The following is a 68,561-nucleotide window of genomic DNA, read 5'->3' on the forward strand; positions in this document are numbered from 1 at the left end:
GGGCCCCACCCCCTGTCCCCCATCTCCCCACCCCAGCTCCCTCCCATCCCTGCCCCCCGAGCCCGCCCTCTGCACGGGCCCTGGGGCTCTGAGACTGGCCACTGGCCGCGAAGGGGTTAACCAGGGGCTTTGTCAATGTCCCGGGAATGGGGCGCGGGCCCTTTAAATCCCAGCCCCTCTCCTTTCCCCGCTTCCTTCCCGGCCTTGAAAACTGCGCATGCGTGTCTGGGCCTGGAGGGGTGCGGGCCGGAGAGTCCCACGTGTGTACGCGCCCAGCCCTGGCCACGCGCGCGCTAGCGGGTGAGCGGAGCGCGCTGCAGGGGCCGAGTGCGGGGTGGCTGGGTGGCAGGGGACAGCAATTAAGCGAGGCGTTAACTGCAGGGCTAATGGGGCTGCGCGTGTTCCCCAGCGCCTGGGCTTGGATGTGCGTCCGGTTTGGGAGCTGAGCTCCGCCAGCCGCGGGGAGATGGGGCTGTGCCTTTCCCCTCCCATCTCCCGCGCACGCACACACTGCGATGCAGAATCCAGGGCAGGAAAATACCTTGTTCTCCTCCGGCTGTGAAGACGGGGACGGGTGTTACCTTGGCCATCACCCCAGGGATCTCCACAGGTAAAAGGAGCTCGCTCCAGTTTGAGCCGAAGAGTCAGGCTCGCTCGCTGGGGCGGGGGCTGACTCTCGCCCCCTGTGCATTGGTGTAATGCACACTTCCCCAGTGGCCCCCACAAGCCTTCTGTGGCCACGGAGAGCCATTGATCTCTGGCCTCTTTATATGGCCAGTCATACCTTTGCAGTCTGCTCCCAAGTCCCCCATCAATCTTCCCTCCTCAAGAGGAAACCTGCTCAGTTTCTGTAACCTTTCCTTGCAGGTCAGGTTTTCTAAACCTTCCTCTCCTCTGGGCTCTCTCCTCTCCCGTCTTTCTGTCTGTCCCAATCTCCTTCCCCGCCCCCATCTCTGCCTTTCTCTCTCCAGAGCTCTCCACCACAGGACTGGCAAATGGATTCTGAAAAGGGCCGGGGGTATCGCACCGTCTCAGTTGGAAGGGCTGTCTCTGGGGTGAGACCAAATAGCCATTTTCCTTGTTCATCCCATACTACCTCACCTTGGCCTTCTCACCTCTGCTGCTCAACGCCCCTCCCTGAAGACTCAAACCACCCCATGGGGACTAGGTCCCCAGGCAGAGGTTCCTGAAGCTGTCTAGGGGATTTGGATGCCATTGGGTTATTTGCTCTTTACACAGTGACAACATGGAGAAGGCACATGGAGCCAGCTGGGTCCCAAACAACCGTCTTAACTAACTGCACACCAACATGCCAGGTTGGGGCACACACACACGTGCACACGCACAGACACACACATGCACACGGCTGCTCTGGCTGGGTTCTGACAGCTTCTCCAACACAGAACGCGGTGAGCGCCACTAAAGGGCTCACCGGCCATTTAAAGGGTCACCACCCGATTCCTGTACACTCCACACACCCTTTCCCAAGGGGAATTGGGCACCCAAATCGCTTTGGAAATCTCAGTCCGAGGCTCCAGCTGACCTGAGTCCTCGCACGTCCGCTGCTAGCGTCAGGGATGGATCCGGCTCTCTGCCCCGGGGACGGAGCATTTATAAGCGCTCAGCTAGGCAGCTCCGCGTGGGGCAGAAAGTGAAAGGGAAACTCCGGCCAGCTCTAGCTCCAACTGGTCCCTTCTGGCCTTGCACTCTGGCTCTGAGAGCTCTGCCCCGGTGAGGGCCCATTAGGAACCTGGGCTGGGATCCCCAAAAGGGTGTACTAGGGCACTCTGGATCCACCTCCCAGAGACCTGGGCACCTAATGCCCATAAGAACCTTTGGAAACAATCTACTACAGAGATTGTGTCCCTAGTCTATGCTTGCCAGAAGCTGGGAGTGGGCGATGAGATGAATCACTTGATTACCTGTTCTGTTCATTCCCTCTGGGGCACCTAGCATTGGACACTGTCGGAAGACAGGACAGGGGAGATGGACCTTTTGTCTGACCCAGTATGGCTGTGTGTTGAGTGAAGAAATACTTCCTTTTGTTTATTTTTAAACCTGTTGCCTATTAGTTTCATTTGGTGACCCCTAGTTCTTGTGTCATGAGAAGGAGTAAATAACACTTCCCTATTCACTTTTCCCTCACCATTCGTGACTGTAGAGACCTCTATCATATCGCCCCATAGTCTCCTCTTTTCTAAGCTGAACAGTCCCAGATTTTTAAATCATTGTTCTCCTGGAGTTAGCCAGGCCCCCTTGTCAGGGGTTCCTAAAATGATGGCAGGCTAGAGTCTCATTAGAAAACTCTCAGCCTAGCCTAGCTGGCACGTAGCCTCCCAGACCACACTCTTTTCATACATGTAAATACACTGTCCAGTTACTTCCAAAGTGCAGGATAAAATAGGATCTTTGGTCCTTCTACTTCCAAGTTCAGTGTCCGTACTCCGAGTCAGAATAACCCCCATGGCTTGTCTTCCTGGAGCTGCAGTGGCATCACCCCAACATGAGAACTCCCGTCACCATGGAGAAGTATATGGCCATCACCGTCTGGAAGCTCGCCAGCCCTGCTTGCTAGCGAGTCAGTAGTGAACTAGCTTGGTGTTGGTAGATCAGTGATCAGGGATGTTGTCTTGGAGGTTTGCATAGATTCGAAGGCCTGAAGGGACAATTGTGATTATCCAGTCTGACCTTCTGTATAACACAGGACAGAGAACTTCCCCAAAATAAATCATAGAGAAGATCTGTTAGAAAAACATCCAATCTTGATTTAATATTTGTCAGGGATGGAGAATCCACCACGACCTAGGTAAGTTGTTCCAATGATTAATTACTCTCACTGTTTAAAATGTATGCCTGATTTCCAGTCTGAGTTTGTCTCAGTTCAACTTCCAGCCATTGGATCGGGTTAGACGTTCCTCTGCTAGATTGAAGAGCCCATTATTAAATATTTGCTCCCCATGTAAGATACTTACAGACTGTGATCAAGACACCCCCCTTAAAAGATTGAGCTCCTTGAATCTCTCACTATCAGGCAATTTTCTAATTCTCTAATCATTCTTATGGCTCTTCTCTGACCCCTCTCCAATTTATCAGCAACCCTCTTGAATGGTGAGCACCAGAACTGGACACAGGATTCCAGCAGCCGTCGCACCAGTGCCAAATACGGAGGCCAAATAACCTCTCTACTCCTACTTGAGATTCCCCTGTTTATGTATCCCAAGGTTACATTAGCTCTTTGTGCAACGCTGTGGCCAAGGGATCTCATGTTCAGCTGATTCTCCACCACAACCCCCAAATGTTTTTCAGAGTCGCTGCTTCCCAGGAGAGAGTTCCCCATCCTGTAAGTACAGCCAACGATCTTTGGTCCCAGATGTATACATTTACATTTAGCCATATTAAAGCACATATTGTTCACCTGCTCCCAGTTTACCCGATGATTGAGGTCACTCTGTATCAGTGACCGTCCTCGTCTTATTTACCCGTCCTCCTATTTTTGGGTCATCTGCCAACTTCACCAGGTCAAGAAGGTGCTGTTCCCCCATGTCCTAAAGCTTGCCAACATTCAGGAAGTTATTGATGTATTTGCCCATTTGGGGTTTGCAATTTATTTTGGGGCTACTGATGGGACACACATGCCCCCCACAGGCCTCAGACTTTATCAACAGGAAGGGGAATTTCCCCCTGGGGCTGGCAGACCTGGATGGTCTCCATGGAAGGTTCACCAGTATTAACGTGGGGTTGTCAGGAAAGAAACTTGGCCTGGTTTCTGAACCAGAAAGCACCCCTGTATTCACACCCAACATGCTAGTGCAGGAGGGCTTTGGATCCGGTCCACGGCATTGCCAGCTCTGTGGGGCTAAGGCAGGCTCCCTGCCTGCCCCGGCCCTGTGCTGTGACCCGCATCATGTCCCTGCGGCCCCTGGGGTTCCCCCTTCCCGGCCAATGGGAGCTGCGGGAGAGGTACCTGCAGGCGAGGGCAGCACATGGAGTCCTCTGCCCCCCTCCCCCAGGGGCCACAGGGACGTGGTGCCAGCCACTTCCCCGAGCGGCGCAGGGCCAGGGTAGGCAGGAAACCTGCCTTAGCCCCGCTGCACACTGCTGCCACCCCAGAGCCACTCGAGGTAAATGACACCGGGCCAGAGCCCGCACTCAACACCTCTCCTGCACCCCAACCCCCTGCCCTGATCCCCCCCACACTCCTCACCCCAACCCCCTACCTTAGCCCTACATTCATGCTCTGCATGCAATTTCCCCATCCAGATGTGGCCCTCGGGCCAAAAAGTTTGCCCACCCTTGCGCTAGAGTAACAATCTGTGTATAGAACGTGCCCTGGGAGGTATCATAGGAAAGCTAAGAACTCACTGGTCAATAATATCATGATGGACTGGATGTAGCAACATTACATGTAAAGTTATGAATTCTTCCTGTACAATGTTTAAAGAATCCTTATTGAGGTTACAGGGACAAACCATCCCAATGTGTAGAAAGAATAGTAAATATGGCAGGCGACCAGCTTGGCTTAACAGTGAAATCCTTGCTGCTCTTAAATACAAAAAAGAAGCTTACAAGAAGTGGAAGACTGGACAAATGACCAGGGATGAGTATAAAAATATTGCTCGGGCTTGCAGGAGTGAAATCGGGGAGGCCAAGTCACACCTGGAGTTGCAGCTAGCAAGAGATGTTAAGAGTAACAAGAAGAGTTTCTTCAGGTATGTTAATAACAAGAAGAAAGTCAAGGAAAGTGTGGGCCCCTTACTGAATGAGGGAGGCAACCTAGTGACAGAGGATGTGGAAAAAGCTAATGTACTCAATGGTTTTTTTTGCCTCTGTCTTCACGAACAAGGTCAGGTCCCAGACTACTGCACTGGGCAGCACAGCATGGGGAGTAGGTGACCAGCCCTCTGTGGAGAAAGAAGTGGTTCCGGACTATTTAGAAAAGCTGGACGTGCACAAGTCCATGAGACCGGATGTGTTGCATCCGAGAGTGCTAAAGGAGTTGGTGGATGTGACTGCAGAGCCATTGGCTATTATCTTTGAAAACTTATGGCGATTGGGGGAGGTCCCACATGACTGGAAAAGGCTAATGTAGTGCCCATCTTGAAAAAAGGGACAAAGGAGTATCCTGGGAACTACCGGCCAGTCAGCCTCACCTCAGTCCCTGGAAAAATCATGGAGCAGGTCCTCAAGGAATCAATTCTGAAGCACTTAGAGGAGAGGAAAGTGATCAGGAACAGTCAGCATGCATTCACCAAGGGCAAGTCATGCCTGACTAATCTAATTGCCTTCTATGACGAGATAACTGGCTCTGTGGATAAAGGGAAAGCAGTGGACGTGTTGTTCCTTGACTTTAGCAAAGCTTTTGACACTGTCTCCCACAGTATTCTTGCCAGCAAGTTAACAAAGTATGGGCTGGATGAATGGACTATAAGGTGGATAGAAAGCTGGCTAGATTGTCAGGCTCAACGGGTAGTGATCAATGGCTCCATGTCTAGTTGGCAGCCGGTATCAAGTGGAGTGCCCCAAGGGTCGGTCCTGCTGCCGGTTTTGTTCAATATCTTCCTTAATGATCTGGAGGATGGTGTGGATTGCACCCTCAGCAAGTTTGCAGATGACACTAAACTGGGAGGAGTGGTAGATACGCTGGAGGGTAGGGATAGGATACAGAGGGACCTAGACAAATTGGAGGATTGGGCCAAAAGAAATCTGATGAGGTTCAACAAGGACAAGTGCAGAGTCCTGCACTTAGGACGGAAGAATACCGTGCACCGCTACAGACTAAGGACCGAATGGCTAGGCAGCAGTTCTGCAGAAAAGGACCTAGGGGTTACAGTGGACAAGAATTTGGATATGAGTCAACAGTGTGCCCTTGTTGCCAAGAAGGCCAGTGGCATTTTGGGATGTATAAGTAGGGGCATTGCCAGCAGATCGAGGGACGTGATCGTTCCCCTCTATTCAACATTGGTGAGGTCTCATCTGGAGTACTGTGTCCAGTTTTGGGCCCCACACTACAAGAAGGATGTGGAAAAATTGGAAAGAGTCCAGTGGAGGGCAACAAAAATGATTAGGGGACTGGAACACATGACTTATGAGGAGAGGCTGAGGGAACTGGGGATGTTTAGTCTATGGAAGAGAAGAATGAGGGGGGATTTGATAGCTGCTTTCAACTACCTGAAAGGGGGTTCCAAAGAGGATGTCTCTAGACTGTTCTCAGTGGTAGCAGATGACAGAACAAGGAGTAATGGTCTCAAGTTGCAGTGGGGGAGATTTAGGTTGCATATTAGGAAAAACTTTTTTACTATGAGGGTGGTGAAACACTGCAATTTGTTACCTAGGGAGGTGGTGGAATCTCCTTCCCTAGAAGTTTTCAAGGTCAGGCTTGACAAAGCCCTGGCTGGGATGATTTAATTGGGGATCGGTCCTGCTTTGAGCAGGGGGTTGGACTAGATGACCTCCTGAGGTCCCTTCCAAGCCTGATGTTCTATGATTCTATGAATGTTATTAGCCCATGGTCAAAACCAGACAGCCCCACCTAGGCAAGGTCTGTCCTAAACACAGGAATGTGGGTTTACCTTGATTTGCACATAAGTAGTTCATAAGGTCCTCAAAACAGCAGGGGAGGAGGTGGCAGGAAACAGAACAATTTGCATTTTAGCAAACACAAATGGAGGAAGAAAGAGCCCGGAGCCACCTTCACCAGCAGACTCCACATTGTCTTCCTCACTGTTTGGATGAACTTTGCTTGAAGGGGTAACCTTCCAAAGAATCCACTTCAAGGGTTGACTGGACTATAAAAGGAAAGGGCAGGGAACCCCACCTCTCTCTCTCTCTCTCTTTCCCCTCAGAAGACCAACGCCGGCACCTCTGGTAGATCCTGGGGGAGATCCTGACCGAGAAACGCATCAGTCACCATCTTGCTGGAAAACTTCCTTCCTTAGAAGTTTTTTCCTTCCTTAGAAGTTTTTAAGGTCAGGCTTGACAAAGCCCTGGCTGGGATGATTTAATTGGGGATGGGTCCTGCTTTTGAGCAGGGGGTTGGACTAGATGACCTCCTGAGGTCCCTTCCAACCCTGATATTCTATGATTCTATGGTGGGTGAGAGAGGCCATTTTGAACAATGCCTACAACCAAAACTTGCTAGATCACATTTTAGACGTTTAGCCTCATGTTTTCTCTTTGATTTGCTCCCAACCATTTCTAACTTTATCTCTTGTACCTGAATTCACTTAACATCCCATCTTCTTTTGTTAATAACTTGCTTTATTTTTAATCTAAAACAACTGCGCTGTGTGTAAACAGCTATTTGGTAACTCGAGTTAAAGTAAACTGTTGAATGTCAACTTCTTACAGGGGCATCGAACCTCAGCATCTGAACTGTCCAGGAGAGGGCTGGGCTGTGCACAACATGTGTTTTGGGGAACATTTGGGACTGGGAGTCTTTGGGGCCACCCTACAAGTAGTAACCAAGCCTGGGGGAAGCCAGAGTGGGGCTGCAGATAGGCTCCTGGGGTCAGCGTGGCTGAGCCAGGGCTGTCTAATGCATAGATGCTTAGGGTGTGATCTGCATGTTGGTGGCTGGTTGTGCGTGGCCCAGGTTGAGAGCTGCAACAGTAAAACTTTGTGAGACACCCAAGGTTACAGGCCAGGCGGTGACACAACCCCTCACTGGTGTGGATTGCACCCCAGAGTGTGACGGGGAAATCAGCAGCAGAGCTGTAAACCTCACTCACTAAATATTTGGAGTAGGAGAAGGGGAAGGAGGAGGGAGATGACCTAGGGTTGGGAAACCCGACAGACCTTACTTCCCCACTGGAGATGGCTGCGCAGGTAAAGCTGCCTAGATTGCGGCTCCGCAGAAACAAGGAGGCACCCGAGCACCGCCATGCAGATGGCAGAGCTCAGACTGCAAGAGAAGAAAACCTCTGGCCTGCGTGATCCCCAAAACGTCACAATCTGGTACCCAGTTAACCACATTTCTTTTCTTTGTTATCTCAGCCCCAACCTTAAAAATTAGTGATCTCTGGTATTTCAAGAAGCACTACACGTTTAACACAGAACACCTCTTCTTTCTCATGAAGGCCAAGACTATAACCGGATTCAAAAAAGAGCTAGATACATTCATGGAAGATAGGTTCACCAATGGCTGTTAGCCAGGATGGGCAGGTATGGAGTCCCTAGCCTCTGTTTGCCAGAAGCTGGGAATGGTCAACAAGGAATGGATCACTTGATGATTACTTGTTCTGTTCATTCATTCTAGGGCACCTGGCATTGGCCACTGTCAGAAGACAGGATACTGGGTTAGATGGACCCCTGCTCTGACCCAGTCGGGCAGTTCTTATGTTCTTATGATCTTTTTCAGTCACATGCTTTGGGCCTATCCTGCACGATAAGCTCCAAACTCAATTTCAAACCCAAAGCTCACCCAGGTCTACTGTGGCCCTCCTCCATACCCCCTGGGCCAATGCTGGTCGGGAAGTGGGGAGCAGTTAGTAAGTCCATGGGAATCTCTGCAGGCTGTCCCTATGTTGGAGGATGTCACCCTGAGGAGAGCCCTTCCCCCAAAAGCACAGGAGCATCTTGTTCGAAAAGACAACGGGCAAACAGGAAAGCTAGGCTGCTCTGCTATTTACCAGGAGGGTGGAGGAGTGGTCAGCAATCACAGTCTGTGTGGGCAGCGCCAGGAAGCGGCACTGCCTTGCACCGTGTGTGCCTAAAGAAGAGTCCTTTCCGTGCCTTACAGTTTCTTGTACAAGCCCTGCAGAGTGGCACAAAGTGTGCTGCCAAATAAACAGGCTTTTGCAGTAAATGGGCTGTACCAAGGGCTAATCACCTGGGCCGCTGTGGATCAAATATAGTTTGAAGAATTCATGTAAAAATGCAAAGGCAGCTGAAAGCTCAAGGGCATGGATCAAACAAGGAGCCAAAGAACTTGTTCTATTGCTTTGCCCCTCTCTGGAGCTGCCCTTACAATAAACACACCTGCCAGGGTGAGGCATTTGATTTTTTTCAACCCCTGGGGTGCTGCCATCTTGAAGGACGGAGTGGGGGGGTCCCCTCAATTGACCAGGAGTCAGACGGAACAATGAACAGGGCGGGGGCTGGGACAGGGGAGACGCATGTTTAGTTGATGGATGGGGGAGTTTATATTTCAGAGAAATAAATACTTTAGAGCTCAAATTCTCCAGCCCAGGTGCTGTTATGAGCACAATGGAAAGTGGTGATTATAGCCGAGCAGCTGGAGAGAAAGGGCCGTGATCCACTGCACAGGGCAGCACCCTGCTGGTCCCTGGAATAAAGTTGTTTCAATCCCCCTGTAAAGTTATATGGCAATTTACTGACAAAAAACTTCATCAACACTGAGTTAAGGTTGCCCGGGGGTATCTCCTGCCCTTCCATAATGGTGAGTTCAGCAAATCTGAAACCTCTGAAAAGCAGGAAATACTGAGTTAAGGCGAACTTCCACACAACCTTAACTCTGCCCTCCCTGGAGTTGACAATAGCCACTGGGAATTAGGTGCATGCACTCTCAGTGCATTCCCTGGGTTTGGCATAGTGGTATTGAAAGGTGGAGAGATTACCTAGAGCTGCTTGGCAGAGCTGTGACTGTGCCATGATTTGGAGGGGTGTGATCAAAGGAGCGAGGTGCATGTGTCCCTTTAGAAATCCACTTTTGTCCAATGCATCATTGCCTTCTGTGGAAGTGTCCGTGTTCACTTAGATTTGCCTTTACTGTCCTAGTACCTCAGGACTTCCCCCTCCTCCCACCGTGCTGGGAAATCTACCTGACACTGCCCATCCCTGACTGCCAGGAAATCTTGGGCTCTGCCCCGACCCTGACAACTTCTGCCCCACTGCCAGGAAATCTCCTTAGATTCTGCCCCACCCTGTGCCTCCCATTGTGCCTGGTACTGCACAGACCCTGACTGAGATTGGGGATGTCAAATGTGATGGTGGGGATCAGGGCCCAGGTGTCTCAAGTTTAGCACCCCAAATTCTGGGATGCCCATTGCCCTTGGTGACTGACCTTTCTGGGGCGGCACCAGCTTCTTCCCGGTGAGGGGGCTTAACTGGGCTAGTCAGAAAAATGGAGAGGCATTTCCACCCTTACTTCTCTGCTGCTCTTGTTGGAGGTGCCTTCAGAGCTGAGTGGATGGACAGCAGCGGCTGCTGGCTGGGCACCCAGCTCTAAAGGCAATGACAGCACCAGCAGCAGCTCAGAAGTGAGGGTGACAATGCCATACCATGCTACCCTTGCGTCTGCATAACATTTGACATTTGTGCCAGGAGGGGAGGATACAGGGAGGGGCTGATGCAAATTTTAGATGCCTATAGCCCTCGCAAACTCCCCACAGTGCTGCCCCTGAACCTTCGCCAGGTAGATCATCCAGGGTGTAGCAGACATGCCCAGTGGGGGCTGCCTGGGCACCTAGCTGACTGATGCAGTGACTGAGCCCAGCCCTTGTAAAGTGCTCCTTGTAAATCAGCTGCTAGCTCAATCCGGGCACCTGGTTCCTTTTGCTTCCAGAGGCCCAGATGCTTACAGCTGACTCCTGCAAACAACAGTGGGCTCTGCGCCCATCACACAGCCAGGGCTAAGCTATATACAACCGATTACTGTCTGTCTCTATCCATCCAGTGTCATCCCACCCTCCATGCATCCATCCGTCCCTGCACGCACACACCTACCGATCTCTGCAGCAGATTGTTTCCAAAGGTTCCCAAGTGAGTTAGGTGCCCAGGTCTCTGGGAGTTGGGCCCATAACCCCCTAGTACGCCCCTTTGGGGATCCCAGCCCAGGTTCCTGCTGGTCCCTCACTGGGGAAGAGGTCACAGAGCCAGAGTGCAAGGCCAGAAGGGACCACTGTGATTGGCTAGTCTGACGTCCTGCTTAGCACGGGCCGGAGAACGCCCCCAAAATAATCCCAGTTGGACCTAGAGCTGGCTGGTTAGGGTCAGGGCCGGCCCCCAACATCCCACCTGGCCTCTGACTGTGAGTGCCTCTGTTTCCACATTGCCCAAGTCAAGACGCCTGGGCCTGATTTACAGTGGCATTGAGCATCACCTCACATGTAACCCCCGTCCCCCACCACCACCACACACACCAGTTTCCCAGAACATGCTCAACCCCTGTGACCCACAGTTATTAATGACACTTAGAATGTCTCCCTGGGATGAAGTTGCCCTGCCCAACCCATGTCCAGGCTCTCAGTTCCCTTTCGCTTTCCACCCCACCCAGAGCTGCGCAGCTAAGTGCTGAGAAATGCTCCCTCCCCGGGGCAGAAAGCCGGATCCATCTCTGATGGCAGCAGCAGACGCGCAAGGACTCAGGTGAGCTGGAGCCTTGGGCTGAGATTTCCAAAGGAATTGGGGTTCCCAGTTCCCCTGGGGAAAGGGGCGTGTGCAGTGTCCAGGAATCGGGTGGTAGCCCTTTAAATGGCCAGCAAGCCCTCTAGGGGCGCTCACCGCATCCTGTATTGGAGAAGCTGCAGAACCCAGCCAGAGCAGCCGTTTGTGTATGTGTGTGTGTGCACATGCGTGTGTGTGCCCCAACCGGGCGTATTTGTGTGCAGTTAGTTAAGACGGCTGTTTGGGACCCAGCTGGCCCCGTGTGTGTTCTCCATGTTGTTGCTGTGTAAAAAGCAAATGACCCAATGGTGTCCAAATCCCCTAGGCAACTTCAGGAACCTCGCCCGGGGGGCTAGTCTTTGTGGGGTGGTTTGAATCTTCAGGGAGTGGGTTTGAGCAGCTGGGAAAGCGGAGAAGATGAGTCCAGGGTGAGGTTAATAAGGGGAACAGCTAGGGTTAGAGGGAGCTATTATCTGTCCCTCGCTGGCTATTTGGTCCTATCCCTGAGCCTTGCATTGGGGCAGTTAGGTACCCCTGCCCTTAGAGTCCATTTGCCAGCAATGTGCTGGAGAGGTCCTGAGAGAGGGAGGGAGATGGGAAGAGACTAGGAGAGGCAGATGGATAGAAGGGGAGGGTGGAGAGAAGGGAGAAGGGGAAAAACAGGAGATGAAAGATAATTAAGAGTGGAGAGTGGAAGGGAGCTCAGGGAAGGGAAGGAAAGGAGGGGGAAGTGGAGGGGAGACAGAGAACTAAAGAGAGAGGAGGGGGACCCAGAGGCTATAACCCATGGGCCAGGTTCTTGAAGGGCTGGGGTGCAAGTGTCTGGGGTCCCTCCTGGAGAATCACCAAACTGGTCCAAGCCCCCTCCAGAATTCTGGGGAGGTGGGCAGGGAAAGACACAACCCTGTTTTTCTCTTCCCTCTTACAGGTTGGTTTCCCAACTTGTCCGTTGGGCCCCAGGGACCAGCTGAGCTGCTGGGAACATGAACACACATTGCATCCACCCCCAGACTGTGCCGAAAGGAACGTCAGGGCCTGATTTCATCTCCTCCTTAGCACCTTTGAAAGGCCCAGTCTGTAGTTGATCTGCATGGTGGTGTAGGATCATAAAGAAAGCTAGCTTCTGGAGCTGGCTAGGAAACATTTTGTTGTTGTTGTTTTTTCCTCCTATGGAAAATGTTGACCTTTCACCATAAAACATGAAACAGATCAAAATTTTGGCCAAAATAATCCCAAAAAAAACCAGAAATAATTTTCAGCTGAAACCAGAAAAAAACCTTTGGTTGAAAACAACAAAACCCAAAACAAAACAGTTGGCCCAAAAATGATAGCTATTGTCCATAAACAGTGAGAAACCAAAACGTATTCCGGTAGGGGCTACAATTTTTCAGTTTTGGGGACTGTCAGTGTCTCAACAAGAAGCTGGAAATGTTCTTGGGAAGCAGAAACTTGTGTGCTAATCATTTCAACAGCAGTGTAACCTGTCTGATGGTCCCGATGCAGGTGCTTCTTCTGGCCCTCGGGGGGGGGACCTAGCCACTGGGGCTGTGAAGGCAGCGCTTGGACTGTACCCAGAGCCACTGCCCGGAGTCGGAGATGTTGCAGAAGAATGCCAGGAGAGGCTGGCCAGAATCAAACCAGATGGTGAGAGGTCCCCCGCAGCAGGCCCGGATCATCGAGTGCAGCCAGTCTGTGCATCTAAACAGCCAGGCCAGCCTATGAGATATTCAGAGGTTATTAAATAAGACAAACCTCAACGTTAAAAATAGTGATTTCCTGAATCAGGTGTTTGTGGGGGGAGGGGTGGACAGTGATGCTCAACATCATCCTGGTTATAACAGACAAGCAAGGGCCAAATCACCAGCTGGTGTCAAGAGCCGTCCACACCAACTCAGGGCTGGATCCACTGACATTCATGGAACCACTGTACATCTCCACCGACTGGGGACCTGACCCCTATCGTCTGTAGCGGCCATTCACCTGCTAGCTTTCTATGCAGGGCCGGATTTACATATCACTGGGCCCTAGGTGGCACTGCTCAGCTTTGGTCCGGCCGCCCCTCCATCATAACAGGGGCAACTGGGCCAAAGTTTAGTGAATGGCATCGCCCAGGGTTACCAGGTCTACCCAAGCGTTCCTGTGCGTTGATCTGTCCCCGTCCCCATGTGTGGATAATCTGCCTCGGTTCTTCAGTATCTCCTATTCCCCTGCACACCCTGAAGGCTGCTCAGTGAAAGTCATTAGATTTAATCCAAGAGTGTAGGGGCCACAGCCACCATATTTAGAGGAAATACAGCCCACTGTGTTTGCTTCGCCATTTAAATACTTGTTGCTCTCTAGACATGGGATGAATTATGTGGTGAGAGAAGAAATATGGAGAGGTATGAACAGTGACTAGGACACAGGATTGGAACTCAGGACCCCAAATTCTATTCCTGGCTTTTCCACTGTCCTGCTGGGTGACTTGAATCAGTCACATTCCCGCTCTGTGCCTCAGTTTCCTGACCTGTAACTTGTTACTGACTTCCTTTGGAAAGCGCTTTGTGCTCTATTGATGTGAAGCGCTAGAGAAGAGCTGGGGATTGTTATTCTATTAACATGATTAGTTTTGAAATGTTAAAAGAAATTGCTTGAAAGGGGGAAACCTATCAACAGTCCCAGCTAATCCAGAAGCAACTACAACTGAAATGAATAACGCATTACTAATCCCACTAGGCAAACGATCAAATGCAACATGGCTTTCACCGTCGCCATCTCTCGGCTATCGGTGGAAGTAGCTGGTAAGCAGAGGAAGCAGGTATCTCAGAGTCCATCGGCAAGTGTCCAGTAGGGTGTAGATCCCCGTTTGCTGTCCAAGAAGCTGCAGAACTGGCAAAGTGCTGCTGGGCCCTCAGACAAGCCTCTTCCTCCCCAGGCCTTCGAAGAAGTGGGGAGGCTTCATAGCGGAGTGTGCATGTCTCTTTTGTTTGATTTGATCTGAGTGGTCCCTTGCTGAGTCTGCAGGCTTCCTAGGGAGACCTGGAGGGACCGGACCGAGTGATGCTGGGTGCGAGTTTCTCCTCCGTCAGCCCAAGCACACTGGTCTGAGAGAACCTCAGCAAATGACTTGTAAGCAATTTCTTCTGATGCTTTAAACCAGTGGCTTTCAAAGCAAACACTAGCAATAACAGGGGCTGCCTTGTGAGAGGCCCTCAGACACAGCACAGGATCACTACTTAGGGAGCGGCCTGGCCCGTGAGAATGGGGTTAGGGATACAGGACTGGTGACCAATGATTATAATAAATGGAATGAGAAATCATGGGGATCTGTTGCTCTGGGGTATAGCCACTTGATGTTAATTGCTGGCCATTGCTGTGCCTGGTTCATGCCTACAAACTTTGGTGCCCACAAACTAGATCTGCAAATCTCTTGATTCTCAAACTTTGTGACTCTTGATGAATGAATAAACCTTATGGATCAGATCAAAATCACTCTGTGTCTGGGCTCAAGCTGTGGTGAAAGGGCCCAGTCCAACTGACCCCCAACACCGTGCAGGCCTGGGCTCTCTCCTGCACCTCCAAACCCATCTCCTGAGCTCTCTACTGAACCAGGAGCACTCTCCAAATTCCCCCCTCCCACGACGCCTCCTTCTTCTCTCATGCAACCTCACCATCTCCCATCACCCTTTCTTGCATCCCCCCTTTCTCTGGCACCATCCAACTGGCCTCCTGCACCCCCAGGTGTGTTCCCAACTCCCCTGGGAGACAGGAGAGGTGACTAAGTGTGGGGGGAGCCTGTGGGGGGGGTTTACGTTGCTGAAGTTGATTTAGGACAAACTGATGAGAGATTTACCTGCAAATTCCCACAGTCTGATTTTTTTTTGTCCACCCAACCTGCCTTCTACAAAGTACATTTTACCCACTCCCACTATGATGGCAACAGGTCCTGTGGGACGCACGGGATCCCAGTCCCACTGCAGGGCTCTCCACTGGGCTCCCACCTCCAGCTTTCAAGGCCCCAGCTCCCCTGAGTTAGGCTATTATAGGGGGCTTAGGAGCCTGCAGGGATTGAAAGGGGCTGGCTGGTGCTTGCAGGGGGGCTGGGCTAGGGGGAAATGCAGGAGAGGGGAGCCAGCAGGCATTGAGATGGTGGGGGGATTGTGGGCACAGCAGAGGATAGAGACAAAGAACAGGGGAGACTGACAGTCCCCCAGACTGTGTGGGGAGGGGGTTGAGGGAGTCTGGATCTCAGCTGTAGGCTCCCCAGTCTGAAAAACAAGGGATTGCCCCAGTCACCCCTAGAGAAATGAAGCCAGCAGCGAGGCAGGCAGGGAAGTAGCCCCTGCTTCATCGGATTGGCAGTGAACTGGTCCCTGGCGGAGCACTCAGAGGTGGTGATTGGCTAGCTCAGCAGCTGACCCACTGGCCTGACACGCCATTGAGAGCTGGAAGCTCACTAAAATCTTGTGATTTTTAACAGTGGGGAGAAAGCCAGCTAATTCTTCTGCACACCACCTCCCCAAACACAGGGGCCAGGCTGCATGGGCAGGAAGTGATTTATTGCGAGAAACAGCAAGAGAATGTGAGCCCAGTAACAGCACCCAGGGCTAAGCCTGAGACACACTTCTCCCAACATCAACCCCACCACCGCATGGGTAAGGGATGGGGAGGGGCGGCTATACTGTATACTGGGCACTAGGGGGCAGCAGAGGGTGGGGGTGGGGAAGGGACGGCTATACTGTACACTGGGCACTAGGGGGCAGCAGAGTGTGGGGGTGGGGAAGGGGCGGCTATACTGTATAATGGGCACTAGGGGGCAGCAGAGGGTGGGGGCGGGGAAGGGGCGGCTATACTGTATAATGCGCACCGGGTGGCAGCAGAGGGTGGGGGTGGGGAAGGGGCGGCTATACTGTATCATGGGCACTAGGGGGCAGCAGAGGGTGGGGGCGGGGAAGGGGCGGCTATAGTGTATAATGGGCATGAGGGGCAGCAGAGGGCGGAGGTGGGGAAGGGGCGGCTATACTGTATCATGGGCACTAGGGGGCAGCAGAGGGTGGGGGTGGGGAAGGGGCGGCTATACTGTATCATGGGCACTAGGGGGCAGCAGAGGGTGGGGGTGGGGAAGGGGCAGCTATACTGTATAATGGGTACTGGGGGGCAGCAGAGGGCGGGGGTGGGGAAGGGGCGGTTGTTCTATAATGGGCACAAGGGGCGGCAGAGGGTGGGGTGATTACCCTGAGTAGCTGCAGAAGGATCAATGGGGATTACAGTTGATCCTGGGGCACTAGACATCCAGGAGGTTTTTTTTTGCACTGGGGACTCAGTGGAAGTCGTGCTAGCCGAGCGCTCGCCATGGTAGGTCACTCTGCTGTCAGGGTCCTCACCGTGGACTCGGACGCCTGGCTTGAGCCCCCCCCGGTTCCTGGATCTCATGCTGGGTGCCTTGTGCGGAGGGTGGATCCAGGAGGGGGCAGGGACAGAGCCGGGGAGCCCCAGCCATGGAAGTGTTCGTGGAGAGTGAAAGCAGCAGGACGCCCTGGCTCCCGCCCCAGGCCTGGCCACCCCGCTCTAGAGGGTCCTGTCGTAGTGCACGGGCAGCCTCCTGACACAAGCCACACGGATCCGACGGGTGCTGCTGCCCCCTCGGTAGTTGCAGGGCGGGCGGGTTGACCCCCTAGCCAGTCGGCAGGTGGTGATGCGATAGCGGTTGTTGCTGTTGTGCAGGTTGCGGCCGGCGTGCCGACCCGCCCGGCCACAGATGCCTTGGAGCTGTCTGGCGGGGGCATGGACGAAGGTGTTGGTGCGTTTGCAGGGGCTGGCCATGCCCCGGCGCCGCATCATCATGTTGCAGTAGGTCCGGTCATCCCGAGCCCTGGTCTTGGGGTTGTCAACGTGCTGCCTCAGGAACTGCGGGTAGCTGGCTCCTTGGCCGAGCCGGGCCAGCCAGCCAGCCAGCAGCACCAGGGCCAGCAGCAGCACTGGGTGGGGTCCCTTCACAGCCATCGCTGCACCTGGCCCGGCGTCTACCTGCAGAGGAGAGGGAGGGGGACATAGGCAGGTGGGACTCGAAAGGACAGCCGGGGTCTCTGTCGCAGGCTACCCACTGTACCATCCTCGTCGTAATGGATCAAGTGCCCTCTCCAAACCAGTTAGGTCATTCGCCCCCGGGCTGTCCCTTAACCCCCTCCCCTGCTGCTTAGAACCCGTCTCACTTCCAGCCAATGGTGCTTCATGGCCAGTTTCTACCCATTTGCTCTCGTGCCAGCATTGTCCTTTAGCTGCAATAGCTCCTCTCCCTGCCTGGTATTCTCTGCCCCCTGCCCCCAATGTATTCTAGTTTCCTCTCAGAAGATTGGCCCTCTGCTCTGCTGAGCATCCTAGCAGCCCCTGCTCTTGCTACAGTCTGAAGTCTTCTCTCTTGAACAAGGGTGACCAGAATTGTCAGTGGGATTCCAGACGAGGTCTCACTGGTGCCATGTACAATGGCATTAATACTTCCCTACCTTTCCTGGAAATGCCTCACCGGATACGTCCTGGGATCGCGTTTGCCTTGCTCGCAGCTGCATCACACTGGTGGCTCATAGTCCTGTTGTGATCAACCTGTGCACCCGGGACTTTCTCCTCCCCTCTCATTTCCAAGTGATGAGCCCCCCGCTTACGGCAGAAATTCTTGTTAGTCCCTACATGCATGACCGTGCACTTTGTACCATTGAACTTCATCCCCTTTCCGTCACTCCATTCCTCCAGGTCATCCAGGTCTTCCATTAGGATATTCCAGTCTTCTCTTCGCTGACTTTGTGTCATCAGCCAATTTCAGTAGCACACCCCGGCTTTTTGTGCCAATGAAAATATTAACTAAGATTGGTCCCAAGGCCAATCCTTGAGGCGCTCCTCCAACCTAATCTTTCCCCTTTCAGCACAGCCCTTGTCATCTCCCCTTCAGCCTGTTCCTTACCCACCCTACAGTTTTGAACTGAGCCCCAACTTTGCTAGTTTAGTTAATAATTTCCCAGGTGACACCATGTCAAATGCTTTACTGATGTCCAGACAGATTGGATCTGCCGCATTTCCCTGGTCTAGTGAATCAGTTTTCTTCTCAAAGAAAGACATCAAGCTAGTCTGGACCGAGCTACATTTGATAAACCCATGTTGTGTTACGTCCCCTTTTCCTTTCACCTCCGTGTCTTTAATGATTGTTTCCTTCAAAATTTGTTCTAAAGCCTTCCATGCTCCTGAGGTCAGACTAATGGGCTGGGAGCTGCCTGGATCACTTTTCTCCCTTTCTTAAATACGGGTGGCACATTTACTGATCTCCAGTCATACAGCATCACCCCAGATTTGGTAGATTTATTAAAATCTTTGCTACTGGACTTGTAATCTCACGTACCAGTGTTCTGGGATGGAAATTACCCAGTCCCCCCAACCTGAGTGTCTTAAACTCTATGAGTTTTGCTTCCACAGGAGATACACTCATACACTCATTCCCATTAGCCATCCTGGCTGCGTCCGCATCATCATCCTTACTGAAAACTGAGGCAAAGTATTCCTTTGGTTTGGGGCCATCCCTGGACTGTTCCTAACCTTGACATCCTCATCTTCGTCCACCCTCCCTGCAGAGCAGTCCCACATCTTCTCTTCTCGTTCTCTTTTTATGGATGTGGCTGAAGAACCGGCTACTAGCTGTTTTCATTGCGAGTGTAACTCATCCAGCCTTTTGGCAATTCTCTCTATCCCTGCATCCCCTTAAATACCAGTGTTCCAGCTATTCCGCCGTGGTTCTGTTACTCCTCGAGTGTCCGGTCTCATCTCCTGCACCATTTGGTCCAGTGCTTCCCCCCAGGCCCCTCCCATTCACATTGCGGCTGTTTCTCTCTGCCCTTGCCCGGGGTTCTAGCCAGATTGGGCACTGTCCCTCGGTTGCCTGTGTTCCTGCCCTCTGGGGTTCTTTACTAGAGCCTCATCTGCCTGATTTTCCTCTCCCTGTGTAATAAAACCGGGAGACGTGTCTCTATGTCCTAGTTTAACACTCGCTATCGATCAAGACGAGAGGACATGGAGACAACGTGAGCTGGGAACCTGCTTCCACCATTCATGGTACCAAAGCTGCTCCAATTCCCATCACCCCCTCATGCACCCCTGTGCCCCTCTTTGGCCCCATCCCCCGTCCACTCCACATGGCTCCAACCCCATCCCCCTGTCACTCTGACCTTCTCATCAACTCTGCTCTCCCGGTGTCTTCACCCCCAGCTGGGGAGATGAACCCAGCCGCTGATGGAGCAGAGAGTCCCCTGAATCTCCTGCTGCTCCTGGCTCCATTATATTGGCCCCAGCAGGGCAGGGCAGAGTGGGGTGGAGTAGGGGCAGCTGACTGGGCAGCACATGCGTCTACATGGCAGCAAGGAGCTATCAGGAGGGGTGTTAAACAATCCCCTGCCTTCACTGACTGGTCTTATTGTCCTGGCCCAGGAGCCAGAACAGGCTGCAAGTACTCCAAGGTCTTGTAACCTGCCCCGAACACCTGGGTTCTCTCCACGCAGCTTGGCAGCTCCAGGTGGGACTGGAGCCAGCTTGATCTGTGTTGTCTGGCCAGGGACCAGCGGCTCAGGGTTTATGGGCAGCAGGACTGGGTGAATTGCACTGAGCAGGGAAGGCCTGGCTGGGTCAGAAGGGCCTTTGATGGGGGAACATGAAAGCGACGGGGCTGGGGCATTTATGGGGGCAGAGAGGAATAGGCTGTTGGCTGAGCACCTGATAGGTGTGGGGGCATCTTGGACACTTGAAATCCAGCTCCTGAGGATGAGCCATCCAGCCTCCCACCGACAGGGAACGTTCACAGTGTGGCTAATGTTAGCCCAGCTACAGTCAGTCTTGAAAGAGAGACCATTGCCTAACAGTGAGGGGAGTTCAATGCTGGTACAGCGTCCCCGGGGACACACCAGCTGGGGGAGTCTTTATGACACAAGATGATATCTTTCGAACAGATCCAGCTGCTGGAAGAAATTTGCCAGGGGTCAGGCTGGGTGATTGTGGGGTCCCGTCTGGCTCTGAAATCTGAGAACCTCAGTCTCTCTGTTCAGCCCCTTCTGTTATGGGCCATGGGGAGAACAGCACCTCTGCATTGCCCACAACATCCTCACTCACAGCACAGCATCCTCACTCACAGCACATAACATTCACAGCACTGCTGTAGGATCACGACTATCATCCAATCTCAGACTTCAGGGCTTCAGCTTGCAGGGGTCAGGAAGGCTTGGTGTATTCTGGGGATTTGAGTGCGTGTGTTGGGGGGGATGGGGAGGGCGGCCCATCTTCTTCTGAAGCATCAGGGATTGGCCATAGCTGGAGAAAGGACCTCGGACGGTGTGGTCCAGAGACTTCTGACTGGCTGGTGGGTTTTGCTCCCATGCACAGGGTCCGACTGATGGCCAGCTTTGGGTTAGGGAAGGAATCTCCCCCCTGTGGGGGATGACATCTGGGCATGTCTCAGTTAATCAATTCCCTGCCACGCGGGGTCCCCTTGGTCTCCTCCTGGTTCACAACACTTCAGTCTCCCAAGGACGAGAATGTTTTCCTCTCATTAAAGTCTTTAGCTTCAATGCAAGGGCACCTGGCTGGCGTTTAACAGCCTGTGCTGTACAGGAGGTCAGACGAGGTGATCTAATGGCCTCCCCTGGATTTAAACCCTGCAGAACTGTGAATCTCTGCCAGTCTAACTCTCCATGTGGGCAATCTTATTCCCAAATGAGTCTGCCTTTTTCTGGCTTCTCAGGCCCCATCTGGGCTTGGACGAGCACAGAGGTGGAAGCGTACAGGGGCTTAAAGCAAAACAGCATGATACCGGGCGCAAGCTACCAACATGTGCTTTAGTTAGGCTTGAGAAAACACTATATTTATTTGTCTGTAATGTTGACAGATAATCTCAATGTTTATTTGTTAGCAAATTTTCTATATTTATTTAAATTTTCACAGTTGCTTAAAATTATGGATTTTATTTTTATCCATTTCCATTTCTCCAGTTGTGGGAAATTAGATGGGGTCAGACATTCAGTTTGGGGGTGGGGGTGGGGGTCAGACAATAATTGTTTAATGCCAGAAGTCACTGCGATTCAAAAAGCTCAAATTTATCACCATTAAAACACAAATTGGCAGAATCACATGTGAAAATGTACAGAGTAAATCTCCTTAAATCAAACACCCAATAAGGTCTCAAGCTGCATTTTTCTTACTTTTACCTGTTTGTACATTTTGATTGTTGTTGATGGCTGGAAGTTGGAGCTAGACAAATTCAGCCTGGAAATAAGGGGTACATTTTTAGCGGGGTGGGGGGGGAATTAATCAATGGAACGATTTACCCAGGGTCCTGGTGGATTCTCCATTGCTGACGATTTTTCAATCAAGATGGGATGTTTTTCTCAAAGCTCTGCTGTAGGGATTATTGTGAGGCAGTTCTCTGGGTCACAGTGGTCCCTTCCGGCCTTGGGATCAACACCTGCCCCCAGTCTTCTGGTGTGTCTCTCTTCCATGGGGAAACAGCCACTTTGCTCCTTGAGACATTCTGTCTCCAGTCTGTAGGGGTGGGATTAGACACCCCCCCAACCCTAGAGAGACGGGTATGTTAAGCTCCTGCCTTAGCCCACTCCGCCAGCTGCAGCAGGTTCTCAGGGCTACCTCCTGGTGGTCTCTCCTTCCCCAGCCCCTCTCCCTGGCACATCCAGCTGCAGCACCGACCCCAGAGGAGTTTGCTACTGGGGGAGCCCAGTTCCTGCTCTCCATTTCAATGGGCATGCCCCCCCCCCACAGCAGGGGATCCCTGAGACACCACGGGGTGGGAGTGCAAAGAGGGCTCAGCCGAAACACAGGCGGCTGTGGTTGTAAGGGGGACAGCAGGAGATAAGGGCGGTGCTTGCGACTCCTCCCAGTTTCCAGTACCGGGTTTACAATGCCAAGGGGGCCGTGGCACCAGGCCCACACTCAAAAGGGGCCCCGCCACCCAGACTGGGGCCCACCCTCCTGCTCCACCCCAAAGCCCTGTTTCTGCTCGGCTTCTTCCCCCAAGACCACACCCACTGCTTGGTCCTCTCTGCCCCTTCCCCCCCCTCACCCCCTGCACACTCCTCTCCATCCCCTCCCTTCATGCAGGGCCTCAGGGGAAGAAGCCGAGTGGGGGCAGGGCCTTGGGGCAGATGACGGGCAGGGCCTCGGGGGGAAGAGGCCAAGTGGGGGAAGGGCCTCGGGGCAGATGACGGGCAGGGCCTCAGGGGGAAGAGGCCAAGGAAGGGTGGAGTCGTGGGGCGTAGTGTGGGGCAGGGCCATGCCAGCTTGGCATCATCCATAAATGTTATCAGCACACTCTCCGCTCCATTACCCCAGTCATTAATGAAAATATTGCCTAGCACCGGACCCAGGACTGAGCCCTGCTGGATATGCCCTCCCAATTGGACAGTGACCCATTGATAACTGCCCTTTCAGCCAGGTCTTCCCACCAGATGTGCACTCACTTTATAGGAATTAAATCTAGACCCAATTTCCCTTGTTTGCTTGGGAAAACGTCATGTGCGACTGTGTCCCAAGCCTGACTTAAATACTTATTAAAAGCAGGTGTGGGGGGTCCCTTCTAGCCCTATGGAGACTTGAAGTGGAAGCAGAGGTGCCATAAATCTCAGACAATCTCATTCCCAGAGCGCCTTCCCTGACACATACCCCTGGAACCAGCTTAGCTGGGACCAGATGACACTTGGCGTTCCAGAGCCAGAAGGAACTGAACCCTTTCCCCCAACCCCACTGGTGCCCTCTAAGGGGAAAAGGCCCCCTAACTCATTCTTTGGCCCCCTGAACCACACGTCCAACAGAGAAGGGGTTGGACCGGAACCAGAGCCCAATAGAGAGCCAAACACCTGTATCTGATGCCCCAACACCTCCTAGCCCTGCTGTCTGCAGAACTTGGAGGAGACTAGACAGGTGAGGATGGAGGAAGAGACACAGAGAGCGAGACAGAGGGCAGACTAATTACGCTGCATCACCTTCCAAGTCAGGCTGCGTTTGCTGTGCTTTATTGCAGGAAATAGCAAGAAAATCCAGGTTGTAACAGCACCCAGGGGACATCTGGAAGCAATCATCTCCCCACAGCATGTTCACAGGACAAAGACTGAAAAAGCACTGTAATGCACTATGCCTGAGAGTGGGGGCAGGTTATGGGCAGCTATACTGTATAATGGGCAGTAGGGGGCAGCAGAGGGTGGGGGTGGGGAAGGGGCAGCTATACTGTATAATGGGCACTAGGGGGCAGCAGAGGGTGGGGGTAGGGAAGGGGCGGCTATACTGTATAATGGGCACTAGGGGGCAGCAGAGGGTGGGGATGGGGAAGGGGCAGCTATACTGTATCATGGGCACTAGGGGGCAGCAGAGGGTGGGGATGGGGAAGGGGCGGCTATACTGTATCATGGGCACTAGGGGGCAGCAGAGGGTGGAGGTGGGGAAGGGGGGCTATACTGTATAATGGACACTAGGGGGCAGCAGAGGGCGGGGGCGGGAAGGGGCGGCTATACAGTATCATGGGCACTAGGGGGCAGCAGAGGGCGGGGGCGGGAAGGGGCGGCTATACTGTATAATGGGCACTAGGGGCAGCAGAGGGCGGGGGCAGGAAGGGGCGGCTATACTGTATCATGGGCACTAGGGGCAGCAGAGGGCGGGGGCGGGAAGGGGCGGCTATGCTGTATCATGGGCACTAGGGGGCAGCAGAGGGTGGGGGCGGGAAGGGGCGGCTATGCTGTATCATGGGCACTAGGGGACAGCAGAGGGCGGGGGCGGGAAGGGGCGGCTATACTGTATAATGGACACTAGGGGGCAGCAGAGGGTGGGGGCGGGAAGGGGCGGCTATACTGTATAATGGGCACCAGGGCAGCAGCGGAACAGGGTCTGGGGGGACTGACAGTGCTGTGCAATGGGCCCGAGCTATATTGCTCTGTCGTAGTGCACAGGGAGCCCCCCATCACAGGCGATGCGGATGCGTTGGGTGCTGGTGCCCCCGTTGTAGTTGCAGGGCGGTCTCTGTGATCCCCCCTGCAGCCGGCAGGTGGTGAGGGCAAAGGAGGCTTTGCTGTCTCGCAGGTTCCCACCTGCCGGGGTCCCCCCAGAGCCGCAGATGGTGGTGATGCTGGCAGCGCTGTCATGGATGAAGGTGTTGGTGAACTTGCAGACTGGCGAGGTCATGCCCCTGCGCTGCATCATCTGGTTGCAGTAGGTCCTGGTGTCCGGGGCGGCAGTCTTTGGGTAATCGATGTGCTGCCTCAAGAACTTGTCATAGCGCGTCTCCCCCCTGGCCAGAGCCAGGCACGCGGCCAGCAAGACCAGCAGCAGTGTTGGGTGGGGTCCCCTCTGGGCCATGATACCTCTGCTGCTGGCTCGCCCTGCAGTAGGGAGGAAATGGAGGAATGGACAAGGGGGAGGGGACCTGTTTGCACCATGGGACCTGCACCCACTCATCCCCTCCAGGCCCCCCGCACCGCCGGGGAGCTCCTTGCAGATTGCAGGCTAAGGCTGCCAGGCAGGCAGTCGCTTCGTGCCAAACTCCAGAACTTTATTTGCAGAGCATTAAAGTTACCCAGAATTGCCTCAGCCTCTGCCAGAACGTCAAATGCTCCTGAAACCACTAATTAAAGAATTAAGTGGAGCACACCAGCTCCGCCCCACAACCATCACTCAAAGAGGGCAGAGTTAAGGGTACAGGGCTGGGCTGCATTTACTAGGTTCCAGAAATTTGAGGGCTTTCTTTCTTTCTTTCTTTCTTTCTTTCTTTCTTTCTTTCTTTCTTTCTTTCTTTCTTTCTTTCTTTCTTTCTTTTCCCATATCTATCTATCTATATATCTATCTAGCTGAAGACACCCTTCCCAGCAGCCTGGTTCTGTGATACTGCCCTTCTCCATGGATTAAGGCAGCTCTCTCTTTTTGCCACGTGGATTCTGATTGGCTAGTGGCCAGTGGAGAATAAGAGAAGAGGGATTCCCACATTAGACCAGCTTGAGGGTCCAGCTAGCTCAGTATCTCCTCTCAACCTGTGGCCAATACCACCTGCTTCAGAGGAAGACCTCTGCCCTCTCCTCTCTCTTCTCCCCCACCTCTCATAGACTTTACAGCCAGAAGGGACCATCATGATCTCTGCACATTGCAGTCTGACCTGCAGGCCACAGAACCTCACCCACCCACCCCTGTGATAGACCCCAAATTTCCAACTGAGTTACTGACGTCCTCAAATCATGGTTTAAAAACTTCAGATTCTAGAGAATCCTCCATTTACACTAGTTTAACCCCTCAAGTGACCCATGCCCCATCCCCCTGCGGTTCTGACCTTGTCACAGACTCTCTGACCTTCTCAGCTCCCAGTGCCTTCGCCCGAGCCTGAGAGATGGACCCAGTCGCTCACAGAGCTGAGAGTTCCCTGAGCCTGCAGCTATCCAGGTTCTGTTATACAGCTGCGGCCAGGTGGGGTTGGAGGAGCAGCACCTCTGGCTACGTGGCGGCACGGACCCAAGGCATCCGGGAGCAACAGGAAGAACCAGCTGGGTTGCAAACAATCTCATTCTTCTTGGCTTGGTCTCCGTGCCCTGACCCATGAGCTGGAACAAGTTGGAACTTCTCCAAGGTCCATGTGTGGATAAGGTCGTGGTCACACTGGACTCCCAGCTCCTCTGATCAACCCATGACACCTGGGTTCGTTCCATACAGCCTGGCAGCACCAGGTGTGCTTGGAGCTAGCTCAAGCCTTGCTATTCAGGGAGGAATGATTTGAGTATAAAAATATTTATCTTAAACAGGGAAATAATTAAGTTATCTGGCAGCTCTCAAGCCACTTCCTTAACAAATTCAGAAAGCCAGGAGTGACCTCTCCAAAGATTGTTGAGAAAACTCCATATGTTTACAGCCTGTCCAAGTATCATTTAAGTTTTAAAAGTCTTTAAAAAAAAAAAGCTGAAATACTTTTAAATGGAAAAGAGGAAACTGAGTTTCAACTCCTGGTAAAAATGGCAGGGTAGCTCAGGTGATGAAATGAATACAAGACAGAGTTACAACTTTCACTTGAAAGAAGTTCTGAACATTTCCTGCTCCAGAGACAAAAGCCACATAGCCGTCAAGTTGGAGAAGATGGACTGTTGCTAACATATTAGCAGGTTTAATAGATTCATAGATTCCCATGCCAGAAGGGACCATTGTGATCATCTAGTCTGTGACAGGGTGTGCATACCCCGCACTAGGCAGGAGAGGGTTAATCCCACACTTTGGGCAGACGAAGTCCCACCCCTCTGACCATGCTGGGCATGCTCCAACAGCTGTGCTAGTATAAAGGAGAGCAGCCCAGCTCAGTCTGGACTGACTGCTGAGGAGGAAGGATGCTTGGTGGAGGCTCTAGCCCAGGAGCCATTACAGCTCTTACATGCGGGAGCTGGAGATCATGAGATTTAGACGGGAGACCTGTTGCCTACAGATGATTGGCAGGTGTTGGAATCCCAGGGAGTAACCTGCATCAAGGAACCCTGACACCACATGGATGAGAGCTACAGGAAGCATAGCAGGAAGTAGTCCAGGGAAGTGGAGTGAGTAGTATTTCCTGCCCATGGAAGGTCAGCGTGTTGCAGTTGAATTCCCCACTGATCCAGTGGTGGACCACTCTGCCACTATTAGGGCCCTAGGTCAAGAAGTGGTGGAGTCAGGTGGGCCCAGGTCCTGCTATCCTGCCTGCCACACCCATTCTGGTAGAAGCCCCCCAGATCTGGCCACTAGGCCATGCTGCCCTGCACTCGAGGGCTGCTGTGTTGACTCTGGCCCCTAGGCCACGCTGCCCTGTACTCGAGGGCTGCTGTATTGTCTCTGGACATTGGGCCGCACTGTTGTGAGGCCCAGAACAGTCTGATAGACTGTAACCATGGTGTCACCACACCCACGATACACCCCACAGGGGGACGGGGTGTGCAAACACAGCCATGTAGTCTGCCCTCTTGTAGAACATATGCCAGAGGACTTCCCCAAATAGTTCGTAGAGCAGATCTTATACAAAAACATCCAGGCTTGATTTAACAATTGTCAGTAATGGAGAATCCACCACGACCCTCGGTGAATTGTTCCAATGACTAAATACACCTCCTTTGCCTCTGCATCACCATCTCAGAACTGCCCCTGGAACCCCTGGAGATTCACAGGTCTGTAGGGAAAACCCAAAGTTTGGCACTTGGACCCCCATCCCTGAAGAGAGTGGAACCTAAATCCACACTCCCCGCTGCTGCAAAGTCTCTTTGAATCATAGAATCATAGAATATCAGGGTTGGAAGGGACCTCAGGAGGTCATCTAGTTCAACCCTCCGCTCAAAAGCGGGACCAATCCCCAATTAAATCATCCCAGCCAGGGCTTTGTCAAGCCTGACCTTAAAAACTTCTAAGGAAGGAGATTCCACCACCTCCCTAGGCAACGTATTCCAGTGTTTCACCACCCTCCTAGTGAAAAAGTTTTTCCTAATATCCAACCTAAACCTCCCCCACTGCAACCTCAGACCATTACTCCTTGTCCTGTCCTCTTCTACCACTGAGAATAGTCTAGATTCTAGTCTAGAATCCCGGCTGCTCAGCCCTTTCCCCTCCCAGACGCCAGCGGAATTCTCCACTGGCTCAACCAACCTGGCTCACTGTCCAGTTTTTTATCCCATGTGGAAGGATCTGGGTGCAACAGGGTGTGGGAGCATGTCCAGGACTGTGGGGGAGAGCTGAGCTGGGAGTCCCAGCTCCCTGAGTCAATGAGTACCCCAAGGGCTTACTCTCCACTGATTCCCGAGTAGACCAAATGGATCCTGCTGGTCTTGGCACAGACAATATTTCCCCACATGCCAGGAGATGATAGCAAACAGCTGCTCCTGTAGCTTGGAGACTAGATTGCTAAACAAAGGGCTGTGGGTTGAAATCTCACTGCAGGATTTCCCCAAGGCATTTCATGCTGAGTGCTCTTGTTACACTTCCTGACTTTCCCCTAGGACACACAGATCCCCATAAACACAGACCACAGCCCTTTCTAGCAAAGTGCTTTATTGGAGGAAGCAGCAAGAGACTGAAACTCAGGAAAGGAAATTCCAGGATTCAGATCGATACATCTCTCTGATTATTTATTAATTGTAGTGGGTTAGTTCCTAGACGACCTGGTCACTGACCATGGCCCAAGTTCTGAACAAGCACAGAACAAAAAAGATGCGCCCACCCCCAAATAACTGATACGATTTGAATGACAGTACCACTTAGAGACCTCAACTGAAACAGAGGCATGTTTGTGTTCTAGTTATGGTACAGACACAAGATGAGAGCCAATCCGTGCCACAAGGAGCTTCCATGCTAAAGAGACTTGATGGACAACATATGGGGAAACTGAGGCACAGAGACTTCAAGTGATTTGTGCAGGGTCACAGAATTGGGTCAGAGGAAGAATAAAAAATAAGACTCAGGTATCCTGAGTCCCAGGTTTGTCCTTGAGCCACTGTACCAGCAGCACATAAAGGATGGGGAAGGGGCGGCTATACTGTATAATGAGCACTAGGGGGCAGCAGAGCGTGGGGGTGGGGAAGGGGTGGCTATACTGTATAATGAGCACTAGGGGGCAGCAGAGCGTTGGGGTGGGGAATGGGTGGCTATACTGTATAATGAGCACTAGGGGGCAGCAGAGTGTGGGGGTGGGGAAGGGGTGGCTATACTGTATAATGGGCACTGGGGGCAGCAGAGCGTGGGGGTGGGGAAGGGGTGGCTATACTGTATAATGGGCACTAGGGGGCAGCAGAGCGTTGGGGTGGGGAAGGGGTGGCTATACTGTATAATGAGCACTAGGGGGCAGCAGAGCGTTGGGGTGGGGAAGGGGTGGCTATAGTGTCGAGTGGGCAGTGGGGCAGAAGAGGGTGCGGGTGGGGTAGGGATCTAAGGGATTTAAGCTGCTGAACTCCCAGTCGCACCAGCGAGGGACCTGGCCCCATTGGGTCCTAATTTCTTTAAACTCAGATGAAATTGCCAACCTCACTGTCCCTCCCCCCTCTCGCCTCCTTGCCCCTAGAGCTGTGTTTTATAGTGCACGGGCAGCCCTCCCACGCATGCCACGCGGATCCGCTGGGTGCTGGTTCTCCCGCGGTAGTTGCAGGGGGGTCTCTGAGTGCCCCCTGCCACCCGGCAGGTGGTGATCTCAAAGGGCGCGTTGCTGTCATAGTAATTCTCGGTGCTGGGGGTGCCCCCTGAGCTACAGACGCCGTCCACCTCGGCTGGCCCCGCGTGGATGAAGGTGTTGGTGGGTTTGCAGGCATCAGCTGTCAGGTTCCTCCGCGGCATCAGGAGGTTGCAGTAGCGCCGGGCGTCCGGGGCGCTGGTCTTCGGGAAGTCCACGTGCTGCCGGTGGAATTTCTCGTGGCGCGTCTCCCTCCGGCCCAGAGCCAGCCAGGCGGGCAGCAAAACCAGCAGCAGCAGCAATGCTGGGCGGGGTTCCTTCAGAGCCATGGCTGTCTGGGGGGGGAAGCATGGGCAGAGGTGGAGGTCTAGTGGATGAGAGCAGGGCGGGCTGGGAGCCAGGACTCCTGGGTTCTCTCCCCAGCTCTGCGAGGAGAGTGGGGGCTGGTGGGTTAGATCGGAGGGACTCCGGGGTTGTATGCCTGCCTTGGGGAGGAGAGGGGTCTACTGGTTAGAGCAGGGGGAGCTGGGAGCCAGGACTCCTGGGTTCTCTCCCTAGCTTTGGGAAGGGGTGAGTTCTAGTCAGATTGCAGGGCAAGGCGGGGAGTTAGGAGCCCTGGATCTGGGGCGACTGCTCTTTCACCCCTAGTTTCCTCAGGTGTACAATGGAGCTAAACCCATTGACCCCAGCTGGGGATCTGCCCCCACCAATTTTAAACTTCAACTCATGGAGCTGTTTCTTCTCCACACAGTGAATATTACGTGACAGGCCTTTTGGATCCGTGTTTCACTCTTTAGACCTGTTCCATATTACTCTATTTAGCACACTTCCTACGGATCATCTACAATACGAGGTTCCCTGAGCCTTCTTGCCTAAATACACTGGTCAGCTTAGGCCCCGATCTACAACTCACCCCAGTCCTGATGCCTCGGTTTCCCTTGGAGTATGGATCAGCTGCCTGCAAAGTGTCTGGGGCTCCGTACTTTCTGGGTGGGTGTTATATACCGAGCCCGGCTGGAGAGAAAGACACTGCGGGGGCAGCTGCACTCAGAGAAATATCCTGCTGGCCAGCGTTGCACAATCCGTGACCCTGGGAAACACTGAGGCACCAGCCCAGGGGGAAGCTGAATAAACAATGCTGCTAATGAGGGTCAAATTCTTCTGTCTGTTACATGGGAATCTGGCTTTGGCGCTGTGTAATGGTCTCCTACTGCAGCCACCTCTGGGGTGGAGCCTGGAAAATGGGGAACAGCTGCTCAGGTCAGGGCTGGAGGTGAAGGTATCCTCTTGACAACACGGCAGGAATTTGGGGAGGGGTAATGTTCTGCCCTGAGCTGGGAGCTAGCCAGGACACTGGGCTTTGTCTAGGGGATTTGGGAGCCCCAATCTCATTCATTTTAATAGGAATTGGGGCTCCAAATCCCTGTAGCAGCTTTGGAAATAGCCTGAATCACCGTTCTTCAGTTTCCCCACTGGCCAAATCCCATGGCAAGGATACTCTCAGCTTGAATGGCCACAAACAGAGATGAAGGCCTACCGGAAATGCAGCATAGCACCTCTCCGGGGCATTGAGGTCAGTGCTGATTGTGCAGGGAGAGCTCCCCCTACTGAGTCACTTGCACCATACAGTCCAATATTTGGTTGTCCCATCATGACACGGATCCAGACTGCACCTGGCCTGTCGTAAAAACCAACTCAGCAGAGGAGAGATCATCAGCCCGCTCTGAACCCCTGGGAAAAGTTCACAGGGAAGAAATGTTGCTATTTGCGAGGCCCTCTGGCAACATGGGCTCGTCCCCCGGCCAAGTGAGGCCCCACCGGGAAATCAGTGTTTTGAGAAAGCAGAGATAATTAATTCCAAACTTCCCAGAGCTGGGACTTGCTTTCTGCGGAGAATCCTGGGAAACGGAAGGAACACAGTCCAGCCGCCAGTGGGGCGATTAATGGTGGGGTCATAGCAGGACTCTGAGTCCCTCCTAAGACACTAGATCTGGGGGGGTTGGTCTGTGTGGGGAGTGTGGGTCCCACTTGGGAGGTGAAGGGATCCGGGGTGGGCCGGCCCGGTGACACAGAACAGCTGTGCCTAGAGAATGGAGGGGGACAACGGGTCTCTAGCAGCTGAGACATAGCTGGCCATGCGGCAGAGCTGTGTCCAACTGGGGCTTTGTCTGGTTGCTTATAACAGGGCTACCCATTCCCCTGAGTCCCCGAGCCAGTCACGGGCAGAGGATTGGCGAAGGGGGGAGTGGGTGCCAGAGGGGAAGGGCAGGGGTTCACTCCAGTGCCATGAGGCTGTATTGTCACAGTGAGGTGCTGTGTAGTTAATGCTGCTCAGGGGTCTGTCCGACATGGGTACGGGGCCCCAAGGGAGGGATCAGGGCAGTACCAGGGTGGCGGGACAGCTCCTGAAAAAAAGGGCCAGGCCGGTGGTCCAGAGTGTCCTGGCACCACATGAGCACTGGTAGGGATACATGCTGTGTATGGGGGCTCTAATCAGTAGGGGGCAGTCTCCTCTGGCAGTCAGTGCTGACCCCCATGCCCCAGCATGGCATTAGTGGGTGCTGTGCTGCAGGGAGCGGGGAGGGAGATCATTAGAAGGCGCTCTCCCCTGGCGGTCAGTCCTGGCCCAAATGCAGGGTTAGGGGGCACTGTGCTGCAGGGATTAGGGCAGGGGGCTCAGTAGGGGGTGCTGTCCCCTGGCAGTCAGTGCTGGCCCCAGTGCAGTGTTAGGGGCCTGTGCTGCAGGGAGTGGGCAGGGGGGATCAGTGGGGGGTGCTGTCCCCTGGCAGTCACTGCTGGCCCCAATGCCCCAGCATGGCACTAGGGGGAGCTGTGCTGCAGGGAGTGGGCAGGGGGGATCAGTGGGGGGTGCTGTCCCCTGGCAGTCACTGCTGGCCCCAATGCCCCAGCATGGCACTAGGGGGAGCTGTGCTGCAGGGATTAGGGCAGGGGGCTCAGTAGGGGGTGCTGTCCCCTGGCAGTCAGTGCTGGCCCCAGTGCAGTGTTAGGGGCCTGTGCTGCAGGGAGTGGGCAGGGGGGATCAGTAGGGGGTGCTGTCCCCTGGCAGTCAGATCTGGCCCCAATGCCCCAGCATGGCACTAGGGGGAGCTGTGCTGCAGGGAGTGGGCAGGGGGGTCAGTGGGGGGTGCTGTCCCCTGGCAGTCACTGCTGGCCCCAATGCCCCAGCATGGCACTAGGGGGAGCTGTGCTGCAGGGAGTGGGCAGGGGGATCAGTGGGGGGTGCTGTCCCCTGGCAGTCAGATCTGGCCCCAATGCCCCAGCATGGCACTAGGGGGAGCTGTGCTGCAGGGAGTGGGCAGGGGGGATCAGTGGGGGGTGCTGTCCCCTGGCAGTCACTGCTGGCCCCAGTGCAGTGTTAGGGGCCTGTGCTGCAGGGAGTGGGCAGGGGGGATCAGTGGGAGGTGCTGTCCCCTGGCAGGCAGATCTGGCCCCAGTGCCCCAGCATGGCACTAAGGGGTGCTTGTGCTACAGGCAGTGGGGCAGGGCCTCAGTAGGGAGCGTTCTCCTGTGGCAATCAGTGCTGGCCCCAATGCACTAGGGGGTGCTATGTTGCAGGGAGCGGGGTTGGGGGCTCAGTAGGGGGAGCTCCCCACTCACATTCACTGCTGGCATTACTGACCAGGTCCACTTGCCATCCCCCTCCACTCTAACCAGGTGGCATATCCCTCCGTGGCACATGCCAACTCCCAGGGGTGGGCACAATCCCCCCCCCCCGGTGCCTTATATAATTCCTCATCCTTTGTCTCCCACTTCGCTGTGACTTGGCTATAGCGGGCGGGTTCTCCTCTGCCTGGCTCCTTGGGCTGGGGTACCAGCCACATGTGTGTCCGCGATGCAGAATTGCTTTAGGGTGTGATGGCACCCAGCATGGGGGGTGCTGTGGGGGCAGTGGGTGCAGAAGGGGAGTCGCAGGAGCAGGAGGGGCTGAAATGGGGGGAATGTGGCAGAGAACCACAGGAGAAGGGCTTGGGGGGGGGGGTGTGAGGGACTCCAGGGTGGGGGGAATGTGGATAAATGGAGGATGTGGATAAATTGGAGAGAGTCCAGCGAAGGGCAACAAAAATGATTAGGGGACTGGAACACATGACTTATGAGGAGAGGCTGAGGGAGCTGGGATTGTTTAGCCTGCAGAAGAGAAGAATGAGGGGGGATTTGATAGCTGCTTTCAACTACCTGAAAGGGGATTCCAAAGAGGATGGCTCTAGACTGTTCTCAATGGTAGCAGATGACAGAACGAGGAGTAATGGTCTCAAGTTGCAGTGGGGGAGGTTTAGATTGGATATTAGGAAAAACTTTTTCACTAAGAGGGTGGTGAAACACTGGAATGCGTTACCTAGGGAGGTGGTAGAATCTCCTTCCTTAGAGGTTTTTAAGGTCAGGCTTGACAAAGCCCTGGCTGGGATGATTTAACTGGGAATTGGTCCTGCTTTGAGCAGGGGGTTGGACTAGATGACCTTCTGGGGTCCCTTCCAACCCTGATATTCTATGATTCTATGATTCTATGAACTGAGTCTGATGTCTCAGCACGTTGGTATCTTCAATGAAATCCGTGAAATCTCCAAGAGTTTCCTCTGCCCATGGCCCAGAGTCGAGTGTGCATGGTGGGGCAGTACCCGGCTGGGGAGGGGTGAATGACCCTAGGAGCCGTGGCTCTGTGCTCATGGGTTAACACCCAGGGCTGCTAAGCCAGGGGTTGGAAATTCAACTCTCCAAGGAGCCCTGTGTCGCCCTTCAGTGAATTTGTCTAGTCCATGTTGCCCTCCACCCAGAACTGGCAACAATCCCAGCCATGCCCGTGCCCTTGGCACCATGCTTTGCAGATACAGAGCATGTGACATTGCAGATCACGCTTCCAGGGTCTCCCTCTGTAAGTGGCCTCCCCACTGGGAGAGGGAAATATAGGCTGAGCTGGGGTGGGGGTGGAAATAGCTCCCCAGCCTTCAAAGGGTGATCTCAAGCCAATCCCCCGCTGTGGGGCTGGATTGTAGCTGGTGCCCCCTGAGCCAGCCAGTGCCCCCTGATCTGGGGCTGGATTGGAGCCAGCGCCCCCTAGAAAGGAAAGACCCTGTGTCCCATTCCCTGCCAGCCAGTCCCCTGTCCTGTGGCCAGATCAGAGGTTGGGCCCCCTAAATAACCCCACGACAATCCAGCCGTGCTCTCTGAAGGTCATTGGGGCAGCTGTTCACCCCGTGCCAAGTGCCCCACAAACAGGCGCCAGGCCGTTCTGCATTGGCAGCATTGTATTGCTAGTGGCAGCCAGAGAATCGAACTCCCCAACAGCATCACCCAATGCCACCGCAGAAATAACCTCCCCTTCCGCTTTCCCCTTCAGCTCAGGTCACAGCCTCATCTTATACCCACATGAGAGATGTCAGAGCCAGGGACGAGACCCCAAGCGCCTCCCAGTTCTGCCCTTGCTCCGGCCTAGCAAATCTCATTGCCTGGGGAGCTCTGGGGGGAAGGGGGGACGACGGAACAGGTGTTAACCTCTCCCACAGTGCCCCCCATTTCTACCCGGACCAGCAGCCCCCTTCCCATCTTAGTCTTGTGGTGTCTGGCCACACAAGGCTCAGCTGGTTCCACATCCCCCAGTGACAGGGCCAGATCCAGTCATGCAGATTTAGACAAATCCAAGGGGGTTGTGGGAATTTTGATCAGATTTGGGGGGCTAAAACTGGCCTCTCAATGAAATGGGTCTGAGGTTTCAGAGCTGCTCGGCCTCTTCCACTCCTGGTGGGTTCGCGGCAGCTCCAGCCCAAGTCCAGGCCAGTTGTGTTTGGATCCTGCCCAGTGAGGTGGGTCCTGGGCTCAGACTGAGGGTCTCTGTGCCAGCTGAGGGGGCTGGCACCCGGATCTTCATTTGTGTGGATGGAGACTGGGCACCCAGCGTGGGAAATCCCCCCCGCAGGCCCCAAGCTGAGGCACTGAATGTCCCTGTGGAGACCCACGGCGGGCATTGCCCAGGAGGGGCAGGTAAGGGCAGGTATGGGGACAGGAAGCCCCCAGCAACAGAGGGCTGCTCAGGATCAAAGCGGGGGTGGGGGGAAGAAGGGGGATCCCTGCTCCCCGCTCATGGCAGGTACGTTGGCTGTAAGTGCACAGGCAGCCCCTTGGCACAGGCCACGCGGATCTTGGTGTTGCCGATTGCAGCCCTGTATCTACAGTGCCCCGGACGGGAGCGGGGCAGCGCCCGGCACGTGGTGACGTTGAAGGACTCCAGGCTGTCGTAGAGGTTGAGGCGAACGTGTGTCCCTCCCTGGGCACAGATGGCCTGGAGCTGGCCAGCGGGGGCATGGATGAAGGTGTTGCGGCGTTTACAGAAGACGCGGGTCAGGCCCCGGCTCTGCATCATGCGATTGCAGTAGAGCCGGTCGTTGGCAGCCCTGGTCTTGGGGCTGTCGAAGTGTCGGATCACGAACTGCCGGTAGCTGGCACCTTTGCTGAGCTGGGCAAGGCTGGCAGCCAGCAGGACCAGGGTCAGGAAGAGCAAGGGGCGGGGTCCCTTCAGGGCCATGGCCGTGTCTGTCACTGGATCGACCTGCAGTAGGTAGTGGAGGGAGATAGATGGAGAGAGCGCTGGGTGGGGATCTGCCTCCTCCATGGAACCACCTGGGCCGAAACCTCACCCCCTGCCAGTCCATTCTACCCTTAAAGCCTCATTAACCTGACCAAGATCAGGGCCCACATTGTGCCAAGCACTGCACATATCCAGAGAAAAACTCTTACAGTCTAAATGGGCAAAGCACACCGAGAAAGGGTTGTTCTTCCCATGTTACAGATGGGGAAACCGAGGCACAGAATGGTTAAGGCTCAGCTTTGCAGCTCTAATTTGGTGGCTTGGGTCCCAGGGGTGTACATGAGGGTTTGGCCTCAAGACTCCTTTAAGGGGTTTGAAAATCCCATCCTAAGACACAGAGAATGAAACCCAGGTCCCCTAAACCCCAGTGGGGAGCCTTGGCCACAACCCCAGCCTGCCACTAACTCTCTGCTTTACCTGTTTGTCCACAGTGCATCCTTCGTCCGCACTCCCAGCTCTCCCACTTCTGCGACCCCAGATCCTACTCCTCTCCCAGAGTGGGAGAGAGAACCCAGGAGTCCTGGCTCCCAGCCTCCCACTTCTAACCACTAGACCCCACTGCCCCAGGAGAGATCCCAGGAGTGCTGACTCTGGATCTCACCTCCTCATTCTTTTACCGTCTTGCCAAGATTGTGATCTCAGCTGCCTGGGGGTCAATCCAGAGTCACCCCTGCGTACAGTGAGATCAAGGCCGGATTCTGTGCCCAGCCCCTCTGGGGTCAATCTGCAATGACCCTCCCTCTGCATTTCCCCCCGGCTGGGTCTGTTCTCAGCTCACCCAATTCCTGGGGCTCCCGTCAGAGATGGATCCAGCTGCCAGCAGAGCTGAGAGTCTCTGAGTCTCCTTCCCCTTCGGGTGTCATTATATAGAGCACGGCCAGGCAGCTGTGGGTGGGATGGGGCAGCTCCTCCCACCCAGGGCCCCAGAGATTCTGGGTGTGGCAGGGAGTTAGGGGAGAAGTGGGCACAGGGCAGGGTCCTGAGACACTGTGAACCCCACAGCCACAGTGCCTGGTGCATCTCCCCCTGTTATCCTCAGCCCAACTCCAAGCTGTGGAGAGAACCCAGGAGTCCTGACTCCCAAACCCCCTGTTCTAACCCACTAGCTGCCACTCCCCTCCCCGAGCCAAGTTAGAACCCAGGATTCCTGGCTCCTAGCCTCTCTAACCACACAGTCCTGGTGCCCTGTTACAGGTTTTGCCCCTAATTGGGTGCCCTGGATACCCCATAACCACAACCCCCAGCCCTGGCCAGTCCCTGGGAGCTGCAGAGCCAGCACTTGGGTGCCCTCGATACCCCCTAACCAAAACCCCCAGCCCTGGCCAGGTCCCTGGATAGGGTTCCCAACTTTCTAATTGCACAAAACCGAACACCCTGCCCCACCCCCTGCCCCAGCACTTCCCTGAGGCCCTGCCCGCCTTCTACAAGGCCCCACCACCAACTCGTACCTTTCCCCCTCCCTCCATCGCTGACTCTCCCCCACCCTCACTCACTTTCACCAGGCTGGGGCAGAGGGTTGGGGTACAGGGGGAGCATGAGGGCTCTGGCTGTGGGTGCGGACTCTGGGTGGGGCCAGAAATGAAGGGTTCAGGGTGTGGGAGAGGGCTCTGGGCTGGGGCAGAGGGTTGGGATGCGGGGGGCGGGGGTGATGGCTCTGGCTGAGGGTGCTGGCTCTGGGGTGGGGCTGGAGATGAGGGACTTGGGGTGCAGGACGGGGCTCCGGGCTGGGGCAGGGGGTTGGCATGCAGGGGGGGCGAGGGCTCCAGCTGGGGGTGAGGGCTCCGGGGTGGAGCTGGGGTTGGGGAGTGGAGGGTCCGGGGTGCAGGCTCTGGGAGGGAGTTTGAGTACAGGTGGGGACTCCGGGCAGGGGGATGGGGTCCGGGGTCCGGCGGCACTTACCACAGCTCCCAGGAAGCACCCACCAGGTCTCTGTGGCCCCTAAGTACAGGGAGGCTCCGTCCATGCGCTGTCCTCACACCTGCAGGCACTGCCCCCGCAGCTCCCACTGGTCACAGTTCCTGGCCAATGGGAGCTGCAGAGCCGGCACTCAGGGTGGGGGCAGCGCGCGGAGCCTCCCTGCACCTAGGGGCTGCAGGGACCTGGCGGCTGCTTCCTGGAACCATGTGGAGCCAGGGCATGCAGGGAGCCTGGCACCCGCCTTAGGCCCGGGCCCCTGCTGTGCCACTGACCGCACTTTTAACGGCCCAGTCCACCAGGGTCCCTTTTTGACTGGGTGTTCCAGTCGAAAACAGGACGACTGGCAGTCCTAGCCCTGGGCATCGCAAGCGGCAGCAACCCAGCCAGGGGAGGGACAGGCCTGGCTGCTGGAAATGCCCGTGCCCAGCAGAGCCAGTGGGAGCTGGGGCCTGGCTCCCCCAGCACCACCTGAGCCCCAGGGCCTGGGGGAAGGGTGAGGGCATGTAGGGGGGGGACTGGCTGCCAGCACCAGCCTGGCCTTGGAGCTTGGAGTCATCTCTCCTGGATCTGGGACCTGCCCACTGCTGTTGAGGGCTGGGAGCCAGGACTCCTGGGGTCTATCCCAGCTCTGGGTGGGCAATGGGGTCTCATGTGTGTTTGGTAGGTTACGAGACAATGTCCCTTTGGGGTCACCTGCTCATCGCCCTCTGTGCTGTCACAGCGGCTGCCAGCCCTGCTACAGCAAAGGTTAAGACCAGCTCCCCGTTCAAACCTTAGCTCTCCTAAGTGCTCTAAAATCCACACAGGTACTTGGCTTGCCAAGAAATTTGGTGTGGGCCCCTGGGGACGGGGGGAAGCTGGGGTGACTGACCCAAACTTAGGATCATTTGAGGAAGGGGTTCCTCATCCCTGAACAAAACAGCCTGGCTTAAAGTGCCTGGATTGCCCAACTTGGTGCGGAGCTGGGGCTCAAACCCAGACCATGACCATAACCCTAGGATCTCGGGGCCTCCCACCCCACACAGGGCAGGCCGCATACTAGCCCTTTGTGGGGACAAAACTGAGAATGGTACGAGACAGAGAGTTTGAATCTCATGACAGGCAACGAACACACCTAACGCTCATGCCCCAGACGGATCACACGGAATGTGCAGAGAGGTCTGAGCTAGCCAGCCCTGCCATGCGCTGGCTGGTCCCAGGAGCAGGCTGGGCTGGACTGGCCTGGGCTGGCTGGGCCCAGGGGGATCAGGGCCCAGGAGGGATCTGTCTCCACTGGCATAAGCTATGGGGGTCCTGCCAGGCCCCTCTGTGCCAGATCCTGTCCCATTCACCCTGCAGTGTCTCAAGGTGCTCATGGGCTCGGGGCTTTGACACCCCCCAGTCCCCGGGCCAGCTCAGATCTGGCCCAACAGGGCTGACCACGACCCTGTCAGCTTGGACCGGCCCCCTCCCAATCTGCACTGCCCAGCCCGCTGGCATGCTGGGTGTCGATTGATGGTTTGGCCGTTGCTGGATCCCTCCCTGTGGTCTGGGGCAGGCTGCTCTCCCTGAGACTCGGGGGAGGGGGGCAAAACCCTGCACGTACAGAGGAAGTTTCAAAACCTGGGATGGGGCAACGGGCTAATGGGTGGTGACTCCATAGGCCGGTGGGATGTGCCAACGGCTGCTCGTTCCCCGCTGTTAACGGCAGAGCCCTGCTCCCACGTGGAGTGTCGTTGTGGTGTCGGAAGCGGGGCAGAGGAGGGAATGATGCCAGGTTAACAATGTGATGCAGTGGCAGGAAAGGCTGGTGTCCTCCTGAGGTGGATTACCAGAAGTGTCATTTGGAAGACACGGGAAGGAATTTTCCTGCTCTACTCGGAATTAGTGAGGTCCCACTTGGGGTCCTGTGCCCAGTTCTGGGCACCAAACTTTAGGAAAGGTGTGGACAAACTGAAGATAGTCCAGAGGAGAGCAACACAAATGATCAAAGGGTTAGAAAACCTGACCTGTGAGGAAAGGTTAAAAACTGGGCAGGTTTAGTCCTGAGAAAAGAAGACTGAGGGGGAGCTGAGAACAGCTTTCAAATCTGTGCAGGGCTGTTCAGGAGGGGACAGAGATCCACCATTCTCTGTGTCCAGTGGGGACGGGACAAGAAGTAATGGCCTGAGTCTGAAGCCAGGGAGATGTAGGTTGGATATTAGGAAAAAGTTTCTTATGCTCAGAGTGGTGAAGCTCTGGACCAGGCTCCCAAAGGGGGTGGGGGGTTGGTATCACTGGATAACCCCCTGTCAGGGCTGGTCTAGGGTTACTTGGTCCTATCTCTGCACAGGGTTCTGGGCTTGATGCTCTCTCAAGGTCACTTCCAGCCCCACATTTCTGTGCTTCTATGGCTGCTCTGCTTGCCCTGCTGTTCGGGGGAGCTGCAGGGCAGTGGGTGAAGGGGGCAGGGGTAGGAGATGCCAGCTGTGCCTCCGTGCTGTAAACCCCTTGGGGACAGAGCCTTGTAGATGGTCATGAGTCCCAAGGAAACATCGAGCCCCATACAGACTTTGGCTACAACTAGATGAGCCATTCACTGGAAAACCTCAGATGAAACCTCTTTGCTCCCGGATCCCCCTCCCTGACACACACCCACAGCTAGCCAGACCCTGCAGAGCTGGGCCCAGACTGTACCTGGTGCTCCAGAAATAAACATTTCCTGTGCCCCATTCCCCGGCGGCCACTGAGCAGCCCAAGCTGGGGCCACACTGGAGCCTGTAACCCATGGGGACTGGTCCCCCCTTGTGGGGAATGGCCCTGTACTGCATTCCCCGTCCCATTCCCTCACCTGCATCTGGACTGGAGCCAGATTCCCCTAAAGAGGAGAGGCCCTAGAATCCAGTCCCCAAACCCCTGAGTGAGCCAGGACCCCTGATCTGGGATTTGATTATGGTCACTGCACAGCAATGGGGCATGTCTGCTCCTTCACTCATCCCTTTAAATAACTTAGCCATGTTCCCAAAATAGCCCAAGGGTTTGAGATCTCCAGATGCAATGACTCTGCCCCAGCCCCCCAAACACACCGACTCGTTCTGCATTGGCAGGAAAGTGTTTTATTGCAAGAAGCAGCAAGGAAACAAAACTCAGGGACAGCTTCCAGGGCCCCGCCTGGGACAATCTTCTCCCCACAACCTGCCCCCAATACTTAGTAGATGTGGGATGGGAGTGGGGTGGCTGTACAGTATAATGGGCAGTAGGGCAGCAGAGGGTGGGGGTGGGGAAGGGGCGGCTGTACTTTATCATGTGCACTGGGGCAGCAGAGGGTGGGGGTGGGGAAAGGGTGGCTATACTGTATCATGGGCACTAGGGGGCAGCAGAGGGTGGAGGTGGGAAGGGGCGGCTATGCTGTATCATGGGCACTAGGGGGCAGCAGAGGGCGGGGGCGGGAAGGGGCGGCTATACTGTATAATGGACACTAGGGGGCAGCAGAGGGTGGGGGTGGGAAGGGGCGGCTATACTGTATCATGGGCACTAGGGGGCAGCAGAGGGCAGGGGCGGGAAGGGGCGGCTATACTGTATCATGGGCACTAGGGGGCAGCAGAGGGTGGGGGTGGGGAAGGGGCGGCTATACTGTATAATGGGCACTAGGGGCAGCAGAGGGCGGGGCGGGAAGGGGCGGCTATACTGTATCATGGGCACTAGGGGCAGCAGAGGGCAGGGGCGGGAAGGGGCGGCTATGCTGTATAATGGACACTAGGGGGCAGCAGAGGGTGGGGGTGGGAAGGGGCGGCTATGCTGTATCATGGGCACTGGGGCAGCAGCGGAACAGGGTCTCGGGGGACTGACAGTGCTGTGCAATGGGCCCGAGCTATATCGCTCTGTCGTAGTGCACAGGGAGCCCCCCAGCACAGGCGATGCGGATGCGTTGGGTGCTGGTGCCCCCGTTGTAGTTGCAGGGCGGTCTCTGTGATCCCCCCTGCAGCCGGCAGGTGGTGAGGGCGAAGGAGGCTTTGCTGTCTCGCTGGTTCCCACCTGCCGGGGTCCCCCCAGAGCCGCAGATGGTGGTGATGCTGGCAGCGCTGTCATGGATGAAGGTGTTGGTGAACTTACAGACTGGCGAGGTCATGCCCCTGCGCTGCATCATCTGGTTGCAGTAGGTCCTGGCGTCCGGGGCGGCAGTCTTTGGGTAATCGATGTGCTGCCTCAAGAACTTGTCATAGTGCGTCTCCCCCCTGGCCAGAGCCAGGCACGTGGCCAGCAAGACCAGCAGCAGTGTTGGGTGGGGTCCCCTCTGGGCCATGATACCTCTGCTGCTGGCTCGCCCTGCAGTGGGGAGGAAATGGAGGAATGGATAAGGGGGAGGGGACCTGTTTGCACCATGTGACCTGCACCTACTCATCCCCTGCACAGCAATGGGGCATATAAGTGGCAAACAGCAGAGAGGCTAACAGAGGGAGTTTTCCTTAGAGCTGGCCCGGGGAGTGCCCACAGAGGCTTACATCTTGCCGGGTTCTCTGAGTAGTTACTACAACTCCTAAGGAAGCTCGTAGAAGGAAGGTAATATGGATGGGGAACATTCAGCTGTTGTGACCTGCACTGGATGTGCCATGTTTGTCTTTCTTCCACAGGACAGAAGCGACTTTATCTGTACAAAGTGCAAGCTGGTCTCCATACTGGAAGTGAAGGTTTGAGGTCTGGAGAAACAAGTGTCGACCCTGTGTTGCAAAAGAGAAACAAGATTTCCTGGACGGACGTCAGGATATGCTTCTATGGGCACAATGTTCTGAAGATTCAGAGCAGGCTGTGCAGCGGGGAGAGGATAATGGTGAAGAAATTTGGCAGCATGTGACCTCCAGAAGAAGAAAGGGGAGTGTCCATGTACCAGCAGATACAGGTAAACAACCATTTTCATGTTCTCTCTACAGGTACTAATGCGGAGAATGGACTAGATGATACATCTGAGGGAAGGGAACAGAAGGAGACTCTGCCAATTGGAAGGCATTCACCAAGGACAAGTCATGCCTGACTAATCTAATTGCCTTCTAGGACGAGATAACTGGCTCTGTGGATGAGGGGAAAGCTGTGGACATGTTGTTCCTTGACTTTAGCAAAGCTTTTGACACGGTCTCCCACAGTATTCTTGCCAGTAAGTTAAAGAAGTATGGGTTGGATGAATGGACTATAAAGTGGATAGAAAGTTGGCTAGATTGTTGGGCTCAACGGTAGTGATCAATGGCTCCATGTCTAGTTGGCAGCCGGTATCAAGTGGAGTGCCCCAAGGGTCGGTCCTGGGGCTGGTTTTGTTCAATATCTTCATTAATGATCTGGAGGATGGTGTGGATTGCACCCTCAGCAGGTTTGCAGATGACACTAAACTGGGAGGAGAGGTAGATACGCTGGAGGGTAGGGATAGGATACAGAGGGCCCTAGACAAATTAGAGGAATGGGCCAAGAGGAATCTGATGAGGTTCAACAAGGAGAAGTGCAGAGTCCTGTAATTAGGACAGAAGAATCCCATGCACAGATTAGGGACCGAATGGCTAGGCAACAGTTCTGCGGAAAAGGACCTAGGGGTTACAGTGGACGAGAAGCTGGATATGGGTCAACAGTGTGCCGTTGTTGCCAAGAAGGCCAATAGCATTTTGGGATTGTGACGAAGCGGGACTGTTCTTAATGTTTCCTCTGAATATTGTGGGGTTGCCTCAGTTTCCCCTAGGCAGTTCTTAAGTATCTAGGTGGTGGGATAAGGGTGTATGATCATTGCAGAGCCCTAGAGGGCAGGTGTGTGCATGGGTCTGGACACAGATGGCCGACACCCTGTTTCCTGGCAACTGATGGCCTTGGCCCTTCCCCCCTGCAAGATAAGAGCTAAAGGGTTGGAGAACAAAAGACTCAGGTGACCTCCTGGCCTGGGAAAGGGACAAAGCCCGGGGGAGGGGCAGGGGTGGGGGCTGGAGAGAGTTTCAGTTTGGGGCTGGCTGGGGAGGAGGAGTGAAGTGCAGACGTGATTCTCTGGCTCACAGCCACCCAAAATGGACCCAGCTGAGGGGTCCTGTTCTCTGCACCTACAAGCTCTGTGTTAGGCCATCTTCCTGTCATCTAATAAACCTCTGTTTTACTGGCTGTCTGAGAGTCACGTCTGACTGCGGAGTTGGGACCCTCTGGCTTCCCCAAGACCCTGCCTGGGCGGACTCGCTGTGGGAATAGCACGAAGGGGCAGAGGATGCTGAATGCTCTGAGGTCAGACCCAGGAAGGTGGAAGCTGTGTGAGCTGTATGTCCTGAAGACAGGCTGCTCACAGAAAGGAGACTTCCCCAGAGTCCTGACTGGCTTCATGGGGAGCAGTTCCAGAGCATCACCCGGGGACTCCATGACAGGGATGTATAACTAGGGGCATTGCCAACAGATCGAGGGATGTGATCATTCCCCTCTATTCAACATTGGGGAGGACTCATCTGGAGTACTGTGTCCAGTTTTGGGCCCCACACTACAAGAAGGATGTGGAAAAACTGGAAAACATCCAGCGGAAGGCAACAAAAATTATTAGGGGACTGGAACAGATGACTTATGAGGAGAGGTGAGGGAACTGGGATTGTTTAGTCTGCAGAAGAGAAGAATGAGGGGGCATTTGATAGCTGCTTTCAACTACCTGAAAGGGGGTTCCCCTAGATTGTTCTCGAGTGGTAGCGGATGACAAAACGAGGAGTAATGGTCTCAACTTGCAGTGGGGAAGTTTAGGTTGGATATTAGGAAAAACTTTTTCACTAGGAGGGTGGTGAAACACTGGAATGCATTTTTAAGGTCAGGCTTGACAAAGCCCTGGCTGGGATGATTTAGTTGGGGATTGGTCCTGCTTTGAGCAGGGGGTTGGTCTAGATGACCTCCTGAGGTCCCTTCCAACCCTGATATTCCATGATTCTATGTCTGCTCCTTCACTCATCCCTTTAAATAACTTAGCCAAGTTCCCAAATAGGCCGAGGGTTTGAGATCTCCAGATACAGTGACTCTGCCCCAGCCCCCCAAACACACCGACTCGTTCTGCATTGGCAGGAAAGTGTTTTATTGCAAGAAGGAGCAAGGAAACAAAACTCAGGGACAGCTTCCAGGGCCCCGCCTGGGACAATCTTCTCCCCACAACCTGCCCCCAATACTTAGTAGATGCGGGATGGGAGGGGGGTGGCTGTACTGTATAATCGGCACTAGGGGCAGCAGAGGCTGGGGGAGGGGAAGGGGCGGCTATACTGTATAATGGGCACTAGGGGCAGCAGAGGGCGGGGGTGGTGAAGGGGCAGCTACACTGTATCATGGGCACTAGGGGGCAGCAGAGGGTGGGGGTGGGGAAGGGGCGGTTATACTGTATCATGGGCACTAGGGGGCAGCAGAGGGTGGGGGTGGGGAAGGGGCGGCTATACTGTATAATGGACACTAGGGGGCAGCAGAGGGCGGGGGCGGGAAGGGGCGGCTATACTGTATAATGGACACTAGGGGGCAGCAGAGGGCGGGGGCGGGAAGGGGCGGCTATACTGTATAATGGACACTAGGGGGCAGCAGAGGGTGGGGGCGGGAAGGGGCGGCTATGCTGTATCATGGGCACTAGGGGGCAGCAGAGGGCGGGGGCGGGAAGGGGCGGCTGTACTGTATAATGGGCACTGGGGCAGCAGCGGAACAGGGTCTGGGGGGACTGACAGTGCTGTGCAATGGGCCCGAGCTATATCGCTCCGTCGTAGTGCACAGGGAGCCCCCCATCACAGGCGATGCGGATGCGTTGGGTGCTGGTGCCCCCGTTGTAGTTGCAGGGCGGTCTCTGTGATCCCCCCTGCAGCCGGCAGGTGGTGAGGTCGAAGTAGGCGTTGCTGACTCGCAGGTTCCCACCTGCCGGGGTCCCCCCAGAGCCGCAGATGGTGGTGATGCTGGCAGCGCTGTCATGGATGAAGGTGTTGGTGAACTTGCAGACTGGCGAGGTCATGCCCCTGCGCTGCATCATCTGGTTGCAGTAGGTCCTGGTGTCTGGGGCGGCAGTCTTTGGGTAATCGACGTGCTGCCTCAAGAACTTCTCATAGCGCGTCTCCCCCCTGGCCAGAGCCAGGCACGTGGCCAGCAAGACCAGCAGCAGTGTTGGGTGGGGTCCCCTCTGGGCCATGATACCTCTGCTGCTGGCTCGCCCTGCAGTGGGGAGGAAATGGGGGAATGGACATGGGGGAGGGGACCTGTTTGCTCCATGGGATCTGCACCCACTCATCACCTCCAGGCCCCCCGCACCGCCGGGGAGCTCCTTGCAGATTGCAGGCTAAGGCTGCCAGGCAGGCAGTCGCTTCTTGCCAAACTCCATAATGTCATTTAAAGTTACCCGGAATTGCCTCAGCCTCTGCCAGAACGTCAAATGCTCCTGAAACCACTAATTAAAGAATTAAGTGGAGCACACCAGCTCCGCCCCACAACCATCACTCAAAGAGGGCAGAGTTAAAGGAACAGGGCTGGGCTGCATTGACTAGGTTCCAGAGATTTGAGGGCTTTTCTTTCTTTCTCTCTTTCTTTCCCCATATCTATCTATCTCTCTGCCTAGCTGAAGATACCCTTCCCAGCAGCCCAGGTGTGTGATATTGCCCTTCTCCATGGATTAAGCCAGCTCTCTCTTTTTGTCACGTGGATTCTGGTTGGCTAGTGGCCAGTGAGAAACTCTTACAGTCTAATTGGGCAGCGCACACCGAGAAAGGGTTGTTCTTCCCTTGTTACAGATGGGGAAACAGAGGCACAGAATGGTTAAGGCTCAGCTTTTCAGCTCCCATTTGGTGACTTGGGTCCCACGGGGGTACATGAGGACCCCTTTAGGGGGTTTGAAAAATCCCATCCTAAGACAAAGAGAATGAAACCCAGGTTTCCTAAACCCCAGTGGGGAGCCTTGGCCACAACCCCAGCGTGCCACTAACTCTCTGCTTTAGCTGTTTGTCCACAGCGCGTCCTTCGTCCGCATTCCCAGCTCTCCCCCTTCTGCGACCCTAGCTCCTGCTCCTCTCCCAGAGTGGGGGAGAGAACTCAGAAGTCCTGGCTCCCAGCCCCCCTTGCTCCAATCCACTAGACCCCACTACCCCTGCAGAGCCAGTAGAAAACCCAGGAGTCCTGGCTCCCAGCCTCCTGTTTCGAACCACTAGACCCCACTGCCCCAGGAGAGATCTTAGGAGTGCTGACTCTGGATCTCACCTCCTCTTTCTTTTACCCTCTTGCCAAGATTGTGATCTCAGCTGCCTGGGGGTCAATCCTGAGTCACCCCTGAGTGCAGTGGGATCAGGGCCGGATTCTGTGCCCAGCCCCTCTGGGGTCAATCCGCAGTGACCCTCCCTCTGCATTTTCCCCTGGCTGTGTCTGTTCTCAGCTCACCCAACTCCTGGGGCTTCCGTCAGAGATGGATTCAGCTGCCAGCAGAGCTGAGAGTCTCTAAGTCTCCTTCCCCTTCGGGTATCATTATATAGAGCACGGCCAGGCAGCTGTGGGTGGGATGGGGCAGCTCCTCCCACCCAGGACCTCAGAGATTCTGGGTGTGGCAGGGAGTTAGGGGAGAAGTGGGCACAGGGCAGGGTCCTGAGACACTGTGAACCCCACAGCCACAGTGCCTGGTGCATCTCTCCCTGTTATCCTCAGCCCAACTCTATCCCCAAGCTGTGGAGAGAACTCAGGAGTCCTGACTCCCAAACCCCCTGTTCTAACCCACTAGCCGCCACTCCCCTCCCCGAGCCAAGTTAGAACCCAGGATTCCTGGCTCCCAGCCTCTCTAACCACACAATCCTAGTGCCCTGTTACAGGTTTTGCCCCTAATTGGGTGCCCTGGATACCCCATAACCACAACCCCCAGACCTGGCAAGTCCCTCTGTGCGTTGCCTGCCCAGGTCCCAGGGTAGGGTTGCCAACTTTCTAACTGCACAAAACCGAACACCCTGCCACACCCCTCACCCCCTGCTCCAGCCCTTGTCTGAGGTCCTGCCCCCCTTCTACAAGGCCCCACTCCCGACTCGTACCTTTCCCCCCTCCCTCCATCGCTGACTCTCCCCCACCCTCACTCACTTTCACCAGGCTGGGGCAGAGGGTTGGGGTACAGGGGGAGCATGAGGGCTCTGGCTGTGGGTGCGGACTCTGGATGGGGCCAGAAATGAAGGGTTCAGGGTGTGGGAGAGGGCTCTGGGCTGGGACAGGGGGTTGGGATGCGGGGGTGGGGGGTGAAGGCTCTGGCTGAGGGTGCTGGCTCTGGGGTGGGGCTGGAGATGAGGGACTTGGGGTGCAGGACGGGGCTCCGGGCTGGGGCAGGGGGTTGGCATGCAGGGGGGGCGAGGGCTCCAGCTGGGGGTGAGGGCTCCGGGGTGGAGCCGTGGTTGGGGAGTGGAGGGTCCGGGGTACAGGCTCAGGGAGGGAGTTTGAGTACAGGTGGGGACTCCGGGCAGGGGGATGGGGTCCGGGGTCCGGGGTCCGGCGGCACTTATCACAGCTCCCAGGAAGCACCCACCAGGTCTCTGTGGCCCCTAGGCGCAGGGAGGCTCCGTCCAGGAGCTGCCCTCGTACCTGCAGGCGCTGCTCCCACAGCTCCCACTGGTCACAGTTCCTGGCCAATGGGAGCTGCAGAGCCGGCACTCGGGGTGGGGGCAGCGCGCGGAGCCTCCCTGCACCTAGGGGCTGCAGGGACCTGGCGGCTGCTTCCTGGAACCATGTGGAGCCAGGGTATGCAGGGAGCCTGGCACCCGCCTTAGGCCCGGGCCACTGCTGTGCCACTGACCGCACTTTTAACGGCCCAGTCCACCAGGGTCCCTTTTCGATTGGATGTTCCAGTCGAAAACAGGACGACTGGCAGTCCTAGCCCTGGGCATCGCAAGGGGCAGCGACCCAGCCAGGGGAGGGACAGGCCTGGCTGCTGGAAATGCCCGTGCCCAGCAGAGCCAGTGGGAGCCGCGGCCTGGCCCCCCCAGGGAGGAATGGTGAGAGCTGGACAGGACATGTAGGGGGCAGGGCCTGGCAGCCGGCACCAGTCTGGCCTTGGGGATTGGAGTCGTCTCTCCTGAGTCTGGGGCCTGCCCACTGCTGGTGAGGGCTGGGAGCCAGGACTCCTGGGGTCTATCCCAGCTCTGGGTGGGCAGTGGGGTCTCGTGTGTGTTTGGGAGGTTATGAGACAATGTCCCTTTGGGGGCACCTGCTCATCGCCCTCTGTGCTGTCACAGTGGCTGCCAGCCCTGCTACACCGAAGGTTAAGACCAGCTCCCCGTTCAAACCTCAGCTCTCCTAAGTGCTCTAAAATCCACACAGGTACTTGGCTTGTGTCAAGGTTCCTTCCCCACTTTGAACTCTAGGGTACAAATGTGGGGACCTGCATGAAAACCTCCTAAGCTTACTTTTACCAGCTTAGGTTAAAACTTCCCCAAGGTACAAACTATTTTACCCTTTGCCCTTGGTTTTCCACTGCCACCACCTAACGTTAATCTGGGTTCCTGAGAAAGCGTTGTTTGGAAAAGTCTTTCCCTCCAACCCTTGCACCCTACTTCTTGGGGACGGTTTGGTAAAAATCCTCACCAATTTGTATAGGTGACCACATACTCAAGCCCTTGGATCTTAGATCAATGAAAAAAAGCATTCAGTTCTTGAACAGAAACATCTTAATAGAAGAAACAGTAAAAAGAAAAGGATCACCTCTGTAAGATCAGGATGGTTAATACCTTACAGGGTAATTAGATTCAAAACATAGAGAATCCCTCTAGGCAAAACCTTAAGTTACAAAAAGACACACAGACAAGAATATTCATTCTATTCAGCACAACTTATTTTCTCAGCCATTTAAACGAACAGAATCTAACGCATATCTAGCTAGATTACTTACTAAGTTCTAAGACTCCATTCCTGTTCTGTCCCCGGCAAAAGCTTCACCCAGACAGACACAGATCCTTTGATGTTCTCCCTCTTCCCAGCTTTTGAAAGTATCTTGTCTCCTCATTGGCATTTTGGTCAGGTGCCAGTGAGGTTATCCTAGCTTCTTAACCCTTTACAGGTGAAAGGGTTTTTTCCTCTGGCCAGGAGGGATTTAAAGGTGGTTAGCCTTCCCTTTATATTATGACAGCTTGCCAAGAAATTTGCTGTGGGCCCCTAGGGAGCGGGGGAAGCTGGAGTGACTGACCCAAACTTAGGGTCATTTGAGGAAGGGGTTCCCCATCCCTGAACAAAACAGCCTGGCTGAAAGTGCCTGGATTGCCCAACTTGGTGCGGAGCTGGGTCTCAAATCCAGACCATGACCATCACCCCAGGGTCTTGGGGCCCCCCAAACCCACAGGGCAGGCCGCAAACTAGCCCTTTGTGGGAACAAAACTGAGAATGGTAAGAGACAGAGAGTTTGGCTCTCATGACAGGTAACGAACACACCTAACACTCATGCCCCAGACAGATCACACGGAACGTGCAGAGAGGTCTGAGCTAGCCAGCCCTGCCATGTGCTGGCTGGTCCCAGGAGCAGGCTGGGTTGGGCTGGCCTGGGCTGGCCTGAGCTGGCTGGGCCCAGGGGGATCCGGTGCAGGCTAGGCTGGGCTGGCTGGGCCCAGGGGGATCTGAGCCCAGGAGGGATCTGTCTCCACTGGCACAAGCTATGGGGGTCCTGCCAGGCCCCTCTGTGCCAGATCCTGTCCCATTCACCCTGCAGTGTCTCACGGTGCTCATGGGCTCAGGGCTTTGACACCCTCCAATCCCCTGGCCAGCCCAGATCTGGCCCAACAGGGCTGCCCACGACCCAGTCAGCCTGGACCGGCCCCCACCCAATCTGCACTGCCCAGCCCCGCTGGCATGCTGGGTGTCCGTTGGTGGTTTGGCCGTTGCTGGATCCCTCCCTGTGGTCTGGGGCAGGCTGCTCTCCCTGGGACTGGGGGGAGGGTGGCAAAACCCTGCATGTACAGAGGAAGTTTCAAAACCTGGGATGGGGCAACGGGCTAACGGGTGGTGACTCCATAGGCCGGTGGGATGTGCCAACGGCTGCTCGTTCCCCGCTGTTAACGGCAGAGCCCTGCTCCCACGTGGAGTGTCGTTGTGGTATTGGGAGCGGGGCAGAGGAGGGAATGATGCCAGGTTAACAATGTGATGCAGTGGCAGGAAAGGCTGGTGTCCTCCTGGGGTGGATTACCAGAAGTGTTATATGCAAGACACGGGAAGGAATTGTCCTGCTCTACTCAGCACTGGTGAGGTCCCACTTGGGGTCCTGTGCCCAGTTCTGGGCACCAAACTTTAGGAAAGGTGTGGACAAACTGAAGATAGTCCAGAGGAGAGCAACACAAATGATCAAAGGGTTAGAAAACCTGACCTGTGAGGAAAGGTTAAAAACTGGGCAGGTTTACTCCTGAGAAAAGAAGACTGAGGGGGAGCTGAGAACAGCTTTCAAATCTGTCCAGGGCTGTTCAGGAGGGGACAGAGATCCACCATTCTCTGTGTCCACTGAGGACAGGACAAGAAGTAATGGCCTGAGTCTGCAGCCAGGGAGATGTAGGTTGGATATTAGGGAAAAGTTTCTAATGCTCAGAGTGGTGAGCATTAGTCGTTCTGCGGGGCCCTTCAGCCCTTTCTTCCTCTTTTAGTCAACTACAGCCCATTCCGTTCCTCACCTCAGAGATGGAACCCAGGAGTCCTGACTCCCAGCCCGCAACTCTCTTCCCAGAGCTGGGCTAGAACCTAGGAGTCTTGACTCCATCTCCATCTCCCGCAATCAGAAACAGAATCCAGGAGTAGAGCTGGGTGAGTAATGAATTTTTTGGTTCCGAGCAATTGAAAACGATAGTAGAACCTCAGCGTTACGAATGCCAGAGTTACAAACTGACTGGTCAACCACACACCTCGTTTGGAACAGAAAGTATGCAATCAGCCAGCCTCAGAGACAAAAAACAAAAACAAATCCAGTGCTGTGCTAAATGTAAATGACTTAAAAAAAAGGGAAAGTTTTAAAATTAGTATTTGACAAGGGTAAGAAATTATTTCTTTTAAATTAAGAGGGTTAAAAGCAATTAAGTTAATTTTAAATTGTTTCATTTAAATTAAGAGGGTTAAAAGCAACATTTTTCTTCTGCATAGTAAAGTTTCAAAGCTGTATTATGTCAACATTCAGTGATAAACTTTTGAAAGAACCACCAAACACTTTGTTCAGAGTTACGAACATTGCAGAATTATGAACAACCGCTATTCCCGAAGTGTTTGTAACTCTGAGGCCCTACTGTGGTTTTGTCTTGGGTTGAACCAAACCCCATATTATTCCAAATTTTTGGCGAAATAAAAAGTCAAAAAATTCCACGTCACCTGGACAGAAATCATTTCTGTTTGACCTGACTGGAAATGGTTTTTTTTCAGTTTGGGGCATTTAGACAAAAGCAGAGGCCTAAAGCCACAAAATGGCCGGTGGGGACGGGTTCCCTTGTAACTTTCAGCCCAGCAGTTAGAGCACTCACCCAGGGCTGTGGGAAAACCCAGTTCAAATCCCCCCTCTGCCTGCCAAGGGGAAGGGATTAGACCAGAGATCTGCCTCCTCTCAGCTGGGGACTCTTCACTCGCTCCACTTGGAGCTGCCCTGCTCCACTTTGGCTGGATCGCTGTTGGAGCAGGGCCTGGAAACTGGGTCACCCACATCTGAGGTGCAGGCATTAACCAGAGTCATTCTCAAGGGCGGTCCCAGGCACAATGGCTACTCAGCGTCACCATGCTTGACAATTGGGGTGAATAAATTCATACAAATTTTGCCCTGTTCTACCCAGGAGTCCTGGCTCCCTGGTCTAACCCACTAGACCTTCTAGCCACCCCAGGATAGGGCTAGAACCCACAAATCCTGGCTCCCATCCCTCCCTGCTCTAGCCCACTAGACCCCCCCAGAGGAAGGCTAGAACTCCAGACTCCTGGCTTCTAATCCTCCTGCCCCGACCTCACCACTTGAAACCAGGTAAATACCAGCTGACTCTGAAATTGCAATCTCCTGCTTGAATGGTGGCTTTTATACTCTAGGGTCTCTGCTGCCGGGATTGTCCCTGGCGCTGTGTTTGTCCAGCACCGAGCACATGGGACCCAGTCATGACGGGCGATGCTGGGACTACAGCACAGCAATGAAATCTCTCCCCCCTCGGACAAGGAGCCACCTGCGATACCCTGTTAATCTCCCAGTAATTGCTTATGGGTGCCCTTTCCCGGGCCAGGAGGTCACCTGATTCCTTTGTTCTCCAACCCTTTAGCTATCACCTTGCAGGGGGGAAGGGCCCAGGCCATCAGTTGCCAGGAGACAGAGTGTCGGCCATTTAAGTACATGGGCCCTTTGCTCTGCAACAATTACACCCTCCTCCCTGATCAATGGCCATAAAAAGTAGACACCACTTTCAGTAAATATTTGCTGTCAGATATCTGGGATCTGCCTATTTGCTGTCAGATATCTGGGATCTGCCTTTGATCTGCAGTAAAAACATTTTATTGCAGCCAGAGCAGCAGATTTCCCTCTGAACCAAATCCTAGCGGGAATATCCAGCAGAAGGAGGCGGGTAAACCTCAGTACTGACATAAAAAGGGTTATCTATTTTTTTAGAATGTTACCTCAGTACAAACTTGCCTGTGCCTTCACTGAACTAAAGAGACACTCACAATTATTTTTATCTAGCATATTTGGAGAATGTAACAACTGGCATGCCTAGATTTTAATTGCTCAGGGTAAATAAAGAAATTCAAGGAGGATTTTTCTTTCTGTCTGTTACATTCATGGCACACACACAGAGAAATTAGATAAAATCATACAATACTCTTGCTGGAAGGTAGCAACTTTATTTCTTAGAATCCAGAACCGCAAGACATAAGAATCCAAAAACACAGAGAGAGAAACAACAGGCTGCTCCCCAAGGAACAATTCACCCCACCTTACTCCAGGCAGGCTCTCTGCAGACTGATGGTGCTGAAGACCCAGATCAAATGCTCCCCTCCAGAGCCCCCTAGCCTGTCAGCAGGATCAGGGAACCCCTTGCACTTGAAGTGACAGCTCTCTACCACACCACACTGTCACCCAGGGATAAGCCATGCGTGAGGAAGACAGCATGTCTCTAGTCATAAAACCATCTTTATGACACTCAAGTGTGTTTACACAGGCTCTAAAACATAACTTGTATCTTCCTTTGGCGGTTTAGACTATCTTCTTTTCTGCTGTTTTGCAAAGGTTGATAAGCATTGTTTGTTGTCTGCAATAATTACTTGAAGTCTTTAGTGGCAAGTTGTAAATACACTGTGAATGGCAGATGTTAAAGCCACTTGGGTCAAAAGGCAAACAAACCACTTGGACCTTATCGAAGACCAGGACAGCAGTCTGGTAGAGGGATGAGATTATCTCGAGAACAAACCCAGCAGGATGTTTGTGGTTTAAAGAGAGTCCTGACTTGAAAGGAATGTCTCTTTATTCAGCATCGGGAAGGATCCTTATCAGAAGCCATAAAAAGAAGCTGTAAAAGTGGGACAAAAGTTTTACAAAAGGTAGATCCTGCCATACCAACCTGATCTCCTTCTTTGAGAAAGTAACAGATTTTTTAGACAAAGGAAACACAGTGGATCTAATTTACCTAGATTTCAGTAAGGCGTTTGATACCATGCCACAGGGGGAATTATTAGTTAAATTGGAAAAGATGGGGATCAATATGAAAATTGAAAGGTGGATAAGGAATTGGTTAACAGGGAGACTACAGCGGGTCATATTGAAAGGTGAACTGTCAGGCTGGAGGGAGGTTACCAGTGGAGTTCCTCAGGGATCAGTTTTGGGACCAATCTTATTTAATCTTTTTCTTGCTGACCTCGGCACAAAAAGTGGGAGTGTGCTAATAAAGTCTGCGGATGATACAAAGCTGGGAGGTATTGCCAATTTAGAGAGAGACCGGGATATCATACAGGAAGATCTGGATGACCTTGTAAACTGGAGTAATAGTAATAGGATGAAATTTAATCGTGAGAAGTGGAAGGTCATGCATTTAGGGATTAATAACAAGAATTTTAGTTATAAGCTGGGGACGCAACAATTAGAAGTAACGGAGGAGGAGAAGGACCTTGGAGTATTGGTTGATCACAGGATGACTATGAGCCGCCAATGTGATATGGCCGTGAGAAAAGCTAGTGTGGTCTTGGGATTCATCTGGCGAGGTGTTTCCAGTAAAGATAAGGAGTACCGTTATATAAGGCACTGGTGAGACCTCATCTGAAATACTGTGTGCAGTTCTGGTCTACCATATTTAAGAAGGATGAATTCAAACTAGAACGGATACAGAGAAGGGCTACTAGGATGATCCAAGGAATGGAAAACCTGTCTTTTGAAAGGAGACTCAAGGAGCTTGGCTTGTTTAGCCTAATGAAAAGAAGGTTAAGGGGAGATATGATTGCTCTCTATAAATATATCAGAGGGATAAATACCGGAGAGGGAGAGGAATTATTTAAGCTCAGTACCAATGTGGACACAAGAACAAATGGATATAAACTGGTCATCGGGAAGTTTAGACTTGAAATTAGACGAAGGTTTCTAACCATCAGAGGAGTGAAGCTTTGGAATAGCCTTCCAAGAGAAGCAGAGGGGGCAAAAGACCGATCTGCCTTTAAGATTAAACTCGATAAGTTTATGGAGGAGATGGTATGATGGGATAACATGATTTTGGTAATTAATTGATCTTTTAACTATTCATGGTAAATAGGCCCAATGGCCTGTGATGGGATGTTAGATGGGGTGGGATCTGAGTTACTACAGAGAATTCTTTCCTGGGTATCTGTCTGGTGAACCTTACCCAATTGCTCAGGGTTCAGCTGATCGCCATATTTGGGGTCAGGAAGGAATTTTCCTCCAGGACAGATTAGAAGAGGCCCAGGAGCTCACTGGCCAGTTTGGGGGAGGAACCTTGACATGGTGGCACAGCGGTGGGATTAACCTGAAATCATTTTGAGATCCAGTTGAGATTTTTTGAACTAGAAATACAGATTTTAAAAAGGAATTTTTAGGAAGTCCAGAAAGCAGCTTTGAAACTGAAAGCAGCTTGGTTTCTCTCTGCTTTGTGGCCAAGCAGAGACAAAAGGGGATTATCTTGTGAATTGCAGGTTTTCTTTGCCTGGAGGCAGGGTACTTAACTCCTGCAGGGAAATTCACAGTCTTCCAACCCAGAGGTTTTTTTTTCTTTTCTTCCTAAAAGTAAATAGGGGGTGTGTGCTCTACCCATTTGCCTGGAGACAAAAGTGGCAGGGTTTTTTTTTTAGGATTTTGATTTTTTTTTGTTTTACAAGGAGCACAGGTTTGAAAAGAAATTTTTTTTTCTTTGGTCTGGGTAAGCAGGTTTCCAAGTAGTTGGAGGTTTTTTGCTTTAATTTGGGCCCAGAGCAGAGACAAGGGAATTGTCTTTTTCTGTAGGCTGACAATCACTATCAGAGAATAGGTATTCTATTCCAGCACAGCAAAATTTTACAGCCAAGTTTTGTTTGTTTATTTCTAAACCTCGGGTGTAAAGTTAGTTAAAAACAGAGAGGTTAGAATGACCAAATCCTCAGCTCGACTACAGCTGGAATTAGCCAAATTTCAGGCTGAGGAAAGACAAAGGGAACATGAAAGACAGATAGAACTCATGCAGCTGAAGAAGGAACAAGAAAGGGAGGCAGAACAACACCAAGCGGCTGCTCACAGGAGAGCTATGGAAGCGAGGGACAAAGAACTGGAGGAGAAGGAAAAAGAGAGGAAGTATGTGGAGGAGATGGATAAGATAAAGGCTCAGCAGAATATCCCAACAAACCCTAGTAATCCTTCTCCAAGTACCACTTCCCATCCCAGAAAGTTCCCCACCTACAAGGCAGGCGATGATACTGAGGCCTTCCTAGAAAACTTTGAAAGGGCCTGCCTTGGGTACAACATCTCTACTGACCAATACATGGTAGAGCTGAGGCCGCAGCTCAGTGGACCCTTAGCTGAGGTGGCAGCTGAAATGCCTAAAGAACACATGAACAAGTATGAACTGTTTAAATCCAAGGCGAGAGTCAGAATGGGGATAACACCCAAGCAGTCTCGTCGGAGGTTCAGAGCCCTAAGGTGGAAACCAGACATGTCATTTACCCGACATGCCTACCACATTGTGAAACATTGGGATGCCTGGATATCAGGAGCAAGTGTTGAATCTCCAGTAAATTTGCCCTTCCTAATGCAAATGGAACAATTCTTAGAGGGTGTTCCTGAGGAAATAGAAAGATACATCCTAGATGGGAAACCCAAAACTGTAATTGAGGCAGGAGAGATTGGAGCCAGATGGGTGGAGGTGGCAGAGAAGAAGAAAACTGGTCGCAGTTGGAGCGGAGACCAGAACGGACCACCCCAGACCATACCCTATTACCGGGGGCCGCCCAAAGCCCCACCTACCTCCCAAAGAACCCTCCAGACCCCTTATCATCCCACCACCCCGTTCTCCAGCAACCCTCCTCGCCCCAGTGACCCGTCAGCTGGACGATGTTTTAAGTGTAACGAACTGGGGCATGTAAAGGCCAACTGCCCCAAGAACCCCAACAGATTACAGTTCATTGCACCAGAATCACACCAGAGGTCCACAGGCCCAGATACCTCCCAGATACCCTTGGAGCGGAGGGAAACTGTGAGTGTGGGCGGGAAAAAGGTCACCGCGTGGAGGGACACCGGAGCACAAGTGTCAGCTATCCATGCTTCCTTAGTGGACCCCAATTTAATCAACCCAGAGATCCAAGTGACGATTCAACCCTTCAAGTCCAACTCTTTCAATTTGCCTACAGCCAAGTTGCCTGTCCAGTACAAGGGCTGGTCAGGAATGTGGACTTTTGCAGTCTATGATGATTATCCCATCCCCATGCTGTTGGGGGAAGACTTGGCCAATCATGTGAAGCAGGCCAAGAGGGTGGGAATGGTCACCCGCAGCCAGGCTAAACAAACCGTGAGGCCTAGCTCTGTTCCGGAAACTTCTATCAGGACCCAGTCAGAGGTGATGGACCCGGACCCCAGGCCAATGTCTACAACAGCAGTAGTGGATCCAGTCCCAGAGACCCAGACGGAACCAGTCCCAGAACCGGAACCAGCCAAACAACCAACACCAGACCCCGTGCCAGCACTGAATCCAGTACTTGCAACCTCAACACCAGAGGGCCCCACTGAACCTGAACTGGCAGCAGCCGATAACCCTACACAAGAGGCTCAGCCGGAGCCTGAATCCCAACATAGTGCACCAGCGGAGAGCGGTTCACAGTCAACAGAAACAGCTCCATCCCCTATATCGCTTCCAGAGGGACCAAGCCTAGGTCCACAATCCAATGAGGAACTGATGTCTCCAGCATCAAGGGAACAGTTCCAGACCGAACAGGAAGCAGATGCAAGCCTCCAGAGAGCTTGGACGGCGGCACGGAGCAACCCACCGCCTCTCAGCTCTTCTAATCGATCCAGGTTTGTTGTAGAAAGAGGACTTTTATACAAGAAAACTCTTTCTGGGGGACACCAGGAAGACTGGCATCCTCAGAGACAGTTGGTAGTTCCAACTAAATACCGGGCCAAGCTCTTGAGCTTAGCCCATGATCACCCTAGTGGTCATGCTGGGGTGAACAGGACCAAAGACCGTTTGGGGGGGTCATTCCACTGGGAGGGAATGGGCAAGGATGTTTCTACCTATGTCCAGTCTTGTGAGGTGTGCCAAAGAGTGGGAAAACCCCAAGACCAGGTCAAAGCCCCTCTACAACCACTCCCCATCATTGAAGTTCCATTTCAGCGAGTAGCTGTGGATATTCTGTGTCCTTTTCCGAAAAAGACACCCAGAGGAAAGCAGTACATACTGACTTTCATGGATTTTGCCACCCGATGGCCGGAAGCAGTAGCTCTAAGCAACACCAGGGCTAAAAGTGTGTGCCAGGCACTAGCAGACATTTTTGCCAGGGTAGGTTGGCCCTCCGACATCCTCACAGATGCAGGGACTAATTTCCTGGCAGGAACTATGAAAAACCTTTGGGAAGCTCATGGGGTAAATCACTTGGTTGCCACTCCTTACCATCATCAAACAAATGGCATGGTGGAGAAGTTTAATGGAACTTTGGGGGCCATGATACGTAAATTCGTAAATGAGCACTCCAATGATTGGGACCTAGTGTTGCAGCAGTTGCTGTTTGCCTACAGAGCTGTACCACATCCCAGTTTAGGGTTTTCCCCATTTGAACTTGTATATGGCCGTGAGGTTAAGGGGCCATTGCAGTTGGTGAAGCAGCAATGGGAGGGATTTACACCTTCTCCAGGAACTAACATTCTGGACTTTGTAACCAACCTACAAAACACCCTCCGAACCTCTTTAGCCCTTGCTAGAGAAAACTTACAGGATGCTCAAAAAGAGCAAAAAGCCTGGTATGATAAACATGCCAGAGAGCGTTCCTTCAAAGTAGGAGACCAGGTCATGGTCTTAAAGGCGCTCCAGGCCCATAAAATGGAAGCATCGTGGGAAGGGCCATTCATGGTCCAGGAGCGCCTGGGAGCTGTTAATTATCTCATAGCATTCCCCACCTCCAACCGAAAGCCTAAGGTGTACCATATTAATTCTCTAAAGCCCTTTTATTCCAGAGAATTAAAGGTTTGTCAGTTTACAGCCCAGGGAGGAGACGACGCTGAGTGGCCTGAAGGTGTCTACTACGAAGGGAAATGTGCTGGTGGTGTGGAAGAGGTGAACCTCTCCATGACCCTTGGGCGTATGCAGCGACAGCAGATCCAGGAGCTGTGCACTAGCTACGCGCCAACGTTCTCAGCCACCCCAGGCCTGACTGAACGGGCATACCACTCCATTGACACAGGTAATGCTCACCCAATTAGGGTCCACCCTTACCGGGTGTCTCCTCAAGCTAAAACTGCTATAGAACGGGAGATCCAGGATATGTTACAGATGGGTGTAATCCGCCCCTCTGAAAGTGCATGGGCATCTCCAGTGGTTCTAGTTCCCAAACCAGATGGGGAAATACGTTTTTGCGTGGACTACCGTAAGCTAAATGCTGTAACTCGCCCAGACAACTATCCAATGCCACGCACAGATGAACTATTAGAGAAACTGGGACGGGCCCAGTTCATCTCTACCTTGGACTTAACCAAGGGGTACTGGCAGGTACCGCTAGATGAATCTGCCAAGGAAAGGTCAGCTTTCATCACACATCTCGGGCTGTATGAATTTAATGTACTCCCTTTCGGGCTGCGAAATGCACCCGCCACTTTCCAAAGACTTGTAGATGGTCTCCTAGCGGGATTAGGAGAATATGCAGTCGCCTACCTTGACGATGTGGCCATATTTTCGGATTCCTGGGCAGACCACCTGGAACATCTACAAAAAGTCCTTGAGAGCATAAGGGAGGCAGGACTAACTGTTAAGGCTAAGAAGTGTCAAATAGGCCTAAACAGAGTGACTTACCTTGGACACCAGGTGGGTCAAGGAACTATCAGCCCCCTACAGGCCAAAGTGGATGCTATCCAAAAGTGGCCTGTCCCAAAGTCAAAGAAACAGGTTCAATCCTTCTTAGGCTTGGCCGGTTATTACAGACGATTTGTACCGCACTACAGCCAAATCGCTGCCCCACTGACAGACCTAACCAAAAAGAAACAGCCAAATACTGTTCAGTGGACCGGAAAGTGTCAGAAGGCCTTTAACAAGCTTAAAGCGACACTCATGTCTGACCCTGTACTAAGGGCCCCAGACTTTGACAAACCGTTCCTAGTAACCACAGATGCATCCGAAAGTGGTGTGGGAGCAGTTTTAATGCAGAAAGGACCTGATCAAGAATTCCACCCTGTAGTGTTTCTCAGCAAAAAACTGTCTGAGAGGGAAAGCAACTGGTCAGTCACTGAAAAAGAATGTTATGCCATTGTCTACGCTCTGGAAAAGCTACGCCCATATGTTTGGGGATGGCGTTTCCACCTGCAAACCGACCATGCTGCACTAAAGTGGCTTCACACCGTCAAAGAAACTAACAAAAAACTTCTTCGGTGGAGTTTAGCTCTCCAAGATTTTGATTTCGACATCCATCACATCTCAGGAGCTTCTAACAAAGTGGCTGATGCACTCTCCCGTGAAAGTTTCCCAGAATCAACTGGTTAAAATCGTCCTTGAGATGTGGAAAATATTGTTAGTCTTTATGTACTTGGTAGTATATTTAGAGATGCATGTGTCTTATTAACTCTGTTTTCCTAGAGCTCCAGGAAGAAATCCCAGCCAGTGTTTCACCCTAGCTGAGATTTGGGGGGCGTGTCATAAATATAAAGGGAAGGGTAAACCCCTTTGAAATCCCTCCTGGCCAGGGGAAAGCTCCTCTCACCTGTAAAGGGTTAAGAAGCTAAAGGTAACCTCGCTGGCACCTGACCAAAATGACCAATGAGGAGACAAGATACTTTCAAAAGCTGGGAGGAGGGAGAGAAACAAAGGGTCTGTGTCTGTCTGTATGCTGGTTTCTGCCAGGGATAGACCAGGAATGGAGGCTTAGAACTTTTAGTAAGTAATCTAGCTAGGTATGTGTTAGATTATGATTTCTTTAAATGGCTGAGAAAAGAATTGTGCTGAATAGAATAACTATTTCTGTCTGTGTATCTTTTTTGTAACTTAAGGTTTTGCCTAGAGGGCTTCTCTGTTTTTGAATCTAATTACCCTGTAAGATATCTACCATCCTGATTTTACAGGGGGGATTTCTTTATTTCTATTTACTTCTATTTTTTATTAAAAGTCTTCTTGTAAAACACTGAATGCTTTTTCATTGTTCTCAGATCCAAGGGTTTGGGTCTGTGGTCACCTATGCAAATTGGTGAGGCTTTTTATCCAACATTTCCCAGGAAAGGGGGGGTGCAAGTGTTGGGAGGATTGTTCATTGTTCTTAAGATCCAAGGGTCTGGGTCTGTAGTCACCTAGGCAAATTGGTGAGGCTTTTTACCAAACCTTGTCCAGGAAGTGGGGTGCAAGGTTTTGGGAAGTATTTTGGGGGGAAGGACGTGTCCAAACAGCTCTTCCCCAGTAACCAGTATTAGTTTGGTGGTGGTAGCGGCCAGTCCAAGGATAACGGGTGTAATATTTTGTACCTTGGGGAAGTTTTGACCTAAGCTGGTAAAGATAAGCTTAGGAGGTTTTTCATGCAGGTCCCCACATCTGTACCCTAGAGTTCAGAGTGGGGGAGGAACCTTGACAGTGCCGGAGGGGGCCATTGGAGCCCGTAGGAGCTGGAGTGGGGCCATGCCGCGGCTTTTGGGAGCCGTGTGGTGCAGCCCCAGCCCCTGCGCCCCAGCTGGAGCGGTGCAGGTCCCAAAACCCCGCTCCCTGCAGGAGCTCACTGGCCAGTTTGCCCAACCCTGTTTTAGACTCTTACCTATTTCTGATTGAAAGTAAAACCTTCTGTGAGCGCTCTCAAAGGCTGTATCCCTGCAATCTGAAGAAAGACACTGATGCTTGGAAAATGTTTTGCAGAGAGTATGGGTGATTTCCGTCTAACTCCTGTTTCCTCCCAGTGGTGCAAGCTTTGGTTGCTACTTATATGCCTGAAGACGGCTCTAGCTTCTTTGGAGATGCGTGTTCGCAAATACTTTACCTAAGTGCAAAGCTTCTGATATCACGGCTATGGCAATGGTGGGATGCTTTATGTGCCATGGAATCCAATGACCCTACCGGCCTGCGGTCTAATCAAGAATCCATTGGAGTGTGGGCTATTTATCATCCTTGGGGAATCTACACTTAAAACAATGCACTGGCGCAGCTTCAGTGATTCCAGTGCAGACAAGCCCTGGGAAAGACGACAGCCTCCTCTCCAAAGACCATGATGGAGAAGAGACAGTCATGGCTGTTCAAATTTCGTGGTTGTCTTTTAAGAATTAATAATGTTTATGTAAGCGGGGGAATGGTCCCACTATTGTGGGGAACTTTCCAGGCTTATACGCTACTCCACTGAAATGGACTAGCGAAAGGATCTGAGTCCTCGCTCCTACTTCCTTTAGCCAGAGGCTGGCCTGACCTCCAGGGCTCCCCTTCCACTCTCCTGTGTGGCAGAGTCCTCGTAACCCCAACAAGGCTGGGCCCAGGAGTCCTGGGGGGCTTGACCCCCAACCTTGTTGTGGTCACTTAGGGCGGGGTCTAGGGTGTCCCCACTCCGGGGTGCTCTCTCTGCACCGGATGCTTCCCTGACCCCCGATCATCAAATACAGTTCAAAGCAAATACAATTTATTAAACAGCAACCAATTAAAAAAATAAGGAAAAAATGGGAAAGGTGAAAGGAAAACCCGTCACCCTGCTCTGTGGCATGGGGATGTCAGGGGAGTTCAGTCCGTTCCTCACAAGTCCCAGGCCTTTTCTCAGGCCCTGGCTGCGCTGCAGGGATGCTGCAGGTCGGACACTTGCTCTGGCGGTGGCCACATGCCCTCAGTGTCTAGGTGGCAGGACCCTTTTTCCCAGTGTCAGCCCCCTTCACCCCCACCCCCGTTGGGGTTACGATCCCCCTCCAGGTCTGGCCTACAAGGCCTCTCTTGGCTGGGGGCGTCTCCCTGTGCTAGGCCTGCTGCCCAGGGTCCCCCTCGCTCTCCCCAGCTGCTCACCGCACCCCACTCCAGACTGCTCCACCCCAGCTCTAGGGTTGCCAACTTTCTAATCGCACAAAACCAAACACCCTAGACCTAGGCCTTCCCTGAGGCCCTGCCCCCTTCTCCACCCCTTCCCTGAGCCCCTGCCCCCCGCTCACTACATTGCCCCTCCCTCAGTGGCTTGATCTGCCCCACCCTCACTCACTTTCACTGGGCTGGGGCAGGGGGTTGGGGTGCGGGGGGGTGAGGGCTCTAACTTGGGGTGCAGGCTCCGGGTTGGGGCCAGAAATAAGAGGTTCAGGTTGTGGGAGGGGGCTCTGGGCTAGGGCAGCGGGTTGGGGTGCAGGAAACGGAGGGGGCAGTGCGTGGAGCCCTGTGGCCCCCTCCTCTAGGACCTGCTGCTGGCCACTTCTGGGGCACAGCATGGTGCCAGGACGGGTAGGGACTAGCCTGCCTTAGACCCACAGCACCCCCGACCGGACCGGACACCCTATCGAGCTCCAGCTCCACTCTGCCTCAGCATGGCTGCTGCTCTGCCTCCAGCTCCCTGTGCTGCTTCTCTGGCTCCCCTGGCTCTGCTTGCTGCAGCTCTGCTCCCAGCACGGACCTGCTCCCCCTAAGCTGCTTCTGTGACTCTGCTCCCAGCACGGACCTGCTCCCCCTGGGCTACTTCTCTGGTTCTCTCTGGCTGCCTCTCTCCTTAGCTCGGCCCCACTCTGTCTGACCCAGGCGATTCCAGCTCATTGGCAGGACAGAAAGCCCCTGGTCTCCTGACTCCCTGATTAGCCTGCCTGCCCTGTCAATCGTGCTGACCTGGAGCATTGAACTCTTCCCATTGTTCCTGGGGATTGCCAGTCTCAGGGACTTGATTTCCCATTGACCCTTCTCCTTCCTTTTGGTACTGGGAGCTAGCCAGCCAAAACACCCCCACTGAGTTTTAGTAAAGGGCCAGCAGTCCCCTTACATTTGCAAAGAAATTTGAAGTGGCAAGTTTGGACCAGTTTGAGGCAGATTTTAAGCATCTGTAAAACCCTGATGAAGCAAACAGGATAGCTCCAAAAATGAACTGGATTTTAATGCAGCACCAGTTCTGTTATAACTGCTGTTAAGAACTCTTTTCTGTTACATCGGTGACTTTTCTAAAATGTGCTCCATTATTTAGATGGACTTGAAATGTGTTTCATCTCTTGGGGACATGGGGTAGGATTATTAATCCAAATTTGGGGTTACTTGATGCTGTGGTTCCTGAGATACAACCCTGGGAAAAAAGCTTCTCTTAAGGTTGACTGATTCTACCAATTCTTTTAAAACAGATTTTGGGATCAACCCATGTCTCTGATCATACCCCAGATGGTCTTAATGATTCATCCTTGATCCCCCTAGTGTTTGCCATCCCCTCCCCCTTTGGGGGACATGACAGAACATACCCCATGTCCATACCCCACACACTATTGTAATAATCTTTGTAGATAGGATGCCTGGTGAGGGATCATTTGAAAACTCATAATTTGCTGATCATTGTTGTCCGGATAAAATGTGTGTGGCAACGTTGTGTGTGAAGTTATAAGATTCCACTGTATGGTGTTGTTACCACATGTTCCAAACTGAGGTCGGCAAACAGGCCTGTCTCAAACAAAGGAACATGTGCTTTGCTGAATTTACACTTAAGCAGTATACAGAGTCATCAAGCAGGAAGGGATAGGAGAGGCCAGCTCTGCCTCTGCACTGCAAACCCCTCTGGGATGGAGCACCATAGGTGGCCGTGGGGCCTGGGAATCCTTCCAGCCCCATGGAGACTTTGGCTGCAAGCGGACAAGCCATTCACTGGTAAACCTCAGATGAGTCCTCTTTGCTCCTGGATCCCCCTCCCTGACACTCACCCGGAGCTAGGCAGACCCTGCCGAGCTGGGCCCACACTGTATCTGGTGCTCCAGAAATAAACATTTCCTGTGCCCCATTCCCCTGCAGTCACTGACCAGCCCATCTGGGGCCATGCTGGGGCCCGCAACCTGTGAGGACTGGTGCCCCCTTCTGGGTAACGGCCCTGTATTGCATTCCCCGCCCCACTGAGTAAGTGAGTTGCCCCAACCTGCATCTGGATTGGAGCGGGTGCCCCATAAAAAGGCAAGGCCTCAGACTGCATTCCCCAATCCCTGGAGCCAGCTGGGCCCCTTGACCTGGTTTTGATCATGGTCACTGCTTAGCAAAGGGGCACGCGCCCAAATCCCTTCCCTGGTCCCTTTGAACAACTTAGGGCATGGCTACACTGGAAACTTCAAAGCGCTGTCGCGGGAACGCTCCTCCGGCAGCGCTTGGAAGTGTGAGTGTGGTCACGCAGGAGCGCTGGGAGAGAGAGCTCCTGGTGATCCACCTCCATGAGGGGATCAGCTCCTAGAGCTGGGAGCCCTGCTCCCTGCGCTCAGAGCTTGTTTACACTAGCGCTTTAAAGCGCTCTGACTTGCTGCACTCAGGGGGGTGATTTTTCACACCCCTGAGCCAGCAAGTTAGAGCCCTATAAAATGTAAGTGTAGCCAAACGCTTAGTCATATTCCCAAAATAGCCCGAGGGTTTGAGATCCGCAGATGCACAGTGACTCTGCTCCCAGCCCCCCAAACACACCGACTCATTCTGCATTGGCAGGAAAGTGTTTTATTGCAAGAAGCAGGAAGGAAACAAAACTCCGGGAGAGCTTTCAGGGCCCTGCCTGGGACAATCTTCTCCCCACAACCTGCCCCCGATACCTAATGCATGCCGGGTGGGAGGGGGTGGCCGTACTGTATAATGGGCACCCAGCGAGGCGGGCTCTGGGCTCAGGCTGAGGATCTCAGTGCCAGCTGGGGAGGCTGGGTGCCCAGATTTTCACTCGTGTGGATGGGAACTGGGCACCTGGCTTGGGAAATCCGCCCCACAGGCTCCAAGCTGCCGGCCTGTGGGATAAGGGAAGACACTGAATGTCCCTGTGGAGACTCATGGCAGGGATTGCCCAGGATGGGCAGGGACGAGGCAGGAGAGCCCCGAGTGACAGAGAACTGCCCAGGAGTCAAAGTGGGGGAGCCGGGGCCCCCCTGCTCCGCCTGTGGCCAGCGCCTGGGCAGGACTCTGACTATAGGACTCTGTCTAAGTGCGCAGGCCGCCCCTGGGCACAGGTCACATGGATCCTGCGGGTCCGGATTCTAGCCTTGGAGATACAGTGCCCTAGTGGGGAAATGGATGTTAGCTGGCATGTGGTGATGTGGAAGCGTGCAATACTGTTATAGACGTTGTTGCGGACCCGTTTCCCTCCACTGCTGCAAACACCCTGGACTTGGTTGGTGGCGGCTTGGATGAAGGTGTCGCCGGTTATACCGAAAGGGCGGGTCAGGCCCTGGCGCTGCATCATGAGTTCGCAGGAGATCTGGTCACTGGAGGCACTGCTCTTGGGGAATTCAATGTGTTGGTTCAAGAACTGCGAGTAGCTGGTGCCTTCTCTAAGCTGGGCCAGGCTGGTGGCCAGGAGGACGAGGGGCAGCAGGAGCGCGGGGTGGGGTCCCCTCGAAGCCCTGGCTATATCTGTCACTGGATCTACCTGCAGTGGGGAGAGGGGGGAGATGGATGGAGACAGGGTTGTTGCCGGCACCCAGTGCCGAGAGGCAAAACAACAGCAGGGTTTGGTTCGCTACCCGGTGTGCTTTACCCAATAATTACAATGGGGTGGAGAAGCAGAAAAGTTTATTTGAAGCTTTAAAAAGGTACAGGGAGAATAGAATCTCAAATCCTGCACACAGAGCAGGAAGTTTCACAGGCTTTTAGATATATATATATTTTTAGCATATTTATTTAATAGCAGGCTGCCCTAAGTATCTATATAGCCAGCCAATTTAGTCACCCACCAGCTAGTTTTTTTGTTTTTTGTATTCTTTGTTAAACTATTCATAAAGCTGCTTTATTTCGCATTTTTTTTTTATATTTGCCCTGTTTGGTCTTGTTTAGTTTCAGGCAGTCTGACTCTGCAACATATTGTTGCAGATCCTTGGCATAACTGCTGTGAATGCCTCCAGGCGGGGGGGCCAAGGACATTTGGGCCTAGTACGCAGAACTGCTGCGAGTGTCTCCAGGCGGGGGGCGGAGGGGGGGAGGGGGCAAGGACACTTGGGCCTAGTGCGAGGGGGCTTCATCAACACTCGTGGTCTTCCATCCCCTCGAGTTACCTAGTGGCCATGGCCCAGTGTCCCCAACAACTCCCTCCTTTGAGAACACTTAACAGCTTTGGCTCTGAGTTTTTTTACTTGGGCTACTTATTTTTTTATAATAGGATTTTGCATAAGCACTTTGTCATAGCCCTGAAGAGAATGACTTATTAACTTTTGCAAAAGGGCCCTGACACATGATACTGCACAGCATAATACCATTAATACAAGCAATACAGGAAAGAGAAATTTTAATAACAGGCTAAATAAACCACCAAGCCAAGATGACAAACCCCAGCCTGAAAACAAGGTTTGCAACCAATCGCTCTCTGGGGCAGTATAGGCAACCTGTGCTCGGGCATGGGCCTCAGCCTGTACCACCTTTTTATAGATTTTATAACTGCTATTATATATATATATATATATATATATAAATATATAACATTGGGGCCCAACGAGGGCACAAACCCCTCCTTGGGATGCCAAGAGATAGTCCAAAGCCAGCCTGTTTTGGAGGGAAAACGTCCTGAGCTGCTGTACCTTTTTATTTAATATTTTCACTGCTGACTTTAAATTACTAACCGAGTCCTCTAACTCAAAGTCAACTTTCTTAAGTACCATTTGCAGCCTTACAGTATAGCGGCTTATGCATGCCATGGCTGGCCCGGAAAACAGTGGCGCTATTTCCAGTACAGAGCACCCTACAAGCTTCTCGGTTGTGAGGGAATTTTTTATATTGCCCTTTAATGCCACAGTCAGTTGCCGCAGGGTCTTTTTTTGTGACTTAACGGAGGTGTCTCCGGCAGTGTGGCAGTTATTGACAGATGAGGAACTCCATGAGCTATATAACAGCTACCTGTCCAGTTGGC

General features: G+C 53.4%; 7 protein-coding genes and 1 long non-coding RNA gene across 8 annotated transcripts; 1 reads left to right on the top strand and 7 right to left on the bottom strand.

Annotated features, from left to right (window-relative positions):
- Positions 1–224: 224 nt before the first annotated feature.
- On the top strand, positions 225–12,479 carry LOC140897025 (uncharacterized). Its single transcript, XR_012154663.2, has 4 exons — positions 225–300; positions 972–1,055; positions 11,234–11,325; positions 12,272–12,479. It is a non-coding gene; the product is annotated as an uncharacterized LOC140897025 (long non-coding RNA).
- Positions 12,480–16,890: 4,411 nt separating this feature from the next.
- On the bottom strand, positions 16,891–17,325 carry LOC140897029 (ribonuclease). The gene has a single exon (XM_073309284.1). It carries the CDS (start codon positions 17,323–17,325, stop codon positions 16,891–16,893), a length of 435 nt encoding a protein of 144 aa, XP_073165385.1.
- Positions 17,326–24,140: 6,815 nt separating this feature from the next.
- LOC140897026 (ribonuclease) lies at positions 24,141–24,723 on the bottom strand. Its single transcript, XM_073309281.2, has one exon. It carries the CDS (start codon positions 24,703–24,705, stop codon positions 24,274–24,276), a length of 432 nt encoding a protein of 143 aa, XP_073165382.1. The 5' UTR covers positions 24,706–24,723; the 3' UTR covers positions 24,141–24,273.
- A 3,646-nt stretch (positions 24,724–28,369) lies between these two features.
- LOC140897424 (ribonuclease) lies at positions 28,370–30,817 on the bottom strand. Its single transcript, XM_073310128.2, has 2 exons — positions 30,411–30,817; positions 28,370–29,832 (listed from the first exon to the last, which is right to left on the bottom strand). The coding sequence occupies exon 2, from the start codon at positions 29,824–29,826 to the stop codon at positions 29,389–29,391; it is 438 nt and encodes a 145-aa protein (XP_073166229.1). The 5' UTR covers positions 29,827–29,832; positions 30,411–30,817; the 3' UTR covers positions 28,370–29,388.
- A 3,073-nt stretch (positions 30,818–33,890) lies between these two features.
- Positions 33,891–36,926, bottom strand: LOC140897027 (ribonuclease pancreatic). Its single transcript, XM_073309282.2, has 2 exons — positions 36,874–36,926; positions 33,891–36,056 (listed from the first exon to the last, which is right to left on the bottom strand). Exon 2 carries the CDS (start codon positions 36,030–36,032, stop codon positions 35,589–35,591), a length of 444 nt encoding a protein of 147 aa, XP_073165383.1. The 5' UTR covers positions 36,033–36,056; positions 36,874–36,926; the 3' UTR covers positions 33,891–35,588.
- A 4,915-nt stretch (positions 36,927–41,841) lies between these two features.
- On the bottom strand, positions 41,842–42,273 carry LOC140897135 (ribonuclease). The gene has a single exon (XM_073309487.2). It carries the CDS (start codon positions 42,271–42,273, stop codon positions 41,842–41,844), a length of 432 nt encoding a protein of 143 aa, XP_073165588.2.
- Positions 42,274–45,541: 3,268 nt separating this feature from the next.
- LOC140897028 (ribonuclease) lies at positions 45,542–47,388 on the bottom strand. The gene is made up of 2 exons (XM_073309283.2): positions 47,349–47,388; positions 45,542–46,136 (listed from the first exon to the last, which is right to left on the bottom strand). Exon 2 carries the CDS (start codon positions 46,111–46,113, stop codon positions 45,682–45,684), a length of 432 nt encoding a protein of 143 aa, XP_073165384.1. The 5' UTR covers positions 46,114–46,136; positions 47,349–47,388; the 3' UTR covers positions 45,542–45,681.
- Positions 47,389–66,629: 19,241 nt separating this feature from the next.
- On the bottom strand, positions 66,630–68,313 carry LOC140897220 (ribonuclease). Its single transcript, XM_073309616.1, has 2 exons — positions 68,275–68,313; positions 66,630–67,091 (listed from the first exon to the last, which is right to left on the bottom strand). Exons 1-2 carry the CDS (start codon positions 68,311–68,313, stop codon positions 66,630–66,632), a joined length of 501 nt encoding a protein of 166 aa, XP_073165717.1.
- Positions 68,314–68,561: the final 248 nt, after the last annotated feature.

The sequence above is a fragment of the Lepidochelys kempii genome, chromosome 13, assembly GCF_965140285.1.
Source record: "Lepidochelys kempii isolate rLepKem1 chromosome 13, rLepKem1.hap1, whole genome shotgun sequence".
In the NCBI taxonomy this organism is placed as follows: Eukaryota; Metazoa; Chordata; order Testudines; family Cheloniidae; genus Lepidochelys; species Lepidochelys kempii.

Bases quoted from the DNA above. Each gene is read 5' to 3' on its own strand.
- LOC140897029 (XM_073309284.1), bottom strand. From the start codon at position 17,325: ATGGCTGTGAAGGGACCCCACCCAGTGCTGCTGCTGGCCCTGGTGCTG.
- LOC140897026 (XM_073309281.2), bottom strand. From the start codon at position 24,705: ATGGCCCAGAGGGGACCCCACCCAACACTGCTGCTGGTCTTGCTGGCC.
- LOC140897424 (XM_073310128.2), bottom strand. From the start codon at position 29,826: ATGGCTCTGAAGGAACCCCGCCCAGCATTGCTGCTGCTGCTGGTTTTG.
- LOC140897027 (XM_073309282.2), bottom strand. From the start codon at position 36,032: ATGGCCCTGAAGGGACCCCGCCCCTTGCTCTTCCTGACCCTGGTCCTG.
- LOC140897135 (XM_073309487.2), bottom strand. From the start codon at position 42,273: ATGGCCCAGAGGGGACCCCACCCAACACTGCTGCTGGTCTTGCTGGCC.
- LOC140897028 (XM_073309283.2), bottom strand. From the start codon at position 46,113: ATGGCCCAGAGGGGACCCCACCCAACACTGCTGCTGGTCTTGCTGGCC.
- LOC140897220 (XM_073309616.1), bottom strand. From the start codon at position 68,313: ATGGTACTTAAGAAAGTTGACTTTGAGTTAGAGGACTCG. The intron at 67,092-68,274 runs GTTAGTAATTTA...TCCCCACTGCAG, and splicing joins ACTTTGAGTTAGAGGACTCG to GTAGATCCAGTGACAGATAT.